The following is a 72089-nucleotide window of genomic DNA, read 5'->3' as shown; positions in this document are numbered from 1 at the left end:
ATCAAAGGAGAAAATTAAAATCTATTTTGCAACAGAAATACCTACCACAGTTATTAAGGTCAGTATATTGAGATGGTTGTTTGTGATCGGCTCAGCTAGGTTTTGCTGATTTTCTGCAAAGAGCCACTAAAGAGTAAAAACAGGAAAGGTGGAGACTTTGAGGAACCTTGGTGTTGATATTTAGGGGCTGGTTGCTCCGGTAACCATGAACCATATTTTTGGGTTCATTTTTGTAGATTAAAATTCACACCCTGGGATCCCTGGGTGGCGCAGCGGTTTGGCGCCTGCCTTTGGCCCAGGGCGTGATCCTGGAGACCCGGGATCGAAATCCCACGTCAGGCTCCTGGTGCATGGAGCCTGCTTCTCCCTCTGCCTGTGTCTCTGCCTCTCTCTCTCTCTCTCTCTGTGACTATCATAAATAAGTAAAAATTAAAAAAAATAAAATAAAATTCACACCCTTTGCTTTCTCGGTTTTTTAAAATTATCTGTCCCCCACCTCCATGGCATACCATGGGTGACATTATGTGGGTGATACTACCCATTGTCGTATATGGATCTTTATTAATAAGTTAATCTAATTTTTCTCTTGCCTTATTTTCTTGGCTGCAGAAATTAAGAAGAGAAAGAAGGTGTTGTCTTGGCCATTTCTCATGAGAAGGCTTTCTACTGTGTCAGATTTTCCCGGGGCTTCAGAACCAGAATTGAAAGTGCCACTATTTGATCAGCCCTTGTCAATCATCTGTGGTGAGGACGACACACTCCCCAGACCCATTCAGGTAGGTGTGCGTGTACTCCGAAACCTGCTTCAGGTTTTTGTCAGATGTGAAAAATCCCTGGGAGCTCTAAATATCATTCTCATGCTAAACTCACTGGGGCCAATCCAGTTTTTTTCCACTTTTGGAAATGGTGTTTCCACATATGAGTGCAGTCAGGAGACTACCTGGTTGCTGACAGTCTAGAAATTAATTATGCTTGCTCTCCATCCCTCCATCCTCCTGATTTCATGGAGTTAAGAGTGCTAAAAATGTGTAGCTTCTGAAAAGTCATGATCAGAAATCCAGTGTTTATATGGAATGACTTGAAAGGAGAGAGGCCTGAAATAATTTTAGAATGTACAAAATTAGAACTTTCCCAAGTTACCTCCTCTTAGAAAAACAGCAGAGTTGAGGGAAACAGTTGATAGAAATGGGGCTATAAAAAATGGCATTCATGATCTCTTGTTAAGACCATGTTGGTATCATGGAGAACTAACTTTTATGGAGAGGATGCTCTATGATGGATGAAGTTTGCCACTATTCCTATGCACCGTTTTAATACCTAAGCATAGAATTTTCATGTAGTAGTAGCAGCACATGGTTTCATATTCAAAGTAAGGGTAACCTTTTCCTATTCATACCTCTCTTTCCAACAGGATATTCTCACTATTCTGTGCCTTAAAGGACCTTCCACCGAAGGGATATTCAGGAAAGCAGCCAATGAGAAAGCCCGCAAAGAGCTAAAGGAAGATCTCAACTCGGGAGGCATGGTAGATCTGAAAAGTCTCCCCGTGCACCTCCTGGCTGCAATCTTTAAGGTGAGTTAATAGCATTGCTACCAAATAATCTCCAGTGATATTAAGTCTCAGAAAATAAGAAATGGCTCTTCTCCCAACAAATCAAAGTAAACTGACCTTGGAGTTTAAGTTTTTTTAGTTAAGCCTTTTATCTTCTTATATAAACACTTCTGTGTCTCTGATCTCAGATTCCAACAGAAAATGATACATTAAATTCTGATGAGGAAATGCCAAGTCCATGCCTATTAAGCTGGTAGCATCTCAGATGATGGCCTTACTCTGTCCGTTGTTAGCAAGTTGCTGAGAGAGATTTCCCTAGAGCAGTCAAATGCAGGAAGGAAGGGGGTGCAGCCTATGGTAGGATGATCAGATGGCCCCTGAGCTGGACCAGACAAGGGGAAGACAAAGATGCCAGCACATTATATAATGTAACCAGACCAAACCATTCACTTTTCATCCTCCAGGACTTCCTCAGAAGCATCCCACTGAAGCTACTTTCATGTGACCTGTTTGAAGAATGGATGGACGCCCTGGAGAAGCAGAATGAAGAGGATAGAATTGAGGCCCTGAAACAGTAAGTGGCCAGAGTCATTGCCAGGGCCCAGGCCCCCGTGGTTTCCGTCTTTTGATCTTCACACAATTCCCTGAGTGTTTCAGGAAAATTGAAGTGTCTAGGGAATCAGAGTGGAATTATTTGTCTACTCCCAGAATAAAAATCATGAGGTACCCTGGACATTCCTTTTAAAGTAGTTTTAGCCAAATGAAAGGAAACACTTTTTCAGAGTAGAAAGTAAATTTCAATAGTCACAAATTCCAAGAGGTGAAGGAGTATAAAAATATAAGTAGTTCAAGAAGATATGAGACAAAAACCATAGATGAAAGACTCAAAACAGGCTAAATTGCCAAGTGTAGGAATTTGAGGTTAACCTAATAGATGTGTGTTCTGCAAGGCAAAAACTCCCTCATAAAGCATCCCTTAAAGCATCGTGGAACAATCTGGAAAGGATTGTTTTCATCATAAAATTCCATAGCATATTTCATGTCTTAAAATTAATCAAAATGAAAAAAAATTAATCAAAATGAAAACTATATAAAAACAAATTCCAAAGACAACAAAAACCAATTACATTTGTAAATGACCTGCAACCTTTCAGCAACTAGACAATCTCAAACACCTGACTTCAACATATCAGCATTTTTGCTGGATGCAAGTCTATTAGGATTGTTCTACATGGCTAAATACTTACAATGAACAGGTTATTGAATTAAGGCATTAGAGTATCTGTCCCAAATTGAAAATCCTAAGATTACTGCAAGTTTCTTCTTAAAGACATAAAGTTCTTTCATAATACCAACTTCTTATGAGAAGTGAAAATGGCCGCTATATTAGATCACCATTGCATATTTTGAAAAAGTGAGGCTTCACACATCTCTTTTTTTTTTTTTATCATTAGTACCAATGTTCCCGATCAAGTGCTGACTTGACCATATTTATGAACATGCCCTTAGAAACTGATTTCTTCTCCATAAAGATTTCACAGACTGGTATAAAAATGGGTCATTTTTGTGGGATGATCACAGATCAAGAAAGGCAAATGATTGCGCTCCCAAAATATCAGTCTTGCAATTTTAGAAAGACATTCTGTGTGGCTACACGAGTTACTCTACAAAACAGTTTTCAAAATGTATTCCACAATGGAGTTTGTTACAGAAGTTAAAGATTCCTAATTTAAGATCTATACAAACAACAGGCCCTGTATTGTTGTCCTAATTATAAAGACCAGTGTCTTAGGTCTTTAAGATCTCATGGTTAACCAGTTTCATTCCACATCAATTGCCACTGGAAGTGTCTGAATGAACATTTCACCATCTTACCAATAAGAATGTACCTTCCTCATTTTGAAGGCAGTCTGCGTTAGGCAGAAATTTTCAACTTGCTCCACTAAAACCATTAGCCTCCTCTAAAATCAGCTTCCCTGAACCTCATTCCAGGGTTGCAGAGAAGCTCCCGCGGCCCAACCTCCTGCTGCTCAAGCACTTGATCTCCGTGCTCTATCTGATCAGCAAAAACTCCGAGATCAATAAGATGGATGCCAGCAATCTAGCTATCTGCATCGGACCCAACATGCTGACCCGAGAGAATGACCAACACCTGTCTTTCGAAGCCCAGAAAGACTTGAACAACAAGGTTTGTTCCAGTCTACTTCTGAGAAACTCCCAATTTATAGAAAAGCCCTTTGGTTGGGTTGGGTTTTGTTGTGTTTTTGTTTTTGTTTTTTTCATTTATGCATTGCACTCTGTCAGTAGTTTGGGAAACTGCTTATTTACATGAAAATTTTAGTTACTTTAGAGGTCTTTTTTTTTTTTAAGTTCTCTAAAAATGCATGTCTCAAAAATAACTTTAATATATATGACTTTTACCCATTTTCTGTATGCCGTTTCCAAACACATAAAGATCTCTCGTTTGGCACATCCCTAACAGCAGACCCTCATTATATCCCCATTCTCTTCCCTCTTCCTTTAAAGAAAACTCAAAATGCCTTTAGGCTGATGACTTGCCTATTCTTCCTCACAGGTTAAGTCACTGGTGGAGTTCCTCATTGATAACTGCTTGGAAATATTTGGGAAGAACATTCCCACACACCCCAGTACTGCTTCTGATGACTCTCTGGAACACACCGACAGTTCAGGTACAAAATGTGCTCTCGAATGATTATGATCATGGAGGGAAGTTCATGCCAGTCTGCCAGTCCATGCCAGTAACATAAAGTATCTCTGATATTTGAAGCAGAAGTCACCTGCACAAGTCACCAAACCAAATCCACAGGACACCATTAACATGGAAACTTGCTCTCAAATTTTCCCACAGTCTCCTCATTCTGCTGACACTCATTCAGCTTCCTTCTGAAACAGGAAGAACTGCCAATCTCACTAAGTTAGCTTTAGTTAGAGGGTTGTTTCCACACAGTGGGATATGGGTCCATTATAATGGAATGGATCCAACAAAAGAGCCATCCAAAAGATTAATTTTTAAATTTAAGATCAATAAATGTTCAGTGAAACATTGTTCTCTTTTCTCGTTCTCATTCTCTTGCTCATGTTTCCCTTTCCTACTTCTCTTCCACACCTTCTCTCAAACTAAGAAACAAAATTTTAATGTGACAAATTTCTTTCACATCAAGTCCCAGAGTAGCTTCACCAGAGTCCCTAGCACTATACTTGATACAAGTGGGGTGAATTGTACTATATATAGTTTATTTTTCAAAGAAACTGAATCAAAAACTCAACTATCCCTTCACTTCCTCTAGACCTGTCAATGCTGCAGAATGACTCAGCCTATGACAGCAATGATCCTGACGTGGAATCCAGCGGTGCCACTGGCTCCCCAAACAGGAGGCCCCAGGTGCCCTTGGAGACGGCTGCCAGCTGGGAGTCCAGAGGCCCACAGCTTGCTTGGGAGTTGAGCCCGGAGCCCATTGTCAGCACCATAGCCGGGCTGAAAAACTCCCTCAGTGAACCAGACAGGAGCTACTCAGAGCCCAGCATGTCTTCCTCACAAGAGAGCCTGGAGAGCCAGAAAACACACCAAAAACTAACACGGAGTGAGGATGACTTCACCATGGCTCAGGCAGGGGCTCATTTGGAAAGTGAGGAGGCTGAAGACCCATTTCCAGAGGAGGTGTTTCCTGCAGTTGAAGGCAAAATCCAAAGGCCACAGGACCTGAAGGTGAAGAACTCAACTCAGGGTTTGGTGTCACTATGGGGACTAATGCCCAAAGCCACCTCCAGTGGCTCTCTGGATGCTTCCTCTGACAGCTCACCCATGGCTTCTCCTTCCAGTCCTAAAAGAAATTTCTTCACAAGACATCAGTCTTTCACAAAGACAGAGAAAAGTAAGCCCAACAGAGAAATCAAAAAACACTCCATGTCATTCTCCTTTGCCTCTCACAAAAGAGTGCTTACCAAAACCCCTAGTTGCGTGTCTGTGAAATCCAAAGGCTTTACCAGAGACCAAGTAAAGAAAGGTTTTAAAAAAGAAAGCCAGCTTGCTGGGCGAATCATTCAGGAAAACTTGTCTGAAATCCAGGGCCAAACTGCTCTAGACTTTAGCTCCAGATCCTATGCCCTCTCAGTCGAGGATGTGTTCCAGCAAGTGGACCAGAGAAGCCCTGGAAGTCCGCCATCTTATGAAGAGGCCATTAGGTGCCAGGCATTGGACCTCTCGGCCTATGGGGGCCAAACAGTTGGTAGCATGAGGGCTAGAATGCTCAGCCAGGACACTGAACTACCACCTCTCCTACCTTTTCGTCATGGAGGGAATTCAAGAAATATAGGCAGTGAAGAGCCACTTGACGGGCACAGACTATCTCCCAGGACTGAGAGTTGGGAACAGAGCAGGACTGTCCATGCTTCTGCAGAAACAATAGGACAAGTGACTGTTACAAGGAGACCAGAGCTGTACCGCCTAAGAACTCTATCTGAATCAAAACAGAAGAGTAGGCTGGACCACCTAGTGCAGCAATGTAGTCAGCCGGTCTTTGAGGCTGACCAACTCCAGTATGCTAAAGAATCCTACATTTAGGAAAGCAGACTAGACACTATGACATGGCTTGTGGTATCTCTGTAAATGTAGGACTGTATAAAGAACTGCTTTAGAATTTGTTTTCTAAAAAGTCATGAATAAGCTCCATTCAAGAAGTTGTGTAGAGCCCTCCTCAAGGGGGCTAGCTGCACAAGGGCACTCAGGCAGTGTCTGTGCCTGCCTAAATTTGTGCAACATGTAGCAAGTGTATAAAATGTACTAGAGGCAAGGTATCAGGTGCAAAGATGTCTACATGAGTATGTGAATATTTGTTTGTGAACTTGTGGTCAACAGCATTGCTGTTCTCTGCCTCCTGGGCACTTTTCTATGTGTTCAAAGTGTTCAAAAATAATTTTTCTTCTACTTTTATGTTGCCTCAAATCTCATGCCATTTTTCATATTTTCCACAAACCCCATTTAGAGGAAAATGTTTAAATCTCTGTTAGAACTTTATGTTCATAAGCAGCTTTGTGATAACTACTTACCATGGTAAGATAACTACTTACCAAAGAGCAGACTGCAAGGAATAGACTTCAGTGTTTGGAGTTATCAAAGGCATTACAGACTCCAGTAATTGAAAAGGCCACCGTTAAAATTTATGAAAAATACTTAAACAAATATGTCCTTTCAACCATCTCATTTTCAATTTGGATAGATTAGCAAAAAATGCATTACATCAATATTAACTGATTTATAGCACTTTGAGTTTCTTCGTGGCTCAGTATGTCTTCTCCAACAGTGTAGAGGAAATTACTTTATATGCATTGGGGATCATATGTAGAATTTCAATGTAATCTCACTACAATAAATTGCCTTCCTTGTTTCAAAGTAAAAAATGTTTATTCTTTACTGATATGTTGCCTTTTCTCCCTTGATTAATAGAAACCCAAGAAAAGCACTCACACATTGCTTCATTCATGATCCCAGGGTCCTGGGACTGAGTCCCACATCAAGCTTCCTGCTCAGTGGGACTTCTCCCGCTCCCTCTGCCCATCCCCCCCACTCATGCACGCGTGCATGCTCTCTCTCTCTCTCAAACAAATAAATAAAACCTTTAAAAATGGTTAAAAAATAGTATGCAAAGACAGGGTAATATAGCCAATATTTGTTTCTTTATGAATTAAACTCTTCAGTACCTTTACAAACCTAATTTTTATGATGTTCAGGTTGCTTATTCATAAACACAATGGTAAAATATTTGTCATATATTTGAACTTTAATGTTCAATGACTAAGATATTTAACTAGGACCTTAGAGATACTTCTATTTTCCTTATTTTTATCAACTTCTTTCATAAAACACTGTTTTTTATTTGTTCAAGAAATATTTTTGCATTGGCCAATCACTGGATGGCAAAGGCCTATTGTTCTTTTCAAAAGAGATTTATTGGTAATGTGGTACAAAGTTAAAATATAACCCAGATTCTTCAAGGTAGCATGCTCACACCTCATGTCATTAGAAATAGTTTATTAAGCACACCAAAAGTGTGCAAATTTCAAGGGGTAGACACTCCCCTCTGATGACTAACTTCAAAAAAAGCAATCCTTTTCCAGAGTTGGACACAAAATAGTAATTGTTACAATTTTTAGCATCTACCATGTGCCAACCACTGTTCTAAGTATTTCAGGACTAAAATAAGCATAGTGACTTCCTATTCAGAGTCAGAATTCTCATCAATAAATAACTAAGACTTAGAAGCCTCCAATCTATTCTACTTTACCACTGACCTGACCTCTGTGGGACCCAACTCAGATCATGATAACTTGTCCTAGATTTCCTTATTTTAAGGAAGTCTGAAAGTCTTCGACCTATTACATATAAGTAGTTGCTGGCAAACATTTATGAGCTTCTTGCAGTCAAGCAAATGTCATTAATGTTGCTGTATTTGAATAGCGGAAGAAAAGTTATGGTGACTATTTCAAATGTTGCTGAGTGGTCTTCCCACATCTCTCCATGGAGTCCATTGGCTTTTAGGATTGCCCTGGTTGCCAAGCCCATCAGTTGGCTAGGACTACCATAACAAAATATCAAACAAGTAACTTAATCTATAGAAATGTATTGTCTCACAGTTCTGGAGGCTAGAACTGAAATCAAGGTATCAGCAAGTTGGTTCTTTATGAGGGTTGCAAGGGAAGCATCCGTTCCAGGCTTCTGTCCTTGCTCATACACAGGCATCACTCTGGGTCTCTACATTGTCTTCCCTCTATGTATATCCATCCCTAAAATTCCCTTTCTTGAGGGACACCACCAGTTATATTGGATGAGGGCTCTAATGATCCATTTTACCTCCCTATAGTCACATTCTGAGATACTATGAGTTAGGACTACAACAAGTGAATGGGGGCTGGGGAAGGACACAATTCAACCCTTACACCAAGTTTCACAGAATAGTACTTCATGAGACCTTCATAATGCCAACAATTCTTTTTTTTGTGGGATGCCAACAATTTTTAATACTTCACCATAACCAGAGGGCCCAAGCTTATGGTAAGATTTGGATATTAAAATGATGCTCTAGTGAAGGACCCAGGAACACCAGAGTTCTTATCCTCCATGGACCTCCTAAGGACCACACATCACAAATAGGCCTGACACCCCAATGCAAGGTATATGGTAACATCAGTTTGGAAGTCAAAGGCTAAGTAGGGTCTTCGACCTAAATCCATGTCCAATCTCTAGCCTCTGAGCCACTAGGACTCCCCAGCATCCATGCATTACTTCCTGGGCCAAGTTTAAAAGGGACCCTGGCCCTCTTCCCGAATGAAAGATGAAAAAGCACATTCAATGTGCCCACTGGTAAAAACCCAGCATTCACTGCCCTGGAATCTGACTGAACAGACTAGAATTTCTTCCTCTTAGGAAAGATAGGGAATTTTCTCTCCTATAAAGAGGGAGAGAAATGGCCACTGCCACCTCCCACATGATACCCTGTGATTACCTGTGAAGATGTGCTGTGTCCATCCCCACCCCAACACCACTCAGGATGTGGTCCAGGATGTGGTCTTGTGGATGTTAACCAAGGTTGGGTGCTTATGCTAGAGTTCAGCCAAATTGCAATCACTTTCAGAATCTAGCAAATACGATACCTGTGTTACATGGGGCCCCCAAGCAGGTGAAGTGGCAGCCATGGCCTGTGTGCTAATAAAAGAAATAATAGTTAGTGGCTACAGTGCTTCCCATGACCATAGATGAGAATGCCGAGAGCAATAAACACTATTTATCCTAATGCACTATTAAGCAATAAATTCTAGCTGCATTTTCCTGATTGTGATCTCACTGGAAGGACCGCCATGCCCTTCCTCTTGAAGGGTCAAGTAGACAGAAACCCACATCAGATGGGATCTCACATATTTTGAGTTTCTTTTTTAATTGAATTATGTAAGATCTTAACTCTTTATCTGCAAGGGAGAACCACTGAGGAATAAACTATAAACATTTTGCTAGAGATAGAAGTGAATCACTTTTTTGGGCCATATTTTATATCATCTACTCCAGAGTACAAAGTAAATGTGAAGGAGGAAAAATTGGTGGGATGAAGTGCTGCCCTCCTCTACTATAGACTACAAAAAGGAGCCCCTGGGAGACAGCAAACCTGCAGAGTGCAAAGTCTTGCCAGAAAAAGGAAATGCAGAATGATACCATCTCTGTAGGAAAGGAAAGACACTGTGTTGGCACAAGGGTACATGACCCAGTTCACAGGGCCTGAGTCCACACCCCAAATGGCCTACCAAGATCAGGTACTAAACTTGTCTGAGCCTCAGTTTCTTCATCTGTAAAATGAGAGTAATCACAACACATCAGTTATGGGATGCATGTAATAGAAAATCAAGATAACAGAGTCTTAAACAAGAAGAGGGTTGTGTTCTCCATTACCAAAGAGCAGGGCAACTGGGTGGTTCAGTTGGCTAAATGTCTGCTTTTGGCTCAAGTCATGATCTCAGGGTACTGGGACCAAGTCCCACATTGGGATCCCTGTTCAGCAGGGAGTCTCTTTCTCCCTCTCCCTCTGCTCCTCCCCCCTGCTTATGCTTGCTCCCTCTGTCTCTCAAATAAATAAATGAAATCTTGAAGAAGAAAAGAAGAAAGAAGAAAGAAGAAAGAAGGAGGAGGAGGAGGAGGAGGAGGAGGAGCGGGGTAGGGGAAGACAGGCAGTCCAGGGCTGGCATGGCAGCTCCAGGACATCCCAGGGCCCTCAACTCATTCACAAGAGCCAGTTTCACGGGTATAGGACCTGTGCTCTCATAGATCCCCATGCTGAGAAGGGCCCAGCACTGAGGTTAATGCTCTGCCATTGGCATTTCTTGTTATTAGTAACTATTGAACAAAGGCCCCTTACTTCCATTTTGTGCTGCCTCCTGCAAGTTGAGTAGCTCATCTTATTCACACTTTGTGGTCTTCCATCATTTCTATTGGCAAGAACCTCCTCTTCCAGCCTTGACCTCCAAATTCCAGGCAGGAACATTCTGCTCAGTATCATCAACCTACATCCCAGCAGCCAGAAGTTATTCCCATGGCTACTCTTACCCACCGAGGAGTCTAGGAAATAGTTTCTTGTAGGCACATCACCTTCCTCAACAAAATCAGTAGGAGTGGGAACTATTAGCCCTTGACACAAAAATCAAGTAAAAGAGATCATGGATATGGTATAACACATACTAATTTAGTTTCTCTAATAATAGAAAGCAGGATAAAACACAGATTATTTAGCATAATGAGACAACTGAAAATGTTTTATATGATTAGGGATAATACACAGACAAGGCAGATAATAATTTTGGAGTATTTCAATCATTTATATGCACATTGTGAGAATTCTATTATACGAGTAGTTTTAAGTAAAACAAATTACTAACAAACATGAATTGACCTTCATAAAGCTTAACATGTACTATATTTATGTAAGGAATTCACAATCTAGTAGAGAAATAATACAGCCTTGAAGGCAAAGCTACATTCCAAATGAGGAATAACATAAAGTGCTATAGTAGAAATGAATAATTGCTTCACAGTCCAATTAATTTTAAGATATACTTCAAATTTAAAGGTGCTTTCAGTGTGAAATTCCAGAACAAGTAACAAAAGATTTCAGCCAACTGTACATTTAAAATAATCATGAGGAGTTCAGTCAGTTAAGCATCTGATTTCAGCTCAAGTAGTGATCTTGGGGCCCTAGGATCAAGCCCCAAGTTGGGCTCAGTGGGAAGTCTGCTTCTCTCTCTCGCTTTGTACCCCCACTGGCTTGTGCTTTCTCTCTCAAATAAATAAAATCTTTTAAAAAATAAATCTGAGAAGTTCCTGGAAGGTGTTCATTTATGTGATTAGAGCAAATCATTCACTGTTTAGAAGGAAATAGATGATTTATTTTTTCTATTGTTGTTGAAAAAGGCATTTCTTATCCAAAATGGTTTTGGAAAAGACAAAATACTATGTAAGATAACTGCTAATATGTGAATGTTCATCTTTTCAAAACAACACTTCCATCTTGTTACTTTCCTAACCAGAGCTCTCCAACGACTTCTTTTTTTTTTTAAAGATGTATTTATTTTAGAGAGAGAGCGCGCGCATGTGCAAGTGGGGAGAGGGGTAGAGGAAGAGAATCTTCAGGCAGACTGCTCACTGATCACGGAGTCCCGACTCAGGCCTTGATCCCACGACCCATGAGATGATGACCTGAGCCGAAACCAAGAGTCAGATGCCTAACCAACTGAGCCACCCAGGCATCCCTCCAATGGCTTCTTAATAACATTTCCACAAGTCTAAAGTCTGCCGCCTACCTACCCCTCAAGGCCAACCTTTACCTAGCCCCATCCTGGGGGCCCAAACTTAGTTCTTTCCTTAACCATCCAACGAATTTCTATAAAGTTGAAACTGGTCATTTCAGAGCAAAATTGATAGATAAAACCTGATAAGTAAAACCAAAGCTGATAAATAAAATTTCAGAGCAGAACTGATAAGTAAAACCAAAGCTGGCTCTCTGAAAACACACTCCTGCCAAATCTAGGCAGCAAAAGAGACATTAAAAGTACAAAACAAGAGAAATGATGATGGGACTTAAAAGAATCAAAGGACTCCTTTACTGAGCTCCATGCCAGTGCATTTGAAAATGTGAATGAGACTATCCATGTCTAGAAAAACATAATTTACCAAGGATCCTAGGTGGCTTTGTCGGTTAAGTGCTGACTCTTGATTTCGGCTCAGGTCATTATCTCAGGGCCTTTGGATCAAGTCCCACCTCAGGCTCCATGCTCAGTGGGGAGTCTGCTTGAGATTCCCTCTCTCCCTCTCCTTCTTTCCCTCCCACTTGTGCTCTTTCAATCTCTCAAATAAATAAATCTTTAGGAAAGAAAAGAAAAATATAATTTACCAATCTAACTCCAGAAGAAAGAGAGGATCTAAACAGATGTATTTATACATGAAATAGAGAAAATTATAGATCTTATGAATATCAATGCAAAAAATCCTAAATAAAATATAGTAGATGGAATGTATGAAGACCAAGTGGAGTTAGAACAGGAATGCAAGTGTAATTCAATGTGAACGTTATTAACATAATTCATCCTTTTGGACACTTAGGGGGAAAATATAACCAGCTCCATAGATAATGAAAAATCACCTGTCAAAAATTAATCACCAGCACTGAATTTTTAAAAGATTCTTAATGAAATACAAATTGATGAACTTAAGATGTTTTCTTAAGATGTCAGTCTTAAACCAAAAGGCTGCATGGGCTTAATGAGGAAACACTAGAAACTCCCACTGAAACCAGAAAAAAGTCAAGTTGGTACTATTTCCATTAACTAACACTGTTCTAAAGGTACTATCTAAAGCAACCAGGGATCCCTGGGTGGCGCAGCGATTTGGCGCCTGCCTTTGGCCCAGGGCGCGATCCTGGAGACCCGGGATCGAATCCCACATCAGGCTCCCGGTGCATGGAGCCTGCTTCTCCCTCCGCCTGTGTCTCTGCCTCTCTCTCACTCTCTGTGACTATCATAAAAAATAAAAATAAAAAAAAAAATAAAGCAACCAGATATGGAGTGTTTGGGTGGCACACTTGGTTAAGTGGCTGACTCCTGGTTTCCGCTCAGGTCCTGTTATCAGGGTATTGAGATCAAGCCTGATATGGAGTCCTCCGCTCAGTAGGAAGTCCGAGTGAAGATTCTCTCTCCCGCTGCCCCTCCCCACTGAGCTCATGCTCTCTCTTGCTCTCTCCCTCAAAAATAAATAAATCTTTAAAAATAAAGCAACCAGGCAAGAAAGAAACCAGAGGAGTATTGTAAAAGAGGAAGCAAGGCTTTCCTATTTGTAGATTATATGATTATTTGAAAAATCAAGAGAATCAATTAAAAACAAAAATCACTAGAAATAAGAAAACGCATTAAGCTAGAGAGCTATGAAATTAATATACAGAAACCAAAAGTCTCCATACATACTAACAGAAAATATAATGAAAGAAAAGGCTCCAAGCCTATGAGCAACAACTGGATAAAATATCTAGGAAGAAAACAGCACAAAAACAATTTGAAAACAATTTTTAAATGTTCTTGCAGGGCAACGAAATAGAATGGAACAAAAATAGAAGGATGGACTACATTCTTAAGGAGTAAGATTCAAAATCATCAAGTTTTCCTAAGTCATTTTATAAACTTACTATGATCACAAAAAAAAAAAAATCCAAGAGAAAGGATGTTTGTCATTGGTTCTTGTTGTTGTCACTGAAAACCACCTCTAATGAATCATTAATGCTGATAGGAAAGAGAACTCTGGAAAGAAGGATCTGTGCAGCCAGCCCTGTTTGATTTCAGCTATGCTCAGTATGTGGTCCTGGCACATGAACAGCTAGCCAACCAACCAGACAGAATAGAAAGCCCAAGGATAGAGGCAGGTGCATACAGGACTTTAGCACATAATTTCAAAGCAGTGGGGAATATAAGGATAATTTAATAAATGGTGTCAGTATAAATCAGCAGCCATCTGGGAAAAAGGGGAATGTCATCTCATAATACACACCAGAATAAACTCTAGATGGCTCAAAGATTTAAATATAGGAAGTGAAATAACCAAACTTCTAGGAGAAATAAGGGAAAATTTCTATCATCTCAGACAGGGAAAGGCATTTATAACATGACTTAAAGTCCAGACAGCATGAAAGAAAATGACAAGTTAACACGGTTAACATCAAAAACACCTGCAAGAATAAAAACACCACAAACAAGAGACAAATGACAAACTTGGGGAAAATGTCTGCATCTCATATAACAAAAAAAGGGCTAATTTCTGTAACATATACAATATCTATAAATTGATAAGGGAAAACGCAGAACAATTCTAAAATGTGTAAAGGTTATATTTTTTTTTTTTATTTTACATTCTTTTTTTTTTTTTATTTATGATAGTCACAGAGAGAGAGAGAGAGAGGCAGAGACACAGGCGGAGGGAGAAGCAGGCTCCATGCACTGGGAGCCTGATGTGGGATTCGATCCCGGGTCTCCAGGATCGCGCCCTGGGCCAAAGGCAGGCGCCAAACCGCTGCGCCACCCAGGGATCCCTAAAATGTGTAAAGGTTATAAACAGAAAATGAAAAACAAATGGCTCTTACACATTTGAAAAATGCTCAAACCCACTCATTTTTTAAAAGGCAAACTAAAACTCCACTAAAACACCATTTCTCCCATCGATAGGCAAAAATGAAAAATTTAATACCACAGTGTGTTGGCAAGGCTGTGGGGAAACTATTGATTTGTTTCTGTTGGAAGTAGAAATCAATATGTCCCCTATGCCAAAATATATATTCTACCAGTATCTTTAAAATTACAAATGCCTAAATCATTCTTCTACTTCTCCCTCTAGGAATGTGCTTTACAAATAAGTTTTCATGCATACAGTGTGTATGAGGATATTTGCAGTAAAAGACTGAAAATGATATAAATGCGTATCATCAGGGAATAAACTATGGTTAATTAAATTATGACATGTTCATGTAGCCATAAAATTGTCTATGCAGCTGTAAAAAAGAAATGGGCAAGCTCACTGATACAAAAAAGTGTCCAAAATATATTAAGTAGAAAAAAACAACATGTAGGTCAATGTGTATAATATGTTATCATTTATCTTAAAAAAAGAAATTAATTCTAGTTTAATGTGTGGGGATGGGGAATGGGAAGTGGGATAATGCGACCAAGAATCAGTAGAAAATATTTCAACTATACATTTCTATATTTTTGTGTTTGAATTATATGACTATTATATTTAAATATTAAACATAAAACAATGATAACTTACATTAAGTATTTATCATATGCCAACCAACATTGAAAATGACCTGTGAAATACCTGTCTGGGGTTGACATCTCCATATCTGGATAGAGCTGGAAAGTGGGTCAAAGATTTTAGAGGGCCTTAACATTCTCCAAACTAGGATTCAAAGTCGAACAGTGGGGGCTTCCCAAGGCTTTAAGAATGTGTATTTAAGATTACAGAAGGGGCACCTGGGTGGCTCAGTGGTTGAGCATCTGCCTTTGACTCACATTGTGATGGTTGTGATCCAGGGTCCTGGGATTGAGTCCTGCATCAGGCTCCCCACAGGGAGCCTGTTTCTCCCTCTGCCTAGGTCTCTGCCTCTTTCTGTGTGTCTCTCATGAATAAATAAATCAAATCTTTAAAAAAAGAGGGGGGGGTATTACACAGGATGGTTTGGAGGAAGAGCGATGTGAGGCAGGACAGACACTTCTTAGGTTATTCCCCAAGCGTTAAGGGAGTAATTATGTTTGGTCAATAGGAAATTAGGCAGAGTAGCTGCTGCTAGAATACAGAAGGTCTAAGTGCCCAGACAATGAAGGGTGGACAGGATGTGACCAGTGGAGAGGGGAGGCTGGGCTCTCCAGGAGGACAAACGAGATGAATGAGGGTGGGAAGGAACAGGGTATGCGCAGGAAAGAGTGGAGACCTGCTCCTGCAAGTATGACCAAGGGTGAGAGGGTGCAGGCTCCACAGACTGGCGGCCAGGTTAAAATCTTGAAACTTATCATCATCTCTTTGTGCCTGCATTTTCCCATCTGCAAAGTAGTGATAACAGTACGCACAAAATATTTTATAGGACCCCCAAGCACTGCTGGTGTTCAATAAATGCCAGCTTTCTCTGGAACATAAAATTTTGGTTATTTTCCAGGAACTCATTTGTTACATTGTTTCCCATAAATTCAAGTAAAGTATGCTGTATAAATTCAGATTCACAAAGAAAATTTTTTGAATTTCTCAATGTGATATTTTTGCTCTTTGAACACAGGAGCTTTTCAGAAGTGCAACCTAGGCAGTTCAAGCCCTTAATGTACAGAGTTCTGTATGGGAAATCCTGAAAGAGGACATGATTTCACTTGTTAGATAACAAAGGCTAGTGAACTCATATTTAAGTAAGTGGTCCTCCATTGAATTATCTTCCATTTTTTTCTCACAGTGGAATCTGCACACTAACATCAAATACAATGTGACACAGCTTAGTATATCAGTAATTTCCAGATGATAAAATGTCTTAAAGAAAAAAATATCAAATTTCAATGAACCTGTTTTTAAGCCCAAGAAAAACATAGAGAAAAGTACATATAAAATAATAGGATATTAAAATGTTAAAAATAACAAGCTGTAAAGAAATTTGACAAATTTACAATGTTAATTCTTAAAGGCATTAACTCAACACATTCTCTGCATTTTCTTTTTTTAAAAAAAGATTTTATTTATTTATTCATGAGAGACAGAGAGACAGCGGCAGGGACATAGGCAGAGGGAGAAGCAGGCTCCCCACACGAAGTCTGATGCAGGACTCAATCCCAGGGCCCCAAGATCATGCCCTGAGCCAAAGGCAGACGCTCAACCACTGAGCCACCCAGGCACCCTAATCTCTAAATTGTTTATGTACTTCTTCTAACCCATCTACATAGTTGAAACAGGTTCCGAAGAGCACTCACTCATAAACTGGCAGGAAGAGCTGTGTCCAAAGTTCTTTATTCATGGTACATAGTGTAAGTCACTTGGATTGTTTCCATATATGTCTGTACAATTCAAATTGACCGTTATGATTAGGGAAGAGAAAGAAAAAATGAGGAAGCTATTTTTAAAAATGAAAAAATTTTAAGTTAAAAGCAAGGCATGTCTTCAGTAGGGGAAGTGTTTTGACATCACTGATTAAGACAAGACTAAGGATCTGGATTACAGCTGATCCATTCTTAGGACACTTGCTTCCCTTCTTGCTTCTTCCTTCCTTCAATCCTGTATTCTATGTTCAGGAGCATGAACTAATTGGAAGGGAAAATAGTTGGGTTGAGAACTAAAGTCTGATCCCAGCTACACTTGCTACTTTAGCAAGTGCGCAAGCATCTTTGTATCTTGGTCCACTGGGATAATAAATTGTTATTCTTATAGGCTTATATTTTTTAAGTCAACTTCATTAAAATACAACTTTACAATAAGCTATATCCATTAAAAATGAACACTTTAATTTTGCTTATATATAAATTCATGAAAACATCACCACTGTCAAAATATGGAACACATTGTTGATACTACTTGGTATTGTCAGATTTTTTTGGTTTAATTCATCCCAGTGGGTAGTAGGGTAGTAGTAGTAGTAGTTATAGTAGTATCTCACTGTGGTTTTAATTTGCATCTTCCACTGGTTGGTGATGTTGAGCATCTTTTCATGTATCCACTGGTCATTTGTGAAATATCCAATCCTATGCCCATTTTTTAAAAAGATTTTTACTTATTTGACACAGAAAGAGAGCACAAGCAGGGGGAGTGGCAGGCAGAAGGAGAGGGAGAAGCAGGCTCCACACTGAGCGGGGAGCCTGACATGGGGCTGGATCCCAGGACCCTGGGATCATGACATGAGCTAAAGGCAGACGCTTAAATGACTGAACCATCCAGGTGCCCCCATGCCCATTTAAAAAAAAAAAAAAAAACTGTGTTGTCTTTCTTTTAGGAATTGAATTCTAAGAGTATTTTACATAATCTAGATATAAACCCTTTGACAGATACATGTTTTGCATATATTTTCTCCCAATCCATGGCCTTTCTTTTGGTTTTGTTTTCTTACCTATGTCTTTTGGGGAGCAAATGCTTTTCATTTTAATGAAGTCCATTCTAATTCGTCTTTCCTTTGTGCTATTCATCTTCTGTTTCACAAATCTTTTCCGTATCCAGTGTCACAAAATTTTGTTCCTTTTTTCTGCGAGAAGTTTTGTAGTTTGAGATTTAACATTTAGGTTTATGACTGTTTACACATTAATTACTGTGTGTGACATGAGGTAAGAGTCAATGCATTTTTCCCCATATGGAAAGACCACTTTTTTATTGGCATATAACATTATATTAGTTTCAGGTACATAACATAATGATTCATTATTTGCATATACTGTGAAATTATTTCCACCATTATATTAACATCCATCACCACATATAATCACAAAATTTTTTTGTTATGAGAACTTTTAAGATCTACACTCTTAGGAATTTTCAAATACTTCCTTTCCCCCATTGAATTGCCTTGTGCCTTTATAAAAAAAAAAAAAAATCACTATACAGGTATAGAGATACTTTTGTACTCTCTGATGTTTTGCTGATTTATTAATATATCTATCCTTTTGTTTATACCATAGTCTTGATTATTAGAACTTTATAGTAAGTCCTGTAACTTTGTTCTTCTTTTTAAAAATTATTTGGGCAATTCAAAGTCCTTTGTATCCACATAAATTTTAAAATCAGTATGTAAACTTCTAGGGATTTTTGAGATTGAATTTTTTTTTTCATGTTTCCACTTTTTAATCAGCTCCATGAAGGACATCTTAAAATGCTAAATGAGACACAACAGAATATTTTTTCTTCCAGTACTGAAAAATACATTCACAAATATTTTTAAGAAACTTCTCTATACTCAGGGTGGTAACCTTGAATTAAAAAAAGAAAAACCACCTCTAATCGTGTCAATGATTTCTTGTATTTGCATTTGGAAATTGCTTCCTAATCACGATAAATATTGTAGATAGGCTTTTAAATGTCCCTAAACACATATTATTTGTTTTTAAAGCAGTCTAAGCCAACATTTTTTTGTCACAATCCGTAATCCTGAGAGCCCAAACTAAAAAACTGGTAAGAGGAAAAATACCCAGCATTTGCAATGTCCCAGGATTAGTATTTAAATGGGAGAAAATTTTAGAAATCACATGGAGCTTTCTAAAAGGTTTCTGTAACAAGCTACCTTGGGAGCTCAGTTAAAAAATAGAACTTGATGTACTAGAACAGATGTGTCAGTGCAGCTCCAAAAATCTTTATAAATACAGCTATTTGGAAGGATGATCCTGCATCAGAAGTTTTATTCCTTGTGTACCTACTTTAGGTGCACATGCCTCATCTCAGTTGTCATAATTGTCTCTGTAATTTCCTCCTGAGTAGCGGTCATAACCACCTTGGCTTCTGCCACCATAGTCTCTGGACCTTCCATATCCATATCCATATCCTCCAGATCAACTGTGATATCTACCACTCCCATAGCCCTTGGTCCCCCCCACCTATAGAGTAGCTGCGACCACGCCCATGGGCCCCAAAGGCACCTCCTCTAGTTCCCCTGGCTGACTTGCCCATGTGATCCACACAGATCTGGCGACCATCCAGAGACTCTCCATTCATGGCTCTCATGGTATCTGAGGCATACTCTGGATTGCTGAAGGTGATGAAACCAAAACCCCGGGATCGCTGAGTCTCCCAGTCCTTGACAACAACCACCTCAGAGATAGGACCAAAGCTGCTGAAGTGGTCTTCCAGAGCCTGCTCTTTGGTGTTGAAGTTCAGCCCTCCCACGAAAAGCTTCCCTTCTTCAGAAGACATGGCAATGAATTTGAGTACTGCAAATTAAGCAAAAAGCCCAGAACAACAGCAACTGCCGAGAAGCAGAGAGACTGCGTAAAATTGAATTAAATGTATAGATTAATTTCAGAAGAACTGATATCTTAAAATTGAGTGTTCCAATCCATGAAGATAACATATCTTTCCACTCATTTAAATCTTTGAAAATTTCTCTCTGCTACGTCCTTTGGTTTTCAGTGTACACCTGTTTACATTTATTTCCAAATAATCTGATTTGGGGACCTATTATAAACAGAATTGCTTTTCCATTTCATTTCACAATTTTTTTTTCCTGCTAGAGCATAATAATAGAATTGATTTTGTACATTTTAGCTTTATATACTATGACTGCATATTCACTTATTACTTCTAATTGTTTTACAGATCTGCAGGGTTTTCTGTGTAAACAATTATATTAGTTGCTGTTTAAGAAAAACCCAGTCCTCCTCTTGTGTGTCTCCTTTACTCTCACACTACCACCCTCACAAAGCTTTCAACACCACATGATGGTTTTCCCCACAACAAGCAATTCTGTGATACCAGCAGGGTTTCCTACATTTTAACTCAATTCTGGTACTGTCTACCTGGAGATAGCATCAGATCCTGCAGGTTTAGGACTCGGTCCCACAAAACTGCCCCCTACTTCAAGATGCCAATTGCAAACCCTAGTAGGTCCCCAGGTTGCCTGCAGTTCTGCCTAACTTGCTACAGATCATGGTTTCCATGACCTCTTCCCCCTTTGGATTCTAGTAATTTGCTGGAGTGGCTCACAGAACTCAGGGAAACACTTACTTAGGTTAACCAGTTTACTGAAGGATGTGATAAGGGATATAGATGAACAGCCTGGTAAAGAGGTACTTAAGGTGAGGTATGGGAAGGTGCCAAGTACAGAACTTTTGTGCCCATGTAGTTGGGCTGGATTACTATCCTGGTATGCAGATATATTCACCAACCTGGAAGCTCTCTGAATCCCGTATTTTGGGAATTTTTATGGAGAATTCCTCATCTAGTTTTGATCAATCATTAATTCTATTTTTAGTCCTCCTTCTTGTTGGGAATGGCTGAAAATTTTAAGTTTCCAAACATGGCTTATTTCCTGTGGTCAGTTCTTATCATGGAGCCCAGCCAGAGTCACCTCATTAGAACAAAAAACATTCCTATCACTCAGGAAATTATGAGGGTTTTAAGAGCCCTATGTCAGGAGCCAGATTCAAAGACCAAATATTAGAACCAAAGATGCTCTTAGTTCTAATACCATTCAGGAAATTGCAAGGGTTTTAGAAGCTCTGTGCCAGGAATTGGGGACAGAAACCAATATATATTTTTTCCTATTATTTCACACTGAAAATGAGGACAATTTTGCTTCCTCTTTTCCAATCTTTATCATTTCATTTCTTTTTCTTTCACTATTGCAGTGGCTAGGACCTCCAATTCAATGTTGAGTAAATGTGACAAAATCAAGCCTTATTCTTTATTCTGGTAGAAAATAATTTAATATTTCAACATGAATGTATGTTAACTGGAGGTTTTTCATTGATGTTCTTTATAAGTTGAAAAAGTACCTTATCTTCTTTGTTTGGTGATAATTGTTCTTGTGAATGGATGTTGAATTTTGTCATATTTTTCCTCCATGTATTAAAATGATATGGTTTTCTCCTTTATTCTATTAATATGGCAAAATATTGATTTTCTATGTTAAGACAACTTTAAGAGTGACATCAACAAGATGGTGGAATAGGAGTTTTCAGCACTCATATCCTCACAGAAATATTACTTAGTACAACTCTCCTTGCATAAAAATATCTTTACAAAGAAAAGATACACTGAAGTGTATCTTCACATTACTCCTGTCACCATTCCCGGCAAGACCCAGCAGCCCAGCTTGAAGACAAAAGAGAGTTGTAAAGTGTTCACTTGTCTTCTATCTTCTTTAAAAAAAAAAAAAAAAAAAAAAAAAAATGTGCCCTCATCGGCCTGAAGTTTTCTCTGTGAGATTTTTGGTGGTTATAGAGCTATTCAGATTTTCTGTTCCATCTTAGGTCAATTTGGTTAAGTTGTATTTTTCAAAATTGCTCAATTCATCAAAATTACTTTTTGTTGGAATCAAATTTTTCATAATCAAGTTGCTCTTATGGTCTTTTTAATATATGTAGGAATTATATTGATAACCCTTCTTTCAATCATATTAGTAACTTGTGTTCTTTTTTTTAATCAACCTAACTCAGAGTTTATCAGTTATGTTGAACTTTTCAACAAATAAGCTTCCAGTTCTGTTAATTTCCTCTATTGGTTAATGTTTTATTTAATTGATTTTTGTTCTGATCTTTCTTTCCTTCTAATTTGTTTAGTTTGCTTTGTTCTTCCTTCCTGAGCTTTTTTTTTTTTTAAGATTTATTCATTTATTTGAGGGGGGAGGGACAGAGGGAGAGAATCTTGAAGCTAAAATGTGGAAACACCAAGATGTCCTTGAGTGAATAAACTGTGGAATATTATTAGTACTAAAAAGAAATGACCTATGAAAAATAGAAATGACATAGAGGAACTTCACATGTACATTGCTAAGTGAAAGAAGCCAATCTTTTTTTTTTTTTTTAATTAACTTTTATTGGTGTTTAATTTACCAACATACAGAAAAACACCCAGTGCTCATCCCGTCAAGTGTCCACCTCAGTGCCCGTCACCCATTCCCCTCCAACACCCGCCCTCCTCCCCTTCCACCACCCCTAGTTCGTTTCCCCGAGTTAGGAGTCTTTATGTTCTGTCTCCCTTCCTGATATTTCCCAACATTTCTTTTCCCTTCCTTTATATTCCCTTTCACTATTATTCATATTCCCCAAATGAATGAGAACATACACTGTTTGTCCTGAAAGAAGCCAATCTAAAAAGGTTACATACTATATGACTCCAACTATGTGACCTGGAAAAGACAAAACTATGGAAACTGAAAGGATCAGGATTGCCAAAGGGTGGAAGGTTGGAGCTAGGGGAAGATGAATACACAAAACATAGAGAATTTCTAAGACAGTGAGAATACTCTGTTTGATACCTAACGATGGATACATATTATTATACATTTATCCAAATTCACAGAATGTACAACAGCAAGAGTGAACCATAATGTAAACTATGGACTTTTAGTGATGTGTAGGTTCATCAATTGTAACAAATGTACCACTCTGGTTGGGGATATTGATGATGGAGAGGCTGTGTATGTATGGAGGCAGAAGATATGTGGAAATCTGTGGGTCTCTCAATTTTTCTGTAAACCCTAAACTTCTCTAAAAAAATAATGTCTAAATAAAAATAATTAATTTTAAAAATCAGTTAGGTAAAGATGATTGATCTACAGATCATCTATATCTTTGATACTTGTCTAGTTATTGTATCAATTGCTCTGTAAAAGATGTTAAAGTTTCCCACTATGATTACAATATTTTTTCATCAATTTTTGTTTTTTTTATTTAGAGTCTGTTTTAGAAGCATACATGTTTATGATTGTTATATCATCCTAATAGAGGTTTTCTTTCATTATGTAATGTTCCTATTTATTTCTATTTATTTCTCTTTGGAAGTCTATTTTGTCTGATATTAATATAGCCACTTCAATCTTCTTATATATTTTTTGCATGATAGGTTTCTTCCATCCGTTTTATTTTCAGCCTTTTTGTGCCTTTATGTGTGTTCTTTCATTTGTTTTTTAAGTTGGCTCCATGTTGAACTCATGCCCCTGGAGCTTAAGATCTGAGCTGAGATCAAGAGTTAGATGCTTAACCGACTGAGCCACCCCAAAACCCCGTCTTTATGTGTTTTTCATTTAATGTTATATTTTTACTTCTAAAACTTTTACTTTATACACTTTAAATTTCTCTTATGAGATTTCCTACCTTCTCATTTATTAGAAGCATTTTTTTTTAACCCCACTGAACAGAATTATAACAGGCTACTTTAAAATTCTTGATTTTCTTCTCTCTTGAAAATAGGTCACATTATTATGCTGAGTGAAAGAAGTCAATCAGAGAAAGACTATTATCATATAGTTTCACTCATATGTGGAATACAAGAAACAGTGAAAGGGACCATAAGGGAAGGAAAGGAAACCAAAAAAGGAAAAATTAGAGAGGAAGACAAACCATGAGAGACTCTGAACTCTGGAAAACAAACTGAAGGTTACTGGGGGAAAGTGGGTGGAGGAATGGAGTAACTGGGTGACAGGCATTAAGGAGGGCATGTGATGTGATGAGTACTGGATGTTTTACGCTGGCAAACTGAATGTAAATTTAAAAAATGAAAAAAGAGAAATGCAAATTTTAAAAGAAATGCAAATAAAAAAAAACAGGTCACATTTTCCTGCTTCTTCATATTTTGAATAGTTTTGGATTATATCCTGGACACTGTGAATGTTATCATCAAAACTGACTTCTGTGATACTGATCCCCAAATTGATATTTTTTAATAGGCAATTGACTTGGTTAGACTCAAACTGCAAAGCTTGCCTCACCTATGATGGCTACATAGCAATTAAATCTCAGTTCACTACTCTACACCTTAGCTGCAAGCTGCTTTGAGTCTGCCTTGTGCATGAGTAGTGTGAGGGTCAGCTAGAGACTTGGACAGAGTTCAAACACAGATTCTAGGTCACTCCTTCTCTGGGTGATCCCTCACTCTCTCCTGGTTGTGTTCCACTCTTTGATTCTTCAGGCCAGAAACATGACAGGCTTTCTACCGGAATTTTAGTCACCCACACGATCTTTGCAACCATGACCCATTCTCTGGCCAAAGCTAAATACCAGGAAACTCTCCTCCCCCAAGTTTCAATTCCTCCCTGTCTGCTTTTGTTGACTCTCCAGAGCCCCCGGTAGCTGTTGATTATAGTTTGTCTAGAGTTTATAATTGCAGTTTCTGAAACAGTCAGTCTGTTAGGAGCCTGCTCCCTATGTTTCTTTTTAATACTGCGTATGCATTACCCAGTGAGAAGCTCTCAACATAACATGACTGGTGTCCCTGATACCCAATAAACTTATTAAGAAATAAAATGTGATCATATCTTGGAAAATTCTTTTGGCATGTTAAATGTACTGTCAAGTAAAAGGAAGCATTTAGACATATGTAGAAATTGACCAGTTCCCAAAGATGTAAATATGGCCCAAACAAATGTTAAGAAAAATATACTGAAGTCTTAAGGAGCCAGAAACATAGGTGAGGGGAGATGCTCACTGTAGGGTGATGGGGAGGCTATCTGGTCATTTTACTCATGACCTCAATCATTTTTATCCATGACTCTATAGCAAAAAGTGATAAGGCTTTCATCGCGATTGGAAATGAGAAAAAGTGTGGCTCGGTTCCTGGCAAATCTGTAGGTGGTATGACACTTAAATTGCATACATTTAGTTCCTAAGAAAAATTGTATACGGCAAGACTTAGATGTCTAAATCTAAAGTTTGAAAAGACAACAAATATCCACATGCCTCAGAGTACACTGAGATTCATTCTGTTCAGGATCTTTAATTTGTAAAGAAAGTTCAAGAACTCCATTAAACACAGGAATTGTCTATTCAACAAACATTATGGCAGATCCAAGCAGCAAAACAATCTGTAAAATTGGTCCCCTCTCAAACTGCGTTTATAAACTGGAGTTGCTAAATCTAGCAGTTCTTGCCTAAGAATTTTCACAGGTGTTCATTTGCATGTGTAGGATTCCTCTTGGTTATGTAAGTTTTTCAACAAGTTGAGTCGGATTTCAAATCTAATTTGTGAACACTGGTGTCTGACTACCCATTCCCATAGCAGACAGTAATTGTTCTACATTTCCAGCCATTCCTAGGGATTAAAGAGTTAGAAAACAGAAAGGCAAAATTTCAATTCCAATCTACTAGTCCCAGCTCATATATAATTCTTAGGCTTAAAAGATATCTTCTTACTTCACACCATTGCCTCAGGTGTCTTCCTCATCCAACATATACAGCATCCAATGATTGGAAGCCTCATCTTCCAAATCCCACTTTGCTGTTTACCAAAACCTTTGCCTGCCCTATAAGAGGATGTCTTTTTGCACTTGGAGTCCCCTTCCATGGTCACCATCATTACTCCTGGATGGGGCCACATGTAACCTTGCCAGAAGCATGGCAGGCTAGGCCCTCCAACATCTGACTGCCTATCTTCCCAGCCCACAGCCCCAGGTGTCCCCTGCACCACCTGGCCCTGCCCTGCATGCAGCTCCCACACATGTGCAAAGCACGCAAAGCCACACCTGTACCTTTGTCCATTCCAAATTCCTCTACCTGGACAATCTGCACAGTCCACACCCCACCCTACCTCTGCTGCCATGCAGATCTCATTTCTTCCTTCCCCATGTAAAATTGACCCTTCCTCTTCTGTACTCCACAATTTAATGTCCTTATGTTTTCACGTTTCTCTCCCTCTAGTAGAATATAACTTGTTTGAGGGCAGAAATGGATCACATTTCTCTTTGTATTCCTCAGCCATAAAAATCATCCTCATGCATGTTAAATGCTAACATCTTACATCACTGTTCCATATGTTAAGTGTAGCTGATGAAAGAACAGATACATAAACATGTACTCTTCGTTGCAACCAGGGAGATATGACAATGGTTCCCTATACATAATTCACCTGCTTATGTCTTAGCTTTACAGAAAACTTCCTCTGAAGTAGAATTTCTTCAAACCACAACCACTCATCTTTCTCCACTTCCATATTCATCAACTTCAAAGGCTCTGGGAATCAACTTTTCACTTTGATTCTTATTCCCTACTATATTCTAGATCCCAAACTCCTTGGGAGGATATTGAAGGCATTACCTTTCTGTAATGCAAACATTTACTGCGCTCCTTCTTTGTACCAGGTCCTATAACTAGATGGGGAGTTTGGGGGGTAGCGAGATTACCTCATTTAATTCTCACAACAACTCTGTGAGGTGAATATTAATACCCACGTTTTTACGGATGAGAAAATTAAGTAACTTTCCCAAGGTCACATAGGTAATAAGAGATAAAGGTATCATTTGCACATAGATTACCATATTCTGGTGTTTTTTTTTTTTAAAGATTGATTGATTATTTATTTATTTATCTATTTATTTATTTATGAGAGACACAGAGAGAGAGGCAGAGACACAGGCAATGGGAGAAGCAGGCTCCCCGTGGGGAGCCCAGGATCCCCACAGACCCCAGGATCCCAGGACCCCAGGATCACGACCTGAGCCAAAGGCAGATGCTCAACCACTGAGCTACCCAGGAACTCCAACTGACCATATTCTGAAGACACATTCCTTTTCTCCATTCCAGCATGGGGGACAAGGGACAAATATTCTAGGCTGGTTACTGGTTTTATGTCCTTCCTATAATACGTCTATTGTATTTCAAAGACTTGAAATATTTTTAAAGCCACAGAGTATTTCCCATCAAAATGGGTAAAGCTTATCTTTGACAAGAGATAAAAGCAATGAAGCTCCTGGCTTTGAGTTAAAACCACATGTATGCAAAGGTTATTGTATTACTCAAGACCATTTTTACTCTGTCTTTGGCTGTAAGACACCCAAGCATAGTGGGTGCAGAAGGAAGGCAGTGGAGGGGCTTCCCCAAGGAAGGACCATAGACTCATGGGCCTTTCACAATCTGCCAAAGGTGCTTCAAAAAGTGTCATTCAGGTCTCAGACCCTTTGACAAAAACAACTATTTTTAAGAACAGGAAGAGTTGGGGGGTTTTTTATATCTCCTTACAAGAAATTTCCATCCGTTGCCTTTTCATTTTACTTTTCATTCAAAAGCACAGCATATTTCTATATTGAAAACTTCCTAGGAAGCGGAGAGCCATTTCTCACACTCTGAGTCAGGGTTTTGCTCTGATGAGGTAAACAGCATGCATCCTGAAAACTCTTACTAGAGAGAGCCACTGAAACCTTTTAGATCAAAAGGAAATGATTTAAAAAAAAAAAAAGAAATGATTGGTAAACACTTTGAGTCTGGGTTCTTCTGTGGCAAATGGAAAATACAGAGAAGCAGTAATCCTGAATGTTAGCATCAGGTTCAAATAACATCTCCACAGAAGAACAAGAACTGATCTGGAAATGGGCTCTTTCAAGTCAGACCCAGGTTTCAAGGGTCCTGCCACTCACACAAGGAGGGCCCTCCCCATGAGAAAAAGTGACATCGAATAAATTATAAATTATAAACAAAGCTGTGGTTTATCTAACAACAGGCAAAACCTACCCCCCCAAAATTATGTGATATTTTTATTAACCACCTCCTGATACATTTCAGTAGTGCTTCTTTTTCTACAATTTTTGGGCTGCATACCCTTTTTAATCACTTCTTCCTGTAAATATTTTGTATTACTTTTTGTAGAGAGAATAAAAGTTAATCCTGGAGAGTTTTTTTTTTTTAGCTTGATTAAAATTTGGGATTCTTTTCAACTTTAATAGCTTAAGAATAAATGTTAGCTTCTCAAATCATGTTAATATAAATTTTTTAAGACTGTCAGATTTGAAGAAATCTCTATCAAGTTTCATACAGGAACAGTAAAATCTGGGAAATTTTCTCACAGACTACCTACTGGCTCCATAGATTTTAGATCTTGTTTCTCTTTCACCACCCACATGCTTTCTGTACTAGGTTCTGTAAAAAGCATTCTCGTTATGTGTTCTTGTATGTGTTAAAAGCTGAGTGAGTAGGCACTGTAGCCAGTAAGAATATCTCTGAAAGCCGTTCCTACCCCAGGACAACTATCCATAGCTTACCTCTTCAGGAAAGTGACTGCAAACCACATAAGTAAATCTCAAATTAAAAGTATCCATAAGTCAACTTTCCCTGGGCCCAATCCCAAAATCCCCATGGTCTCTCCAAAGGAGGTGGGTCAGAGTGGAAAGAGGAGTCTCAACTGATTATAGTTAAAATATGTTTTGCAAATTTTATAAACTACACCATCACATGACCATTTTTTATCCTGACCCTTTCCAAAGCCTTAGGAGGGACCTCGGGAAATGACAGGCCCTATGTGGCTCAAGCTGCCTTTACTTCACAGTAAAAGCCACCTCTCTGGGTTCCCTGGTTTTTCAGGCCCTCCATCTGCCACTAGTAATCAACCGAAAAAAACATGCATGAGCTCAAGAACTCATCTTCCACCAGCCCCTCCATAATTGCATATACTCGTTCATTTATTTCTTACAGCAACACTGAGGAGTGCTACCCCCACGTGCAGACAGGAAACAGGCTCGAAGTCACCAGGGAGCAGAGCAGAACCCAGAGCAAACTCCCAGAAGCCCTTACTACATTCAATAGCTGCTTCCTACAGTCTTTTTTTCCCCCAGAACAGAAAACATTTTAAGTATAGATATGAAGAAGGAATAAAAAAAAAAGTGACTTTTAGAGTCCTATTACCTAGATACAACCTTAGTAAGATTTTGGTATATTTCTACATTTTATGGAAAACAGAAATTGAAATTATTACATTAAATAAACCCATTTTTCCTCATTTTTAAAGAAACACAAGTTCCTTGTCAAAAATATGAAAAATCCTGAAGACACTAAAAACCATCTGTATTAGTTTTCTGGGGCTGCTATCCCAAAATCCAGCAAAATGGGTGGCTTAAGCGACAGAAATGTAATGGTCTCATCCTTGTGAATGCTAGAAGTCCAGCAACAAGCTGTTAGTGAGGCTGCTTCCCTCTGAGGGCTGTCAGAGAGAATCAGTTCCATACTTCTCTTCAAGCTTCTGGTGGGTCACTGGCAATCTGTGGCATCCCATGGCTTTAGAAGCATCAAAGAGCACCAGGCATATTTTATTAGGGTCCCACCCTACTTCAATATGACCTCATTCTGATTTAACTCATTACATCTGCAAATATCTTGTTTCCAAAAAAAATGTCACATCAGCTGAGGGCTAGAGATTTGATGTGCAAATTTTAAGGGGACACAATTCAACCCATCACATCATCCCAAAACCTACAAGAGAAAGAAAACCTGTGTTGGCAATTTCTCATTGGGTAATTTTTTAAAGTATGGCCACAGATTATTTTGACATGGCAAGTGGGATCCGTGTCCCCTTTCCTAAGAGTCTGGGCAAGGCGATGACAGCTCTACTCAGTGATGCCAGTTCATATTCAAATCATCAGAACCCAGGTACTAGACAGGGAGTGAAAGAGTTTCCAGATGTTTCCAGCCCCAACTGTCAAGTAATCCCCAGTTGGAGTCTTACCACCTGAGGTCCCAGACCTCACTGAGTAAAAACAAACTATCCCTACTCATCCTGTCCCAATTCCCAACCAACAGAACCTGGGAGCACAAGAAAACGGTTGCTTAAGCCATCCATTTCTGGGGGGAGCTAGTTACACAGAAATAGTACCTAGAAATGTTATGGTTCTTAGTTTTTTTTTTTTTTAATGTGCCTTTAAAAATATATCTCCCTAGAGTGAGTCACTGACTTCATAGATCAAAAGGAAATGATAAATTATTTATCTGATTCTTAGATTTTCTTTAAGAATAGAAAAACACCTAAACTACATTTCTAAACATTAGCATTGGATATAATAAATAAAACGACTCCATCCATAAGGAACACAGGGACATCCTCAAGTCTCAGGTGGAGGAAGAGACCAAGTGAAGCCTACTAATTCAACAGTTGCTAACGTGGGGTTTACCAGTCTCCCCCAATTAAAAGTACAAGTCAGATAAACATCAGAGTCTTACAGATGCAGAAAACATGTGAGGCTCTTGGAAACAAAAATGTGCCACATTACTCAGCCCTCATTTTAAGAAAGGGAGAGTGTTAGTATCTCAACGAGATAAACAGGTATGCCAACATTAACACACACCAGAACCACATCAGTTTAAGTGGTCATCAAATGATAATTCTCCTGAAAAATGGGGTAAAGCATGAGGTGCAAGAAAGACACTTCCTGGAAATTGGGGGAGTCTCAGGGGGAACAGTACAGGGAGGCTCCGAAGATCAACTTCATCCTCTAGATGCACGACCAATCAAACCACGTGCATACCAATCGAATATCTGTGTTTTGGTCCAAAGTGAGTAAGACTGGTCCTATAAATCCTGTGGATCATAATTTCCTCACTACTGAGTTGTTCATTACTGAGCTTGACTGCTCTTTTGGATAGCAGAAGTCTTCAAGCATTTTTTAAGGAAGGGACAGGATGGTCCATGGTGCCTTGAAAATCTGAAAGCAAATGCTATTGCCTTGAAAGACAAAAGACTTAGCTAGAAATAAGGTGTTCCCAGCACTTTCCCCTGAAGACTATTAGATGGCTTTCCACTGTCTTCTGATCAGCAGTACTGCAGAAAACCCTAAGGCAAATGGGATTTTGGTTTTTGCATAGCTAACTTGCTTCTTTTTGCCTAAGTGCTCATAAGATCTATTTCTTATATCCTTGAAATATAAAAACGTTGCCATTTGCTTTTCTTGGAATATACTGAATCCTCTCCATCTATATATTTAGAAAACACGTGTTAAATTAAGTTTTTAGTTGTTGCTTCTGTTTTCCGTAGCAACAGGAATCATAGGTTGACTTGTTTTCCCCTCTCCAAATATCACCTCCCATGCTGGGTCAATTTTTTTAATCTTTTCCTCTAGATTCTGAGAACCTTCCTCAGTATAGTTCTTTAAATCACTGATTCCACATTTGACAACATCCTCTAGTATTTAGATCTGAACTGTTACTGCGTCTTTAATCTTCCTTTAATCCCATATTTCTTGAGACTCTGCCTAGTGCTCTGATTCAGACATGCTGGGTTTGCAATTCCCCAATTCTAGGCATTCTCTCACCTCGAGGGCTTCACATATCATACTCTTTTCCCCAGAACACTTCCCTGTCCTTGCACTTGGCAAACTTCACATTTCTCTTCTTCCTCTTTTGCTTCCTCCCTGCCCTCACCTTCCAAGAAGGGAAATAAATCCACACTTGGTGTTTGTCAGCAGACACAGCATCATCATTGCCCTTGGCCTCCCTCTACCTACCAGAGTGCATCTGATCTCCCTCTCAAGCTACAACCCAGCCTGCTATACACAACTCTCATCCCCCCACCCTCCTCATCCACATCCACTGCCAGACAGAAATGGGACATACCCTATCCCTGCTGCCTTGGGTGTGTAGTTCAAAGTTGGAAGACGTTCCCCCTTCAGTTAATGCCGTTTTAAACTAGGAGTCCCTGACTCTGTCTTTTTAAACAAATCTTAGGAACTATTAATTTCAAGAAGTTTATCCTTGAACATACATTAGAAGCCTTCACTGTGTCCATATATTACATTAGAGATTCTTACTGAAGGGACCTAAATACATAAGAATATGCACAGACAGCTGAGGCACATGTACAATAAAGCACAGTTCCACCAATGTTATCAGACATTAGGTAATGTATTTGCAGTATTTTCAGGCATTAGGTAAACTGTATGGTGAGGAAGAAGACACTAGCCTCCCAGGAAAGAGAATGGTCTCCACTTTCGAGATGTCTTCCTTTTGGCAGGTGTGGGACTTACCTTCTAGTGTCTCCATCTCCTGGATTTCAACAGAATCTCAGGGCTGAGAGATTCCATTCGTTCAATATACGAACTTGTATGAAAACTTGCTTCTGCTTCCTGCTGAGGGAATTCAGGTCATAAGAATTTATTTTCTAGTAAAATCTCACAGATAACTAAAGTGACTTGTGATTCATTAATGCATATGATGTAGCAAAAACATATACTAATGGTTCTAGTTACGATTTTTTTGTTAAAAGCAACTAGCATATTTGCTTGGCTTGAGAAGAAGTTAAATATATATATCATATCTAGCAAGTATGCCTCTTAACATTGGTATGTATGTTCCTGAAAATTTATGTAAAAAGAGGTTTTTAGGTTAACATATATTTCAAGGGACATTTCCTTTTAGAAAAATTACATCGTGAAATTTTATAAGTGAAGATTTCTTTTGAAAAATTATAACTGGGGGATCCCTGGGTGGCTCAGCGGTTTAGCACCTGCCTTTGACCCAGGGCGTGATCTCGGAAACCTGGGATCGAGTTCCACGTCAGGCTCCCTGCGTGGAGCCTGCTTCTCCCTCTGCCTGTGTCTCTGCCTCTCTCTCTGGTCTCTCATGAATAAATAAATAGAATTAAAAAAAAAAAAAAAGAAAGAAAAATTATAATTGTATTTTAATTTTTGGTAAATTTTTTTAATCTTTCATTTCTTTAAATTAGGTGCATCTATCCCTTTATGTTAACTCTTTATAATGTCAATTTATCAAAAAAAAAAAAAAGATAATAATGTCATAGGGTCTAATTTTAAAAATTAAAGACATGCAGACCCTAGGGTATTAGACTGTTTCAGAACATTTGGGTTTTATTTTTTTAAATTTGAAGGTTAGTATTAACTGACATTGGCTTTCAAAAATTTGAAATTCATATTCCCTTCACCAAAATCAAGGTAATTCTATGGCATCTACTTCTCCAGCTCTGCCTTCTTACCTTCTAAACCTACAGGATGTTGTCATGTGCATATCCTACAACCTTCACAGCATCGAAATGTTCCTTATTAGGCAGAGGAAGCTAGTTGGGGCCAAAGAGAAGAAAGACATCAGATAGAAGCAAAGAGAAGAGTAGGGGTGCACACATCCAAAGCCCTCCTCCCCCATAGCACCACCATTCCTGAAGCCACTTAAAACACTCCCTTCTTGGCAGGCAAGTCCCAACTGGCTTTCTACCATATGCAACCAAGAGTCTTCACTAATACAACTGCTTTATGTAACATCTATATTGCTATAAAGTTGGGCATAAACAATTTTTGTAATTTTTAATCTTATATTTACACAGCTCTTCAAAAGCATCTAAACACTGCTATACACATTCTCTTCTGATATGTAAAAATCATTGGGTGAAATGGGAAAGCAGCATCTACCATAGAGATAGAGATAGTATTTTAAACAGCAAACACACACACACACAAAATGTTGTCTTTCATTAAGACAAAGAATCATTTAAATTTTGCCTGAGGCCATACAGCAGGTGCAAAATGGGAACTGAGCTCAAGTCTTCCGACAGCACACCCAGGGCTCTACACCCACTCCCTTGGTCTGCTGAATCCTAGCCTGCTGCTCCTCACCCCCACACCTAAACACGCACACACAGCAAATATGCTAGAGACTGGCTCTAGGAAGGAAACCTCTCCACGATGTAAATATCTACTTTCTAACTGGTCTATTTTATAAACGTGATTTTGTAAAACAGCATCTCTTTATTGCAAGGTACACTTGTGCAGCTACTAGTTTACTTACTCAAAACTAATAAAGAATTAGTGACACCTTGTGGCAAAAACATATTAATTCATTCCTGTGCTACTATCACCCATTTTCACCTGACAGACTTGTCCAAAGGCCTTATTAAGTCGTTAAGCCAACAGCAAAAATTCTGGAAAGAAGAATCTAAGGTTACAGATTCTCCTCATAACTAGATCTCTCTTTGAATTACTCTACTTGGGCTTTAGGCCCCACTTCCCCAAAACCGCTGTTATGGTCAAGTTCACAGACACCATCCACGTGAGTAGAACCAATGGTTACTTCTCCATTCTGATCTTACCTAAGCCCTTGTACAAATAGACCAGGTTGAGCCCACTGCTCCTGAAACCCTGGGTTTCAGCGATGCTACACTGTTTCCCTCCTACCTCTCAAGCCCTCCAAGCCCCTCCAGTGCTCATGAGTACCAAACTTATATCCCTGGCCCCAACCTTTCCACTGAACTCCAGACACATCTCCAACCTTCCAACTTTATACCTCCATTTGATATCTAATAGCATCTCAAAATCTTGGGACTCTTGACTTCCTGCTTCTTCAATCTCAGTAAACAACAGGATTTTCATGTTTATTTTGCTCTAGTCAAAACCTTAGAGGTCATCTTTTCTTCCTCTACTCCTCCCCTCTATCTAATCAATCAGTAAGTTATCTGGACTCCTTCTCCAAAATGTCCCCAAGGCACTCCTCTCCATTTCCTCTATGATCACCCTAACTCAAGCCATATCCCCTCTCTTAGCCACACCACCTTCCTAAACTAGTTTTACTCTCCACCTCCTACAATCTGTTCTTCCTGTGATAATTGGTCATCTTTGTAAGAGAACTCAGAGAGGATCATCTTCCCACCTTAGAACCCTTGAATGGCTCCCCATAATCCCATCATCCCCATTCTACAAGGCCCCACCTGACTGGACTCCTAGCCACCTCTAAAAACTCACTTCCAACCATTCCCCCCCTTGCTCTCCATTTTCTGACCAACAGAAGTTAACACTTCTGTTACTTAAACATGACAACTTTGCTGCTGCCTTCAGGACAGTGCACCAGCTACTCTCCTCTGCCTGTGCTGCTCCCCAACAATTTGATGTGATTGGCTCCTTCCTAGGGCATACAGGTCTCATGTTAAATACTCCCTTCGCAGCCTTTTCTAAAGCAGTGGCTAAGGATCTTCCTATCCTAACACCCTGTTGTGTTTTCATCACAGTTTTTATGATTCCATGAAATTGTTTTCTTGCTTTTTCAATTCATTTGCCTATCATCTGTCTCCCTTCACTAAAATGAGAGTCCCATCTATTCCTAGTTCTTCCTAAGTGCCTGGAACAAGGAAGGTGCTTGATGTTTATTGGATAATAACTGTCATAGGTTCTTTCTTACTTTCTCTTACCATGCTTAGAAATATTTCATGGGCACCTGGCTGGCTCAGTCAGAAGAGTGTGCAACTCTCGATCTCAGGGTTGTGAGTTCAATCCTCACAGATTACTTAAAAAATAATAAAATCTTTTAAAAAAAATATTTCAGAAACTAGAGCCATTCACTCATTTTCATACTCGAAAAGAAGCTCCTCATTCTTTTCTTGGATAAACTGTATACCTGTGTCATTCAATCATTCATTCATTCATTCAATAAACTATTAAAGACAAACACTAAGCCATGTCGTAGGGCCAAAAACATGAATAGGACCCAATTCTTATGCTCAAGAAACTCCTGGCCTAGTTGTGGAGGCAAACACATCAGCAAGTTATTATAAATGCCATGTGGTAAATAAAAGATGGAAATATGATCAAGGACTATTGAGCCCCAGTTAAAGGCATCAGAAATGTGCTTCTGGAGAAAACAGGGGCTGTGGCTTAAAGAATGAGCAGAAAATTGGCTAGAAGGAATAAAGGGAAATAAATCAGAGGCAGAAAGCATAGTAATCTGCACAGTGGGACTGCTAAGGTTCAGCTATTCTTGGGGGGCAGGGAGAGGACAAGGAGAAATTAGCACAACGAGATGGGAAAAATAGACAGCACCAGGTAGTAAAGGGCTTACATATAGCACACGCAAGGAGCTTGAACTACAGGGCAAAGAGGTTACAGAAACGTCTGAGGAGGGACCTAGCATGATCAGAGCAGCAATGCATTTAGACCATTCTGTGGTTGCACAGAAAAGACACTCAGGCTGTCTGGATCTGGTTAGAGGCGGGTAAGAATAGTAGGTAGGGATCCAAAAAAGAGGTCTCAGAATCAAAAAAATTTAGGAGATAAAATTGGTGTAACTTGGTGATTACTGGGGATACAGAGAATGAGAATGAGAGAGAGAGAGAGAGAGACATAGCAAGAGACATTTAGGGATGGGAAGATAAAGAGCATAAGCTGATACTTCAGTGCATGGGTTCTAGACTCAGGCAGATATGGCTTTATATCTCAGTGTTGTCACTCACTTGCTGTATAACCTTGGTAAGTGACTTTAACTTCTTTAAAGCTGCAGTTCCCTTTTAAGAACCTACCTCACAGTGTCATTGTAAAAACTAAGGGAAATCATGTATAACGTGCTTGGCATATAATGTCTGCTGTATCAGAAACACCTGTTAATTACTAAGAAATTTGAAAATTATTATCTACCCACCTGGACTGGCGTCGTCTACCTTTTCTATCACCATGCACGCTTCCAGACAAGCAATTGTGCATGAGGACCCATGCCTTCTTGCTTACATCATACCATCAATCCTGGCTCTCCCTGATAAAATGTCCATTCTGCTCTCTCTCTCTCTCTCCTCATTCCTATGAGCATACCCATTTACAATCAAATCTCTCCTTAAAAAATATAAAACTTTCTCTTGGCCCCATTTCCCTCTGGCTGCCATCCTGTTTCTATTCCTTTGTACCAAACCTCCCTGAGTCACAAAGTTCTTTCTTCCCATTCTCTTCTAAATCTATAACTGAACTTTGTCCTCTCTAACTCCACTGCAGGCACCCTTTGCTCCATCATCAACGATCTCTATGTTGCTAGATTCAATGTTCACAGCTTGGGTGTTTTTCTGTATGTTGGTAAACTGAACACCAATAAAAATTAATTTATTTAAAAAAAAATGTTCACAGCTTGCTTGCATTAGCCATCTTATCTTCCTTCTCCTTGAAACACTTTCATCACTTGATTCCCAGTGAACAGACTGTCTGCAATTTCTTCCGTTTCTCTGGCCACTCTTCATCAGTATCCTTTGTTGGTTATTTTTCATCTTTCCAGCCTCCATGCTCAAGGGCTCATGTCTTCTCTCTACACTCCTTAGCAATCTCATCAAATCTCATGGCTTTAAATTGCCTCTTTATATCATTAGCCCAAAAACTCGTATCTCTTCTCTGGACTCATCCCCCAAAGCCCCAGATTCCCATGTCAAACTGTCTCCTCAACATCTTCACTAGGATGACTAACATGCCTTTCAAGCTTAATGTACCTATGAACTTCTAATGCTCTCTCCAAAACCTGCTCCTCTCCAGTGTTCCTATGGAAGTAAATGGAAACTCCATTCTTGGCATAGCTTCTAGCCAGGACTGAGTGGTAGCTTGAATGAGACAACCCTCTTACAGGAGTAACTGTAAAAACTGAAGCTAAAACTAAAAACTAAAATAAAAACCACACAGACTGTTTGAAGGCACTGGAGAATAACTAAGGCAGTCAGGACATGAGGGACTGGGATCCCAGTGAGAAAGAAAATACATGGGAATACAGAACTCCTTCATTGCTTTTCTCCTGGGGTATTTGTTGAGTTTCAGAACAGGGCGTTTAAGGGCAAGCAGAAAGCAATGGTCTAGAGTTGTCAGGAGTCTTTCAGATCCGGGGAAATAAAATTACAGATGAGAACAGAAGACAGAAGTCGAAGGGACAAGACCCCAGACAAAGGGGGATCACAGGGAAGTAAGCCTGACAACTTTGTATGGCCTTTATCCTTAAGGCATTTGTTGAATTTTAAGCTCCAAGGACACTAGAAATCAAGAAACCAACAACACATTGCAAAGTGGCTAAGAAGGTAGGCAGAGCTTTCATTAACCTCACAGGCTTGGGAATACAAAAATGGGAGCTCAAGGTCCCCTAAAGATGGGAACCTGCTGAACACCCCAGGTTTTCTGCTGAGATTCCTAAAGGCCTATGTTCTGGGATCAGAACAAAACAGAAAGCTATCAGCCCTCCCAAAACTTGAATCCTTGATTAGTTCCTCTGCTCCCACTCTAATTGCCAGCCAGGATAAAATTAAATCCTCCAGGAAGACAGAACATCAGCCAGAGCCTCTCTGCAATTTTTTCTACACAGTATTCAACATGTACTCAAGAACTTAAGAGTGACCTTTAGCTCCTTTCTTTCTCAAGTGTCCCATTTCTAATTCATCTGTTTCTACCTTCAAAATAGGTTTGGGGATCTCTCTGACTGCATCTCACCCCTCCACTGCCTGGTCCCCAATCCAAACCACTTTCTTAGCCAGGCTAACTGTTCGATTCGGTCTGCTTCTGCCCTTGCCCCTGCTTCAGTCTATTCTCAACCCAGCAACTAGAATATAAATGCTTCTTTAAAAAATTAAATTATGTCAAGGTCCTATTCAAAACCCTCTGGGGTTTTGGGTTTTTTTTTAAGATTTATTTATTTATTCATGAGAGACAGAGGGAGAGAGAGAAAGAGAGAGAGAGAGAGGCAGAGACACAGGCAGAGGGAGAAGCAGGCTCCATGCAGCAGCCTGACGCGGAACTCGGTCCCGGGACTCCAGGATCGTTCCCTGGGCTGAAGGCGGTGCTAAACCACTGAGCCACCTGGGTTGCCCCCTCTGGGGTTTTTAACCTCAGAGTAAAAGTTCATCTTTATGCTGACCTACAAGTCACAAGGATCTGAAGTCATGAATTCTGACTTAATCTTCTAATGCTCTCCTCTGCCCCGTCCACCCTAGCCTCCTTCTTTCTTACCTTGAACACACCCGGTTTGTACCTGCCTTAGAACTTTGCACTAACTCCTTCTTGGAATCTTAGTCTCAAGTTTCTCTGCTCCACCTCCTTCACATCTTTACTCAAATGCCACCTTCTCAGTGAAGGCTTCCCTGACCAATCTAAAATCTCTAGGCCGCCGTCCACCTCTGACACTTCCAGGCCTGCATTTTATCCTTAGCTCTTATAATTATCTAACATATAGACTCTACTCAGAGTTCTCCAAGGACCTGGGGCTTTTGAGCCTTTGAACAAGCCACTTCTGAATATGCATCCCCGGGACTCTCGCCGATCAAAATACTATCACCCGGGATCCCTGGGTGGCGCAGCGGTTTAGCGCCTGCCTTTGGCCCAGGGCGCGATCCTGGAGACCCGGGATCGAGTCCCACGTCGGGCTCCTGGTGCATGGAGCCTGCTTCTCCCTCTGCCTATGTCTCTGCCTCTCTCTCTCTCTATCTGTGACTATCATAAATAAAAATTAAAAAAAAAATTTAAAAAAAAAACACTATCACCCATCAAACATAATTATGATGTCACTTTCTCCTGCAGTCCTTTCAAAATTAAGTGATCAGGCCTAAAATTTTCATGCAGCGTTTACCCCTAGCACTCACTACACACCTTTAAGTCAGGATTATTTATACAATTACCTGCACGCTGGCTTTAAATCTTAATCCTCAAAGGGCAGGAGGAATCTAGATCTTAATATAATGGCTCATCATTTACCAGACACAGTTCCATTTTATGCTTATTAATACTTTTAATCCTCATCACAAGCCTTAACAGATAAATTCTACTACCCCCCCCCCCCCATTTTACACACCAGGAAAATGAAGCACGGAAGCATTAACTTGCCAGAGGTGGTGGGCCTGACACACCGGCAGAACCTGGATTCAAATTCAGACAGAAGTTAGCCGAACTGGAGAGAATGCGAGTGCAAGTAACCGATCGTTCGGGAATACATACACTTCGCAGACACAAACTATGTATTTTTAAACATTGCTAATACTAAAACTAAAGCACCTGCAATTCTAGGCACAGACCAACCTCATGATGCTTCGCTCTTACAGAGTCTGGGGGCCTGATAGATCAAGGCACAGGAGCCCCGAAGGGCTCTGCAAAACACCCAACCCTTTGCGAAATCAGAGGTCTGCGGGCGGCGCCTGCGGCTCCGCAAGCCCAAAGGTCCTCCGGGGCGCTACCACAGAGCCGTAGGCGGGGGAGGGCCACGGGGCGCGGCGAGCCCGGCTCCAGCTCTCCGCTGGGAGACGCCAGGCGGCCCTCGCCCCGCCCTGGCACGTAACAGAGCGGCGAGCCCGGCTGCAGCGTCCGCGCCCACACTGGGGAGCAGCCCCGGGGAGCGGCGCGGCGGAGCGCGCCCCTGAACCACGGGAGCACGTGTGCCCGGGAGAATGGCGCTGACACCAGCCCCGCAAAGCCAGACTCTGCAGCGGGAACGTGGGCCGCCGCGGTGCTCGTCGAGGTCCCCGAAGCCGCCCGGCCCGACGCGCCCCGGAGACAGCCCCTAACCCGCACCCACACCGGCCGCGGAAACGCCGGCCGCCGGAAACAGGAGCCGGAAGTGCCCCGGGGGGCGGGCCTTCCCGCGAAAACCGCCGGCCGGAACTGCCGCGAGGTCCCGCCCACCGGCGGAAGTGTGGGTTGCGGGGCAACCGAAGTGGGCGCCTTCGGCTGGCTCAGGGCTCCCTGGAGCAAGCCGAGCCTAGCTCCCACCTCTTGTCCCGGCAACCTCCCGCCCCGCCCGCCGTCCTTCTTGCCGCCTCTTCTAGCCTCGCGGAATCCTTGCCCTTGGCACCACGGACACGTCTCCGGCTCCCACCACCACGTCGCGCCCACCTGCTTGAAAGCCAGTTTCCAGCGGAAGCGGAGCGACCCGGCCCCCGGCGTGGCGTCCAGGCTCTCGGACCGCACCTCCCCCGCCATGGGCACCTACACCTACACCAGCCGGCCCCGGGCCCTGCCCTGCCAGCGCCGCCGCTACAGGGACAGCCTGAAGCAGCCGTGAGTGAGCACCTGCCCCCATCGCGGCGCCGCGGGGTGCGGGCCTGCGCTGCTGCCCCCTCCCCACTACCCTGCCGAAATAAAAGATCTTCCCTAAAGAACTGCCCCGTGGCGTGGAGGCGCGAAGCCAAGGGGTGCGGGTGGCCTCCGGCGGATAACTCAGTGGTAGAGAGCTGCGGGCGTGATCGATTAACGTGTACGAGAAACCCCCTGCTTTCACCACGGTTGAGTCCCTTGTTGTCCAACTGTAAGCACCTTACTAGGGGCATCCATGCACATCTCCCTGCGCCCACGGGACTGCGAAGTGGGTTTAATAACTCCCATTATGCAAATGAAGACACAGGCTACAAAGGTGTCAGAACACGATGGCATGTCCGGGATGAGAGAGCCAAGCAAAGCTCTCTCCACATCCCGTCTTTGGCCAGGAATCAGGTTATCCTTCCATGCTGGACCCCAAATTGTAGCTTTACATTAGTGAGTATGTATTTGCAAATATTCAAATATCCACATTTCACTATTCGAAGTAATGTTTATGGGCCTCTCTAAAGCTTATAGTTCTTTCTGTAAGACTCAAATTTTGGAACCAGCAGAACTTCCCAAGAATGCAGGCTCCATGGAAGCTGGAATCTTCGTGTCTTTTGTCCACCTGGGATTGTGCCTGGCACATAGGAAGCACTCAACGCAAATTGTTGAATTAATGATTGAACACAACAGCCAAGTAACTCTTGATGCTCCTTTCAAACATTGAGTCCCAAGTTCATAATTATCTCATTATAACAAATTTTTTAAAATAAATGCCCATCACTTTAAGAAAACCAAAACGGAAAATTTTAATGTATACAGGGATTATTTATATTATAAAAGCATTAAAATCCTTTTTAATCCTTTTAAGGCCATTTAACATCTTACCTTCAAAAACACTTTCTGGTGGCTCAATGGGAAATTATCAGAGAGGGAGACAAACCATGAGAAACTCTTAACTATAGGAAATAAATTGAGGGTTACTGGAGAGGAGGTGGGGGGGGTTACGGATGCTATATGCAACTGATAAATTATTGAACTCTGCATCTGAAACTAATTATGTACTATACTTTGGCTAATTGAATCTAAATTTTTAAGAAAGAATTTAAAAACCACTTCCAGAAACGCTTTCTGGTGGCTTTAAGTGGCTGCTTACAAATCATTACTATTAAATTACACCAACAAATGAAATAAAATATCAATGGTGGTTCATTAGGAATGATTTATATATATATATATATATATATATATATATATATAGCTGGTTGATAAGTTGCAGGACCTTGCTTATATTGAAGCCATCTATTGTAAGGTCATTGGAAGGAGTATGTGTGTATTTGATTTTTCAGTTTAAAATTATCTGTAAATTATATGTAGTGGTGATTTTCCGTTAATAAAAGTAATATATGCCTGCCAGAGCAAATGAAAAGTACAAAAAAAAAAAAGATGAAAAAGGCAAATTATCTCCTTCCCACCTTTATTCCCACTGCCTTAACAATCTTCTATTATTCTTTTACACCTCCATTATTGAGCATATGTATATTTATAGAGGAACTTTATTTCCAAAATTGAATCATACTACACATTTTAATCTGCAATTAGGTTTGCCCCCTTTTTTATAACCTCTAATTCTTTTTTTCTAATTTTTTTACATATACATACACATATATATTTAAATCTACATACATAGACTCCTGTGGCTCATGCTTGGGTACATTCTTAATACTCAACCCCTTCCCTTGTAAATTTGCTTTTCCCTCCTGCCCCCAAGGTAAACCATGTTAATGCCCTTGAATGAATGTCTCTGGACTTTTCTCCACACTCACATGTTTATGTACAAATCTATACATACAAGTACACACAGAGATTTTTGTCTACTTCATAGTAATGCTAACATACTATACACAATTCTCAACATCTTCCTTTTCTCACTTAATTCTTTGTAGAACTCCCTCCAATTATTTTTAATAGCATGATATCCCCTGGTATGAATGTACTATGCCTTATTAGAATTTTCCACTATTGATAGAAATTCAGTTGGCTTCAAGTGTTTAACCACAAAGAGGAAGGTTTCAATAAACAACTTTATGTGCTCACTTTTTTATTTCTATGAAGTAGCTTCCCGGGATGGGATTGTTAGGTCATGTATATTTTTAACATGCACAGATGGAACAATATGCCTTTTCTTTAGTAATGTTTAAGCATAACTTTTTTTTCCTCCATCCTCATCAGCAATAGGTGTTATGGATTTTTTTTCTTTTTGGCTTTTGATACTGTGAAATCAAAACCAAAATTTTTCCTCTTTGTTATTTATGTTAATTAGCACTAGGAAGGGGCACCGGGGTGGCTCAGCATTTGAGCATCTGCCTTTGGCTCAGATCCTGATCCTGGGATCCTGGGATCGAGTTCCGCATTGGGCTCTCTACAGGGAGCCTGCTTCTCCCTCTGCCTGTGTCTCTGCCTCTCTCTGTGTCTCTCATGAATAAATAAAATCTTTAAAAAAAAAAATAGCACTAGGAGGTTTTAATCAAGTAAGCATCCTTTAGATTTTTTTCTATTTTAAAAAATCACTGAGTACAATGTATAGAGCAGTTTAAGAGAAAAATGTTGTTTCAGACAGTTAAGAGACTATTACTTTTCCTAGTCCAGTTAAAATATAGTGGTAGCAATGAACAACAGATAGATGTGAAAAAGATTTGGGGAGGAGAATCAATAAGACTTGCTGGACACGGGCAGTGAGGAAGAGAGAAGGATCATAGATGACTCCCAGGCTTCTAGATTAAGCCAGCTGGTTTAATGGTACCATTTAATGAAATAGGGAGCACTAAAGAAGTAACAAGTTGGAGTGATAATTAGTTCAATTTTGAGGTTGCTTTTTAGACATTGAGTATATCAATTGAGTATATCCAATTGAGTATATCAATTGAGTATATCCAATTGAGTATATCAATTGGATTTACATTCCTGGAGCTCAAAGAAGAGTTCTGAGCTAAAGGTAAAATAAAATTGGGAGTTTTAGGTATATGGATTATGAATAAAGCCTTGAGAGTGAATGAGTTCATTGAAGGGCAAGAGACGGCCTGGCCCTGAGGAAATCCTCTGGTACTGGAGGAGTCAGTAAAAACACGCTGAGAAAGAACAGTCAGAAGTCCTAAAAAAACAGAAGACTATGATGGCATCATGGCAGCTAGGAAAGAGAATGCTTCAGTGAAGGAGTGGCCAGCTGAGCCAAACACTGCCCAGCAGTCCAGTAAGATGGGCAGTGTTACATACCTGGTTTTTAAGTAATACAAAGACAGGCTATCCAACAGTGGTTTTAATATATGATTAAAAAAAAAAAACAACAACAACTTACTGGAAACACACACACACACACACACACACACACACACACACACAACAACTTACTGGGCACCTGAGTGCCTCAATTGGTTAAACCTCTGCCTTCAGCTCAGGTCATGATCCCAGGGTCCTAGAATCAAGCCCCCACATTGGGCTCCCTGCTGGAGCCTGCTTCTCCCTCTCCCTCTGCTGCTGCTCCCCCTGCTTGTGCTCTCTTGCTCTCTCTGTCAAAGAAATAAATAAAATCTTTAAAAAAAAAAAAAAAAAGGCAACTTACTACCCCTCTCAAAGTCATTTCTGGTAGAATACTGTTATTGGTATAGGTCACTATTTGGTTTATAGCCATACACAGATGTCATTTAAAGAACCTCAAATGAAAACATCCAACTGTATGGTTTTCACTATTGATATTCTGATCCCCCACAATAAAAATTCTATTAAAATGTAAAAATATCATTTTTAAAATATATCTTTGAGGTTAAAGAGCAATGAGAAATTTGACTTACTTTTTAAGCCTGATTCTGTGAATCCTTTCATTCCTTGAATCCAACTACTGTCAGTACTTTTAGGCAGGCCCCTTTCCAACTGTCCATTTTCACATTTATCAAGTAGTCTAACAGATTTACAGCCCTAAATCCAGCTCTGCCACTTACTAGCCAGGTAACCTAGGGCACATTCCTTTCTGAATTTCTTTCTTCTTCTGTCAGATGGGAATCATGGTTCCCAACTCTCAGCTCATTGTGAGCAATAAATAAAATACATAGTGGGCCTGGCATACAAGCATTCCATAAATGATCATCCTTTGTCATGGACAGTGCAGAAACAAAAATCTGTTTTCTTAATATTTGTGTCTTAGTCTAAATCCAATTCAAAATGAGTTGACTGCACAGCCAACACTGTAACAATAGTTATTTAGAATTTGCTATTTTACAGAGCTGAAGAACCTATACATTATGGAAACATAATGTATGACAGAAGGGTGATCCGAGGCAATACTTATGCTGTACAGACAGGACCATTGGTAAGTATAATTTGAATATTCTAACACAGAGTTTTTCAAACTATTTGTGCTAAAGGACCAGTTTGTTTGTTTAAATTTCCAATTTGCTGCAGACTAAAACAGTTACAAAATAAAATACTGATAAATTACTAGAAAAATGAAATTAAAAAAAAAAAAAGACATGCCAAATACAAGGCTGATGGTGGGTGCTGGGGCACGGGCAGTGGGGGAATAGGGAATTAGTGTCTAATGAGTACAGAGGTTCAGCTTTGCAAAATGAAGAGTCTGGAGATAGATGGTGGTAATAGTTGTACAACACTGTGAACGTGCTTAATGCCACTGAATTCTACACTTAAAAATGGCTAAGATGATAAATTTTATGTGACTTTACCACAATTTTTAAAAATAATTAAAAAATACGGAAGCCCCAATATTTTATTAGATTAACAGAGCTTTGTAAAACTGCTCTAAATGTTTGTAAACTTTTACTCTCAATTTCTATAATCAGATTTTTACAGACCAGTTCAAACAGTTCACAGACAATACTCTAAATAGCACTGGTATAACATATTTAGGATTCTTTAAATTATTTCATACTATAATACTATTTTCATTATTTAATCAAAAATTCTTTAATCCACTAAACAGATATTTATTGAGTTTTAGGTCCTGGTTGAGAACCTGGGAAACAGATGATTAGGATGTGGCATGACATTAAGAGTGATGACTTCTTGGCACAGAAATATAAATATAGTTCAGTTCATCTATAAATACTGTATGATATATTCATGCCTAACACCACATGGTGATATATGGAATATTAGATATTCTGAAACATGTACATCAAAGCTATCTAGAAAACTCACTGAAAATATGTATGTTTCAGCCCAAACCTGGAACTACTGCATTAGAACCTTCAAGGGTTGGACACAAGAATGTTCATCATTAGAAACTTCTCCAGGCAGCTCTGGTACAGCCAGTTCAGGGACCAACATTTGAAAACAACAGCTGAAACATGCAATAGAAATATATTTTTAAGCATCATCTTCTGGCAGTAGCAGTGAGTTCTGGCATACCTAAAACTAAAGGAAAAAGGAAAATCACCATATTTTGTTTTTTTAAATTAATATTGTGACGATTTGATTTTTTTTTTCTTTTTTAGTTCTCTAGTCAATTATTCAACAACTTACCTAAAAACTCTATGCTGAGACTTCCAGTTCCAGACAAGCAGGAATTTGCCAATAGCCCAAGCAAAAACAGGAAGATTCTGGAGGTGTAAAGAAGGATGTGGACTGGCTAGGGACCTCAGGATTTAAGTGACATAGTGATGAGTTCCCTAAGTCTTCTTTTTATCTCCCACATATCCCATTCAGAGCACTGGAGAAGCCTGCAACCCAGAACAACCAACAGGCACAAGCCTGCTCTCTCTATCCAAAAGACTGCAGGGATGCCTGGGTGGGTGGCTCAGAAGGTTGAGCATCTGCCTTCAGCTCAGGTCATAATCCCAAGGTCCTGAGATCGAGCCCTACATAGAGCTCCCTATTCAGTGGGGAGTCTGTTTCTCCCTGTCCTCCTGCTCATGCTCTCTCTCACTATCTCTATCTCTCTCAAATCCATAAATAAAATCCTTAAATAAAAAAAAAAAAAAAAGACTGCAAAAGGGTAACCTAGCAGAACAGAAACTTTTTAATGACCCCTCCTCATCCAAACCCCAGTGGAAAAACTATCCTGCCCCTCCCAGTGGAGTCAGCAAGACTGAGCCGGGGAACTGGACTTCTATTCTCAAGTGGCAGCAACAACATTGTCACTCACTGAGTTTTCCTAGGGTGATGGCAGCAGAGTCAGGAGGGAGCTGAATTTTTAGTTGTATCTAGCAGCAACAAAGAGAAACAGGTGGGATAAGGCAGTGCTAGCCAGAGTTCCACTCTTCTATACCCAACACTGGTGTCAGTGGATCACAGCAAGGAGCTGAAATACTATTCCTACTAGGCACCAGTAAGGTGATAACTAGTTGATCCTCTGCTTTCACATGGGGCCTAGCAGGATGCTGAACTTCCATTTCCACCCATACCTGCATGCTAAAACAAAAAGGGGTGACTTCCTGCTAAAAAGATTAAATAAGATCCAGAGTTTCACATCATAATACCCCAAATTTCCAGGATACAACAAAAAAAAAGAAATCACTCATCATTCCAAGAATCAAGGCAGTTACAACTTCAATGAGAAAAATCAATCAAGAGATGACCACACCAAGATGACTCAGATGTAAGAATTACCTGACAAGGATTTTAAAACAGTAATCATAAAAAAATGTTTCAATCAAAAGTGAATAGTTATGAACATACTAAAATGAAAAAACAATATTAGCAAAGAAATAGAAGATACACAAACGAATCAAATGGAAAATATAGAACCAAAATATACAATAACTAAAATTAAAAAGTCACAGGACAGACTCATCAAAAGTGACATAGGGAGCAATCAGTGAATTCAAAGTTAAATGAATGGAAATTACCCAGTTGGAACAACAGATCGAAAATAGACCACACACACAAGCCTCATAGCTAAGGAGCAATAACAAAATATCTAACATTCATGTTATCTAAGTCTCAGGAGAAAAGGCATAGGACCAAAAAAATATTAGAAGAAATAGTGCTCGAAAATTCCATAAATTAGGCAAAAGGTAAAAACCTACAGATTTGAAAAGTCAATTGAACCCCAAGCAGGAAAAATCTAAAGAAATTCACACAAAGACACATCAAGATCAAACTTCAAAACTAAAATCAAGGGGCACCTGAATGGCTCAACTGGTGTTTGCCATTGGCTCAGATCATGATCCCAGGGTCCTGGGATATAGCCCCAAGTCAGGCTCCCTGCTCAGTAGGGAGTCTGCTTCTCCCTCTCCCTCAGCTGCTCCCCCCCCCCCCCCGCTTTTGCTCTCTCTCTCTCTCTCTCTCTCTCTCTTTCTCATTGTCTCTGTGAAATAAAAAATCTTTAAAAAAATGAAACTAAGATAAAAAAAAAATCTTGAAAGCAGCTATAGACACATGACACATTACCGGAAGAGGAACAATCATTTGAATAACAGTGGGTTCCTCATTTGAAACAATGGAGGCCAGAAAAAAGTGGCACAGTATTTTTCAAGTCCTGAAAGAAAAGGACTATCAAGCCCTAATAATAATCCAGTAAACATATTGTTCATGAATAAAGGGGAAATCAAGTCATTCTCAGATGAAGGAATTGTATTTGATGGTTGAAGTAAAATTATATCATCACCTGATGTAGTGCTTAATGTATGTATATTAATATACATTAATATTTAAGATGATTATATTTTTTAAGGAAAATGAGGGTATTTAAATGGAAGTAAAGTTTCTGTCTTTCGCATGAAGTGGTAAAATGTTGATATTAAATGTTAACTGTGATCCAGGTACATAGTATACTGTAAACCTTTTTATATTTTTTAAACCTATGCAAAGAGATATAGTCAAGGTATTACAGATAAATCAAAAATGAATTCTAAAAAATGTTACAACTAATTCACAGAAGGAAAGAAAAAAAAAACAGAAAAATGAAAAACAAAGCAAAAGTAAATTGGCAGACAGCCCTAACATAGCAATAGTTGTTTTAAAAGTAAATGGTCTAAAATAAGCCAGTTAGAAGACAGATAAGCAGAGTGGATAAAAAACATAACCCAACTGTATTCTGTCTACAAGAAATTCATTTCAATTACAGTGATATAGGCAGGGCAAAAGTAAAAGGATGGGAAAAAATATACAGACTTTTAACTTTTAAGAAGTAGTTGTAGATATATAAATAACAGATAAAGTAGACCTAAGGAAAACAGTATTATCAGGGACAAAGAAGGACATTACATAATGGTAAAAAGGTCACAATATACCAAGAAGATATAGCAGTCTTTAGTGTATATACACCAAACAAGAGAGTTCAAAATACATGAAGCTAAAACTGAAAGGAGAAATAGACAAGTCCACAATTTTAGTTGGGAACTTCAACATCCTTCTCTTAGAAAATCAGCTAGGGTATAAAAGAACTACACAATACCATCAACCAATAGGTTGTAATTAACATCTATACAACACTTCACCTGACAACAGAATACATAAATCTTTTAAAAAGAGAGATTTATTTATTTATTTTAGAGAGCGTGAATAGCGGTGGGGGTGCAGAGGGAGAGACAACTTCAAGCAAACTCCCCACTGAGTGCAGAGCCCAGTGTAGGGTTTCATTTCATGACTCTGAGATCACAACCTGAGCCAAAACCAAAGTCAGATGCTTAACTGACTGCACCACCCCAGGCACCCCAGAATACATATGGTTTTGAAGCACCTGTGGAATATTGACCAAGAGAAAAAATCCTGGGTTACAAAACAAATCTCAATATATTTAAGATATTTGAAATTATACAGAGTATGGCTCACTGACCATAATGGAATAATGTCTCTCAAAATTTCAAATAGAAATCAATAATAGATGATAACTGGAAAATCTTCAAACACTTGAAAATTAAGCAGCATGCTTCCAAATAATCCAGAGAGGAAGTATTAAAGGGAATTTTGAAAGACTACCTAGGACTGAATGAAGATACAGCAAATCAAAATTTGTGTTTCATGCCAAAACAGTGCTGAGATGGAATAAAGGAAAGACCTCAAATCAATAATCTAAGCTCCTACCTCAATGAACAAGGAAAAGATGAGAAAAATAAACCCAAAGCAAGCAGAAGGAAGAAAATAATAGATAAAAGCAGAAATCACTTACATTGAAAACAAAAAGAGGGGCACCTGGGTGTCTCAGTCAGCTTAGTGTTGGATTCTTGATTTCAGCTCACATCATGATCTCAGGGTTATGAGATCAAGCCTAGCAACTGGCTCCATGATTAAGATTCTCTCCCCCTCCTCCCACTGCTCCTCCTCCCTGTCCCCACTTGCTCTCTTTCTCTCCCTACTCTCAAAATAAATAAATAAATAAATAAATAAATAAATAAATAAATAAAAGTAAAAATAAAAAAAATAAAAAAATAGGGGCACCTGAGTGGCTCAGTTGGTTAAGTGTCAGACTCTTAGTTTTGGCTCAGGTCATGATCTCATGGGTCCTGAGACTTGAGCCTTGCTTCAGCCTCCGCACTTAGTGGGGAGTCTGGGTGAAGATTCTCTCCCCTTGCCTCTTCCCACCTCACACATGCACACTCTCTCTCAAATATTTTTTAAAGATGTATACAAAAACAATAGAGAAAATCAATGAAACCAAAAGCTGGTTCTCAGAATAAATAAATAAAATTGATAAACCTCTAGCAAGACTATCAAAAAAAGAGAGAGAGAAAGAAGACACAACTAGCAAATACTAGAATGACTGTCAAGGGATATAACCATAGATCCTGCCACCATGAAAGTTTAAAGGCCATTTTTTTTATCTTTGAAAAGATCAATAAAATTGATAAACCTCTACCAAGACTAACAAAGAAAGTAAAAGAGAAGAAATAAATAAGCAAATGCCAGGGATTATGCATCTATTAAAAGAATAAAAGGATCATAATGGAACACTACAAACATACATATAAATTCAACAAACTAAATGAAATGGACTAATTCTTTAAACTATAAACTACCAAAATTCACCTAACATGAAAAAGATATTCTGAATTATCCTATAATACTAAAGAAATTGGATTTCTAATTTAAGATAAATATCCAGGCCAGATAGTTTCACTGGAAAATTCTACCATTTTTTAAAATTCTCATTGATTTTATACAATTTACACAATTTTACAAAATCCCTTCCAGAAAACAAAAGAGGAACACTTCAGGTAATCAGTATTAACCTGATATCCAAACCAGACAAAGATACTAAAAACTATAGACCAATAGCTATCATGAATGTAGATGCAAAAATCCTCAATAAAATATTAGCAAATAGAATCCAGCAGATTCCACACTCAGTGGGAAGTCTGCTTAAGAATCTCTCTCCCTATACCCCTCCACACTCCACTCATGTGCTTCTTTCTCTCAAAAAAATAAATAAGATAGGGATCCCTGGGTGGCGCAGCGGGTTGGCGCCTGTCTTGGGCCCAGGGCGCGATCCTGGAGACCCGGGATCGAATCCCACATCAGGCTTCCGGTGCATGGAGCCTGCTTCTCCCTCCGCCTGTGTCTCTGCCTCTCTCTCTCTCTGTGACTATCATAAATAAATAAAAATTATAAAAAAAAATTTAAAAAAATAAATAAATAAATAAGATAAATTATGATATCACAACTTCAGAAAAACTGTATGCATTTAAATGACAATAGCCATTGTATTAGGGAAATGGGATTAAAGTAAGATTTAATGTTATTACATTGTCATTTCAATCAAAATGTTTTTACAATTATAATTTTAAATATTAAATTTTTTTCATGCAAAATACTTTCATATTTCCCCTCTTTTCATATTTACCTTGAGATAAGACAGGTTAACTGCAGAGAGTGACCACAGGATGAAATAAAGATATGACATTAAGGACATCCAAACTTTGCAGAACTACTATAAATAATTATATTTTTAGTCCTTAATTTTTAGTCCTTGTATTGTGCACTGGGACAGGTCTTTGTTTGGACTGACAATATTTTTTGTGAGCTAATATATTTTTTCAGGAATTTTGTTTAAATGAAATTCAAATTTTAAAAAATCCTAATGCTTTTCAATTCATTAAACAACACATTAAAATGTATTGTAACTGAGTAATTATATAGTATACTAGGTTAGTAGGCATCCAAGGAATTCATGGTAAAAATGTTTGACTGAGAAAAAACAATTTATTAGGATTCTGCAGCTGTTTATTCCAGCTAATAGTCATACTTTCAAGTTATGTATGTGCTTCATCAGATAAATTTATAATTACCTGACAAAGTTCAAATAGAATTTTAATCATGAAATCACTGATAATCAGGAAGCATTTTATGACAGATGCCTTTATGCTATTGAAGAATCACTTCTGGAATGGCAGCTCCAAAAGTTTTGAAAATATTTTCTAAATTTTAGAAGCCTTTTCTCTCACTCAGCCTGGGCAGCCTGATCCTATAGAGATTCAGAGACAGCAGCAGGCTAAGAGGAGGGCTCTTGCCAGAAAACGAGCCCAAGAACAGCTCAGACCACGAACCCCCGAACCTGTGGAAGGCAGAAAGCATGTGGATGTGCAAACAGGTAATGTGATCATGCCACCGGCATCATGGCTCCTGGGTTTGCTCAGTTTTCTAAGTCTGTTCATTTTTCATTTGGCTTTTTTATTACTTATGTATCTGTTATGCCATGAATTTTATGGGGCAGCCCAGGTGGCTCAACGTTTTAGCACCACCTTCGTTTGGCCCAGGGTGTGATCCTGGAGACCTGGGATTGAGTCCCAAGTCAGGCTCCCTGCATGGAGCCTGCTTCTCCCTCTGCCTGTGTCTCTGCCTCTCTCTCTCTCTCTCTCTCTCTCTCTCGCTCACTCTCTGTCTCTTTCTCTCTCTGTCTCTATTTATAAATAAATAAATAATTTATTTATTTATTTAATGGCCACATTAATTCACTCTTAGCCCTTTTCACATACTTTTTTCTCAAATTGGGATTATTTCTCACTTTTTCTTTTATACACCAACACCAGTCACTGCTGGACCTAGAGTAGAAGAGAACAAGTTCTCTTTTGGCATTTTATTTCTCTTTTAAGAGGCATGAACTCATCCAGATATGAGTCCTCTACCTCTTTCCCCAGAGCCTCTTCTCTTCTTTTTATTCTTCTTCCACTGCACATACTCCCCAAGGCCCCACAGGCTTTCCTACTTGTCTGGCTGTTCTCAGCTTGGGAGGCTTTCCTGGACCTACAGCATTTACCTGTGTTGTCAGAATCTTGATAATCAGACAACGCTCGGTGTTTTCCTTAGGCTGACGTAACTATTCAGGAATCACCTTGCACTTTGCCAAGATGGTGAGTGGCTGCAACAGTTATTTCTGGGTGGTTAGGGCAAAAGGAAGTGAACCATTCCATGCCTTTCCCACCCACCCCTACCTTGAGGCCACGTCTAGAATGCGTCTGTCTGTAATTAGCCAATGTAGCCATAATTCTGCAGGAGCTAAATTTTACTGTTTCTTTATACCATCAGAATAGTAAGTGATATAGTAACAGCCACCTTGTATTGAGTTTTCCTATATCTCAGAGACTATTCTAGTCCTCTACCTGGGTATCTCCTTTATTATTAAAGACCCTTTGTGACAGATAATTATGATCCCTTTTACAGATAAAGAAACTAAGGCTCTAAGAAGATGTAACTTGACTAGGTCCTATGTTCAACATCTGACTCCAGTTCTGATGTTCTTTGCATGATACCACACTGCCCTTGCCTCACATAAATTATTCCTAAGGTGAAATTTGTCTTCATGTATCTGTTTATAATCTATAGCCTAGATATAATCAAGTAGCACAGTGATATGATGCCTAATTTTTTAAAAATCCAGAAATTTTCAAATCTTTATACACTCACTATCTTAGGAGTCAGTTATATAGATGGATTATTAACTTTCCATCCCCAATTATACTTTGCATCTTACACACATCTAGGCTTCATATTCTTCTTTAGTTCCATGTTCAAGTACAAAGCTCAGTGCTTTCTCAACCTTCCTTTAATGTCCTAGTCCGACTGACTCTAGTCTTCCAAATACATAAAAATGCTTAGTACAACAGGTACTAAGAATGAATTTAATCCCACACTTGAGCACTTCCTTTTCTGATCCATTTAGTTCTATTTTGAAGGAGCTAAAGTTTCAATGCACATATATGCTTGAAATAGACCAGAATTTCAAACTCAATGTATATGGTATTCTCTTAGAAATATACCTTGAAGAAATTGCTGACCGCATAATAGAAGTTGATATGGAATGCCAAACAGATGCATTTTTGGATAGACCACCAACACCACTCTTTATTCCTGCCAAAACTGGCAAAGATGTGGCCACCCAAATACTAGAAGGAGAGGTATAGTACATTATTTGGACTTCCTTCTATCTTCTTTATAAATAGGTAAAGTTAGGTTTAGCTAAAAGCTTACAAACCATTTCATAATCAGAAAGATTCTACTTACTGGATTTCTTTCGAAATATACCTATAATAGTTTTATACTGAAATACCATGTTCTGATTTCCCCTTTGCTGATCAGAGATAAAAATCATTAGAAATATTTTTAGAATATATGTACTTTGATTTTTTTTATTGATATATTGATTAATATATCAATACAAGGTAAATTTGTATCAAATAAAGAAAAATAGTATCTCTGATAGAAATTCCACTACTAGTTGCTTTTAAATTATATAGTTTTCATGTAATCTCTCTGTATTAGAAAAAAAATCCTAAAATAACTACATTTTCATGTCAATACAGAATGCACAAATAGGCCAGTCTATGAAACTGAAGAGAAGGCAATGCTTATGTGCATAATGATGTAATTGAGATTTAAGACTTACCTGAAGGAACTTGAAAGAACTGCTATTGAAATTGGGAAATAAAATAAGTCTTCACAGACTACATAGAAGGGTATATTTGCCTCCAAATCCTAAAGAGAAATCACCAAAATTCCCATTATTCATTCTTATTCCTTATTCTTCAAACTGTTAGCAAAAACAACCAGTAAAAAATTGAGTAGAAAGGGCAAAAAAATAAGAAATATAAGAATATTTCCTTTGGGTTTCAGAGTTTGATCTTAAAATTGAGTATCAAGTTCATTTTGATAACTACATAGGTCTTTTTATAATTTTGACTGCTATTCTGTGTGCCCTGCAGGGCTATTTTGAGTTTTGGAAACTATAAGTAAAGCACCATCATGGTGTCTAGCACACAGAAGATCCTCAATAAATAGTACCCTGTCATTACTGCTTTTCTGGATATTTTTTCTTTGAGCTTTTGGTTCATGATTAAAACTTTACATTTGCTTTGTTTTGTGTGTTTAAGCTCTTTGACTTTGATCTGGAAGTAAAACCAATGTTAGAAGTTCTGGTGGGGAAGACCATTGAGCAGTCTCTTCTGGAAGTAATGGAAGAAGAAGAGTTGGCTAACCTGAGGGCCACTCAGTATGCATATGAAGAGTTACGCAATGTGGAACTAGCTGAAGTTCAGCGACTTGAAGAGCAAGAGAGACGACACAGAGAAGAAAAAGTATAGAATTTGAGTTTTCTTTCTTAGTCTTTGACTATTTTTAACAGATTATGTTCTGAATTACATGTGGTATGTCATAGAGCTAATCTTTGCAGATACATTAGAAACAAGCTTATAGCTCAGTTATCTCCTCTTCTGTAGATCACAGATCTTTCATGCACAGAATCACATTCTTTAAATACCAGCTTACATAAATGAACCTAAATAGAGTTTCCAAAAGTTTCTAAATGTAATAAATTACATATGTCCCAACTGAAAGACATTCTTCAATACCAAGATTTCTAGTGAAGGAAATCTATTGGTTTGCCATAAATTGGTAGCAAAAAAAAAAAAAAAAAAGTGTAAGGGAAAAGGGGAGGAGTATATTGGGAATAGGTGGCATGAAAAAGCAAAGGATCTGGATAGAATTCTGGATCTTTTTCTCAGTGGCCAGGCCCCTCTCTATACCCTAGGGATCCTCCAGAACTTCATTATAGAATATAATCTTATATTCCAGGTTTTTAGAACTTTTAATAAGAAAAGTTTTAGAATCTAGTTTTTAAAATATGCCAGTAACCTTCAGTTAGGAAATACGAGGCTCAGTAATCTCTAAAGGTTTTTAAAGGTCTTTCTGGGTCTGGAAATAATTGTTGCCCTATATTGGACACCGAATGGATAAATTATGTAGGAGTGCCTAAATATGTAAAGAGTTCAAATAATGTCCCACAGAGTCTAACTTACTAGACTTTAGCACAGAATAGGTTAGTTGTTGGGATGTTCTACTCAATACCTAATGAAATTTTCAATTTTTCTCCAAAATGAATAATTAATTGTGTAAAGGATATAGGGTATAGGGCTTATGGTAGAGATTATGTAAATGCAAGACTATTTGTTACAAATGTGAAAAGTGGCAAAATTAGCTTTGTTGAAAAAATCAGGGAAATCTTTATCAAAGCAGACTTACTTGTTTATTTACTATTAGGAAATATACTATGAAAATAATGAATACAAATCATCTAAATTTATATTTGCTTAAACTCTGAAAACAGACTTCATATGAAACTATATTAATGCTCCCACTTCCACATGGGAGAAGAGAAGATGGTTCATTAGCTTTATAGATATACTGTGGTCTACAAGAAGCAACAACAACAAAAGAGAGGTTTTTAAGTTTCAGAGCTCAATGAATTCAAAGAAGCATTACAAATGAAACAACTCACCCAAGTTCTTTAACTGAAGATGTCTGAGCAACTGTAATTTTCATATTAATTATACTTTATGATAATACTAATTACAAATACATATAACTGTTATTATTCTTTGCTATTACCCATACAAATATATACATCTTGAAATTATTTTACTTAAAAATGGACCAGAAGATGAATCTTACCACCTCTTTTTTTGAATTCGATACCCAGGAGCTGCTGAAATTCATTAAAATCCTTATAAAGAATATGAACCATTAATAGATTCCTTGCTGTCCATTTTTTGATACAAATATGTGTCCAGAGTCTCCCACTCACTAGATTCAGAGTTTGGGGAGGACTTCACAGCTATGTAACCATATGCGGTGGTGTTTTCTGTGTGCAGGAGCGTCGGAAGCAACAGCAGTGGGAGGTGGTGTACAAGCACAATGAGACCTCGCAGAAGGTTGCGGCTCGGGTGTTTGCACAGCGTTACCTGGCGGACCTCCTCCCGTCCGTGTTTGGCAGTCTCAGGGACGGTGGCTACTTCTATGATCCCATCGAACGAGGTTCGTGGAGGTGTTGTTAGATCCCTGTGTACAATAGGCATCCTCTGAATTCTTCCAAGTAATCCCATGCCCATTTTTATTCTGAGTTGGAAACTATCCTTAAAACAAATGTTTAAAGTCAATTAAGTTGTTTTAAGTAAGAACTATTACTAATGAGAGGTATACTGTAAAGATCTTGATTTTGGATGTCAGTTTGTCTTTACTATTGGACGGATAGTAGGAAGAAATATAGACTTGATGTCAAAAATTTGAATTTGGGTCCCAGTTTCATCATCAACCAGCCATATGACCTTCAATTTCCTCAGGCTGAAATGAGGATTATTTAGGAGCTAAATGTCATAATACGTATGGAACATGATATGTATAAGATGTACGTAAGTGGTTGTTAATTTTTTTCTCAGCTGACTTCCTTTTCCACTCAAAAACCCTTTGGGGGCAGCAATGAAAGTCATGTATTCATTTAATTAGGTGTTCCCACTGTCCCAGGCACTGTATTAGGTGTGGAGATAAAAATAAGGAGACCTGGTCTCTGCCTTTAGAGAACTCATACCTGTCAGCCCTCTCAGAGCACCCGCCCAGAACCCCCCTCAGCTAGTCCCACCATATGAAGGGTAAGTCTTGCTGTTCCTCACCCTCCTTCCTCAAGTTCAAAAGCACTTAAATCCACATTGCTTTTGTATACAGGTCCTATTTCAAATGGCTAATAGTATTATGGGGCAGAGTTTAGGGATGTTAATTTTCCCTGACTACATATTCAGTTCAGTACACATACATAGAGGTCAGATTACACACAAATATTATTAGTTCACATTTATATTGTACTTTACCATTTATGTAGTATTTTCCATGCATGATAGCATTTGATCCTCCCAGTAACCCTTGAGTAGATAGGGAAGATTAATTCCCATTTTGCAGAAGTAGAAACTGAAACTCAGAAAAGTAAAATGCCTTCTCCCAAACAGCCAGGGAAGCCATTAGGCCTCAGACCCTGAGCCCAGATCCAGTATTCTTTCCGTGTTGTCCTGCCACCCCACTGGGGTCTAGCTAGACCTCTGTTGTTAGACACAGAGGCTGGCAACCTTTTCTTCTCTCATGAAATGCTGAAAAAGTCAACTACAGATCATTTAGAAGCTTGGAAATGAGATTCGTGCCTCAGAAGAAATTATTTCTAGTCGTGAGTATCATATTCTATTACACTCTCTACTGACACTCCACTGAAAAGTAACAGATGCCACCACCCCCCCCAAAGAAAAAGCTGTTTTGAAACATTAAAATGTATATTATAATGGACCATAATTTTTAAACGCTCCTGTAATGGAGTAGATTTCCATTTCAGTTTGAACAAACTTACCACTAATGGGAGCACCTAGTTTTTGACTCATTTCTAGCCTTCTCAAATACTCTGACCCTTGTCCCTGATACTTGGTCAGCTTATCCTAGGCCCTGGGCTTCAGTTGGGGGGCATTTCTTCTATCAGCCTGGTTCAATTCCAGATTTGGATTGGAGTCCTGCTCCCAGACCCACATCTTCCTCCCCACTCCCCAGCTTACCTACCTACCTACCTTCTTCACACACCTCAGATTGTGTAGTTGGCGCCAAAGGCCTGGACTTCAAGGAAAACCTCATAGTTTGGAAAATACTATTTCTATTGCAATAGAAAGAAAGTGGACCAGAATATACCTAGAGAATGTGGCAAAAGTAATGCTATATAAGTCTATGTGACATTTTGTATTAAGAAAACAGTGTTGGGACGCCTGGGTGGCTCAGTGGTTGAGCATCTGCCTTTGGCTCAGGGTATGATCCTGGCGTCCCAGAATCGATTCCTGCATCAGGTTCCCTGCATGGAGCCTGCTTCCCCCTCTTCCTACATCTCTGCCTCTCTCTGTGTGTCTCTTGTGAATAAATAAATAAAACCTTAAAAAAAAAAAAGAAAGAAAGAAAACAGTGTTGAGGAATCTTCAACATTTAGGGAGAAAGCACAGATTCTTCCTATCTATAATGATCCATAAAAATCATTATAATGATTATAATGAAATTAACTTTTTTTATTACAGATATTGAGATAGGATTCCTTCCATGGCTAATGAATGAAGTTGACAAAACCATGGAATACAATATGGTGGGAAGAACAGTGCTTGACAGTAAGCTCTTTTATTTTATTTAAAAGTCACTTCTGGGGGTCCCTGGGTGGCTCATTTGGTTAAGCATCTGACTCTTGATTTCGGCTCTGATCATGAGATTGAGCCCTTGTCGGCCTCCATGCTGGGTGTAGAGCCTGCTTAATATTCTCTCTCTCTCCCTATCCCTCTGCCTACCCCTGTACTTGTGCTCACAAGTGTGCTTGCTCTCTGTCTGTCTCATTCTCACTCCCTCTCTCTCAAAAAGAAAAAGAAGAAAAATCACTTCTAGGGTTCCTGGCTGGCTCAGTCAGTAGAGCACTGGACTCTTGATCTTGGGGTTGTAAGTTCAAGCTCCACACTGCGTGTAGAGGCTACTTTAAAAAATAAAATCCTTTTTTTAAAATAAATTCTTTAAAAAAAGCCATTTCTGAAATTTTTCAGCAGGAAGAATAAATAGAAGAAAGATGTTAAGTTTTACAGTTTCATTTTTAAAATTTCTTTATGTCAATTATATTAACAAAGGCACAAATTTTTACCCTCAAGAATACTTTTTATTCTTATATAATTTGATCAGAATTAATACCTTTTGTCATTACTTTATAAATAATATTCTGTTAAAACAGGCATTGACTATAATACATACTAAATGCATTAAGTGGCACAGAAGTTAAATGTGCTGACTTTGCATAAAAATGATACAGGGAAGGGCTGAGGCCTAGGGAGTGCTTTATATGCATCTGTAAGTCATCATTATAACTAGTCAAATATGAACAATCACAGTGATTTTGCACGTCTAATTTTTCAGTGTTGATTCGTGAGGTGGTCGAGAAGAGACTGGCTATGTATGAGCATAAGGAGGACCAGCCTCCATTTGTGCAGTCTGAGGATGGGTTCAGTGGCCCCGGAGCAATGAGAGCATCCCTGATGGGTGATGAATTCCATGAACAAAGTGCATCACAGTCACAGAGGGTACTTCAGGCCAGAGACTCCCTGCAAAGAACACCAAGCGACAGAAGGTATATGGAGAATGTGTCATCCCAAGAAAGGAAGCTTATGGAAGAAGAAGACGATGAACAAACAGAAAGGAATATCTCAGGGAGAGAACTATTATAACCAAGGGGAACTCTCGAGCCACGACCACTCAGCAGCCAGGCAGCAGTGCCAGCAATCAGGTAACGATGTGCAGGTCCCCTCAGCCTATGGAAATTATGTTGTATTTACCCAACATGTTTTTTTTTTTTTTGTCTAATGGACTGGGCAAATCAAATATGTTGAAATAATAAAACTAATTAAAAATGAAAATTCATTTATTTAATGGCAGAATATCTAGAGGCTGTGTTGTACCTGTCTAATGACAAGCTGTCCCTTACCACGAATATAATGAACCAATGTGTTTTCCCTTAAATTTTGTGGGTTAGGGTTTTTTGTTTTTTTTTTGTATGATATTTAATGTTAGGTATCGGTTTGCAGTCAGCCACTGAGCCTTTCTGCTCTGTAGGAAAACTATTTCACCTACTCCATGAAAGAACACCTTCCATCTTCAATATTTAAATAAGGCTCCAGAGATTCTGTGACTTGGTCATATGCTCTTGTCTGTTTTTTCACATTCCTGATATTATCACATTCCAGACAATACCAATAAAGCCAAAGTCCCTTCCCGCCCTTCTGCAGTTCCACTCCCATCCTCACTGTTATCATTATTATAATTAGGTATGTACCTTCTCAGCCTTTTTCAAGATATTCATACACATATATTTGAACATCGGAAGATAATACAGGTTCGTTTCTCTTTATGAAAATATAAATGTCTAGTTTGCATTTTTCACCTAACTGTATCTTAGACCTTAAGTGTTAGTACCTGTAAATCTCTCTTTAAAATACAGTAAAGCTATTATAGATTATGACTGTTACAGGGAGTTCACCTTTGGCTTTTTAATCTGAACTTGTCTGAAGAGTTTACCTGCACTATTGAAAATCACAGGTATTTTATCTCTAAAGTCCCATTAATCTTAAGCAATCATTGAAGTTCTCTGAAGCTTTAGGTAGATATGGCTTATTTTTTTCAGCATATGTGTAGATTTATAAGCTTTATGATTTGAAATAACTTGCAGTTATTAACACATTTATCTTAATTTCAAGTGAGGTACCAAAAATGTATCCACACTTGAAAAATGGAAAAAGAACATCTTCCTCCATTTGTAAAAAGAAACACACTGTGTGTCTATATAGCCTTATATGGTTCTCAAACCATTTTTCCACATATTATACCAGTTTATCATTTTAACCTCCTGGCAACACTTCTGAGGTATGCATGACAATATTTTTATTTTCGTGTCCAACCAATGCCGGCAAATATTAGCTGCATGCCTGCAGTGTTTTGGGCACTGTTTGTTGCAGGAAGCCAGCCTAGCAGATGAGCTAAATGAGGTAGGGGTCTACACGAGGAAACAGCAGCTCAGGGATTTTAAGTGATTTACTATAAGTCATGAATCTAGTTAAGTAATGAGATGGAAGCTGACCCAAATCTTCCTCCCTCTAATCTACTGTACTTTCTTGTAAACAACCTTGAGCCCTTGTGAGGTACAAAGAATAACTTTAAATAAATTATTGCGTTAGTAGCACTTTAAAAATTGGAATCCCACCTGTTACTATTGCTAGGTTATTCCATGTTGTTAAAGTCTTTATGAGCAACCTGAAATATATAAGATTTTAATTTTGGCAGGAAGAGCAAGACATTTTTTTAATTGAGGTCACTGTGAATCATTATTGTTATTGATTTTAAAATACCTACAATTTGAAGAATGCTTTCAAAATGGATTAGAGGTTGATTATCTTCTACAATTCTAATCCTCTTCTACAGTACCCTAACCCATTAAACACTTTGCAGATGTTCCACTAAACATCCAGACCTGTGGTCTATAATTCCATGAATTAATTCAATTTAGTAATACATGAAAATCTGTAGACCCCACACTGAAATTGGTTAAGCTTAACTGCCATCCTATTCAATACTAGAGAGAAATAAGAATGATTAAAAGATTAGGTCTGGGGCGCCTGGGTGGCACAGTCAGTTAAGCATCCGAGTCATGGTTTTGGCTGAGGTCACAATCTCAGGGTCCTGCCCCAAGTCCTTCTCAAGCCCCAAGTCCTTCCCACTCCCCACTCAGCAAGGAATCTGCTTCAGATTCTCTTCCTCCCACAGCCTCTCTCCCACTTATGTTCTCTCTCTCTCTCTCTCTCTCTCTTTCTCAAATAAATAAATCTTTTTTAAAGAAAAAATAGAGATGAGGTCACTGTCCCTGTGAGAAAATGTAGAGAAACAGGTTATATATTATCTGGAGAAAAAATATTGAATGGAAACTTCAAACTGTCTTTGACATTTGCTAATACTGTTCCTGTAAGTTCTATTCCTTTCCATTGCTTCTACTAACACTAGGCTAACAGAAGCTAAATAGTAATAAAATGCATGTTATATAATAAATGTATAGAGACTGTCATCCCTCGTAGTGATAAATTCCCATATCACTAAATTAGGTCAGGGAAGTCAAAGTAATTTTCTCCATCATCAAGTCCAAGCCATTCTGACTTCTGTTGAGCTGAGGGATATTGGCATAACCTGGAAAGTCACTCAGAGCAGCTCAGGGGGTGCCTGGATGCATGGACACCTGGGCTTGCTTTCTCACCTGCAAGGATATAGTCTTCACCCCACACAGAGAGGCTTGCCTTTGTAATTAAGAAAAAGAACTGGCTTATCAGTCCTGTTTTATTTTTGAAATATGGGAGGGTGGAAGACCTACAGAAAGAAAAGGTATTTGGAGATTATAATTCCTTTGAAAGTTATAATGGGGATGAGACAAGTGGCATTTTCATATCATATCAAAATGTAATGGTACCATAACCATCAAAATGTTAACAATACCCACTTCTTCTTTTCCAGAAGACTGTCATTTTCTTTTCTTTTCTTTTTAAGATTTTATTTATTTATTCATGAGAGACAGAGAGAGGCAGAGACACAGGCAGAGATAGAAGCAGGTTCCCTGTGGGGAGCCCCATGCAGGACTCATCCCAGGACCCCGGGGATCACGACCTGAGCCAAAGGCAGATGCTCAATTACTGAGTCACTCAGTGCCCCAAGACTGTCATTTTCTTATCATGTTAAAGCATATCAATCACAACAGCTATATTTATTTTTATCTGTAAGCTTAATACTCTTATGCTTCACTTACTATGAAAAATTTGGCACATTCTGCTTTTCTATTTTGTGTATAGGTGAGTTACAGAAAGTTTATATATATATTCTATAGTTCAATAGCCGTAGCCATTTATCTCAATTTATTTAGCATAAAGACATTCTGGAGAGGCCCAAATGGGTTTAATTTCCCCACAGACCAATTAGCACATATTGTTTCTTAGCATTAGTTCCCAAATATAACCGGAACCAACCTCCTGGCCTGTCAAATATGTTATAAATCAGTTGTTACTATAGTGAAAAATACTGTTAATGATATTAGATTGGTACCTGTAATTCTCTCTTTGAATTGGAGGATATTTACCTTTGTGGTCTAGTGATACCAACTTTAATTTGTAATTAAAATTTAATACATTGATAGTTTAGATGATGTTTGTGTGGTTTTCATAAACCATGAAAATAATGTACCTGGAATATGTGAATTAGAAGAGACTGTAATGACACTATAAGTTTGCTCATAAATAAAATCTATGAAGATACTAAAGAATTTGAAACTTCAGGATAGGGATGCCTGGGTGGCTCTACAGTTGAGCATCTGCCTTCAGCTCAGGGCATGATCCCAAGTCCTGGGATCAAATCTCACATCAGGCTCCTTTCCTTGTGTGGAACCTGCTTCTCCCTCTGCCTGTGTCTCTGCCTCTCTCTCTCTCTGTCTCTCATGAACAAATAAATAAAATCTTCAGAAGAGGAAAAAAAAAGAAGCTTCAGGATAAAAATATCTTGAAGATAACATTTAAATAATTTTAAATCTTTTTTGATGAGAGTTCAAAGAATGAATAAGTTTTTATCACTATATGCATTTATAATTTTTGTAAATATTAAATATGTTTATGGTACTTAGAGATGGTCTTTTGATTATATCGATATCCATCTTTACCACTAGGTGCCAGTAAAACTCTAAAGTTAACTTGCCTCTAGCCTCATACATGATGACCATCTGGTAGACAAAGAGTTCAAAAATATAATGTATTCCTTGGAGACTCTAGACTCACACTGAATATTTTATCTTGGCCTAAGCTCATCTTCCAGTTCTGTAGGCATGCCAGTGGACTCCAAGCTGTATCTCAGACCCTGAAAATGGTAGAACGGGCCTTATCTGTCATATACCCTAGTCTTCTATCCAATACAGTTTTTTTCTTAAGATTTTATTTATTTATTCATGAGACACACACAGAGAGAGAGAGAGAGAGAGAGGCAGAGACACAGGCAGAGGGAGAAGCAGGCTCCACGCAGGGAGCCCGACGTGGGACTCAATCTCGGGTCTCCAGGACCAGGCCCTGGGCTGCAGGCAGGCGCTAAACCGCTGAGCTACCCAGGCTGCCCCAATACAGTATGTTTTAATAGAGGATCATTTAGTCCTGATTTAATCACTAAGAATGGAGCTTCCACTTTATGAATGGCTCTAGAATAGTGATTCTATCTAATTTACTTTTGTTTCCCAGCCCCAGGCTTAGTCAATTGCATTATTGAGTATTTCTCATTATTTGAAATTTCTCTTCTACTGAGTCAGAATCTGTCCCGTTAGAGCTTGTGCTTTTTGGTCATAATCATGTCATTTGGTATGAGTATGACGCATGGAAACAGAATAATTTTATTGCTGTATCAGCCCTATCCTACTCTCCAGTAAGTTTTTCCTTTCATCCAAGTTTTTCTTTCTCTGAATGCAATGTCACCTGTCTTCCCAATTATTCCTCATATGGCATAGTTTCAGCTTCCTCACCTTCCATCCTGGTTACTGTTACCTCAAAACCCCTCTGTTTGTTCAACGTTATCTTAAACACATTTCCTGGAATTAGGTATACTATTATAGATGTAATCATATATAATTGATTATAATCCTCAGCAGGGAGTACTGTGGGACTAGTCTCTCCCATATTTTTGACATCACCAACTTGCTTCCAAATTCACATATCTAGAAACCTCATTTTTAAAACATAGGAGAGAAAAATCCAAAATGATTTGTAAGCAGTCACTATGTGTCACAAAGTCCACACACTTCGCAATGGACCATCCAAAGCTATTTTAACATAATGCTAACCTATTTGGCTATTTGATTATTAACTCCACAGCATATTGGGAGTAATATATTAACAAGGAGAAAGGGTCTGCTGTGGGGGACCCAGAGGTTAACATTTTAAGAAAAAGGCAGGAAAAGAAGAGATAACTCCAAAAGCACAGCAGTCTGCGGCCAAAATTGAATGTTCTGTCTTTTCCTCCCCGGCTGCTTTAAGCTCGGCCACCAGTAACTATCTGGACCAGGAAGTTCATGACCAACTGACTACTTCAGCGGAAACAGATAGTCATTGATGTTTTTCACCCCAGGAAGGCAACAGTACATAAGACAGAAATTCGGGAAAAACTAGCCAAAATGTACAAGACCACACCAGATGTCATACTTGTATTGGGATTCAGAACCCATTTTGGTGGTGGCAAGACAACTGGCTTTGGCATGATTTATGATTCCTTGGAATATGCAAAGAAAAATGAACCCAAACATAGACTTGCAAGACATGGCCTGTATGAGAAGAAAAAGACACCAAGAAAAAGTGCAAAGAACACAAAAACAGAATGAAGAAAGTCAGGGGGACTGCAAAAGCCAATGTTGGTGCTGGCAAAAAGAAGTGAGCTGGAGACTGGACAACAGAAGGATTCTGCAGTGGTTTTATCTTTGGTGATTGTGCAGATTTTTCATGAGAGGATTAAAAAACTAAGAACGTTAAAAAAAAATTGAATGTTCCTCAGCATGCCCTGAATGCATCATTGTATTACAACACAGTACAGAGATTACTGTTTATGGAGGAAACAATTCTGGAATGGTGGAGGAAGGACCTCTGAAAATCTGCTCCTCTGTAGGATCAGTGAGAACATAAGCAAAAATTGTCAAAAATCAACATTTTCAGAACCCTGGAAATTAACCAAAAACTTAATGAAGAACATGTATTCAAGAAAATGGCCGGATCTCAATAAGAACAGTAAGCCTTATGGCATTTTAACTTGCCCTATTCCCATCTCCTTCTTCCGAGCTCCATGATAACCACAAAAACCAACAGACTCAGAAACAGTTACAGAGAAAACTAGCAGCCTATCAGCCATTAAAAGGAAGCAATACAGGCTTAGAGCTCCCCCAAAAAGCCACGTCCCCAGAAAATTGTCAGTCTGGCAGCTACCTAGAAAAGTCCATTAATAGGGCTTATCTTTATTTGAGAGAGCTTGCTCAGTGAGGGAAGTCCTAACACCAGGACATTGTGTGAAAAAAAAAAAAAATCAGTAATTGTTTATCATCGCAGCTGCCTGAGGCGGAAGTATCTATTGGAGCAAACAGCACTCTTGGAAACCCCGGGGAATGAAATGACCATAGGGAGATTTGAAAAGGTTCAATGTATTACTGAGTATAATATATTTGTGTAGGGTGCATTGTAGGGCTGTGTGTCTGTCCAGGAGACACCTGAGAAGGCTCTAATTTCTCATCTTTGGCTGATCTTGAGGATCTGCACAAAAAGGAGTTAAAAGCTAAATCAAGGGTATAAACTGACAAAATATTGAAGGCATGTCTCAACCTACATAGAAGTCCCTTAGCAAAGGGCAAAAAAAGACTTACCAGTCCAGGGCATTTAAGTAAATCTCTGTCTAATCATTAGCTGACCAAGTAAGCTAACTGAGCTGAGACTTCAGAGGTAGCACACAGCAAAAAAAAATCCAGACTTCACAGAATTTATTCAGGAAGGCCATTAAACAGGCAAACAGCAACTACAACAAACAGCAACAACAATAAAAACAGGTTGGAGAGGTGGAACAAGAATCTGATATCCAGAATTACCATATTTTCATCCTTTAAATTGTCCAAATTTCAATCAGAAAAAAGAAGATATATAAAGAAAAACAGGAAAGTATGGCCCCTGCAAAATTTTAAAAAACACTCAATAGAAACTATTCTTGAGAAAGTGCTTATTTTGAACTTACTGGACAAAAACATTAACTGGCTAGTAAAAATATGTTCAAAGAAGCAAAGGAAATCATCTCTAAAGAATTAAAGTATGAGAATGATGTCTCACCAGATAGTGAATATCTACAGGTTAGAAATCATTTAAGAGAGAGAGAGAGCCAAATAGAAATTCTGGTGTTCAAAGAAACAAACAATCCAATCATGAAATGGGCAAAAGACATGAAGAGAAATCTCACAGAGGAAGACATGGACATGGCCAACATGCACATGAGAAAATGCTCTGCATCACTTGCCATCAGGGAAATAGAAATCAAAACCACAATGAGATACCACCTCACACCAGTGAGAATGGGGAAAATTAACAAGGCAGGAAACAACAGATGTTGGAGAGGATGTAGAGAAAGGGGAACCCTCTTACACTGTTGGTGGGAATGTGAACTGGTGCAGCCACTCTGGAAAACTGTGTGGAGGTTCCTCAAAGAGTTAAAAATAGACCTGCCCTACGACCCAGCAGTTGCACTGTTGGGGATTTACCCCAAAGACTCAGATGCAATGAAACGCCGGGACACCTGCACCCTGATGTTTCTAGCAGCAATGGCCACAATAGCCAAACTGTGGAAGGAGCCTCGGTGTCCATCGAAAGATGAATGGATAAAGAAGATGTGGTCTATGTATACAATGGAATATTACTCAGCCATTAGAAACGACAAATACCCACCATTTGCTTCAACATGGATGGAACTGGAGGGTATAATGCTGAGTGAAGTAAGTCAATCGGAGAAGGACAAACAGTGTATGTTCTCATTCATTTGGGGAATATAAATAATAGTGAAAGGGAATATAAGGGAAGGGAGAAGAAATGTGTGGGAAATATCAGGAAGGGAGACAGAACATAAAGACTCCTAACTCTGGGAAACGAACTAGGTGTGGTGGAAGGGGAGGAGGGCAGGGGGTGGGGGGGGAATGGGTGACAGGCACTGAGGGGGACACTTGACGGGATGAGCACTGGGTGTTTTTCTGTATGTTGGTAAATTGAACACCAATAAAAATTAATTTAGTAAAATAAATAAATAAATAAAAAATAAAAAATCACCTGTAAAAAAAATAAATAAATAAAATAAAATAAAATAAATTCTGGTGTTGAAAAGCTCAATAACGGAAATGAAAAATTCACTACAGCTTCAACAGAATTGAGCTGGCACAAGAAAGAGTCAGTGAAATTGAAGTTAAATCAACTAGAAAAACCCACTCTGAGGAACAAACAAACAAAAGAATGAAGAGAAATGAGCAGAGCTTCAGAGAAATGTGGGACACAATAAATATACTAGCAGACACATCATGGGAATCCCAGGAGAAGAAAAAGTGTAGAAAGAACGTTCAATGAAACCATGGCTGAGAATGTCCTCAATTTGTTGAAAAGTTTTAATATTTACAATATTTATGTCCAAGAAATTCAATGAATTCCATATGGGATAAACTCAAGAGATCCATAATTATACACATCATAGTCGAAATGTCAGGAGACAGAAGCAGAGAGAATCTTGAGAGCAATAAGGCAAAAATAACGTATGGTACAAGTACTCCTCAAGATTAACAGATCACTTCTTACCAGACACAATGGAGAACAGAAGACAATGGGTATATTCAAAGAATTAAAAGAAAGAGGTTGCCATTCAAGAAGCCCTACAAAACTGTTATTAAAAATAAAGGAGGAAATAGTCTGCATAGGCCTATATCAAAGAAATGGATCCACATAGGTCCATATAGGATCACTGGTGAATTCTACTAAATATGTAACAAAGAAATTATATCAGTTCTCTATGATTTCTTCAGATACCAGTGGAAGGGACATACTTCCTAACTCATTCTATGGGACCAACATTACTCTTAACACCAAAACCACCCAGACCTTACAAGAAAACTATAGACCAGTATCTCTTATAAACCTAGTTGCCAAAATCCACAACAAATATTAGCAAATTGAGTCCAACAATGTGTAAAAAGAATTATTTACTATGACTTAGTGAGATTTACCCGAGAATGCAAAGTTAGTTTAACATTTTAATATCAACTAATCTATCACATCAGCAGTCTATAAAAGAAGTCACATGATTATATCAATAGATGCAGGAAAATGTTTTGATAAAATTCAACACCCAGTCATGATTTAAAAAAAAAAAAAACTACACACAACTCTCAGTAAACTAGGAGCAGAGAAGAAACCCTCAACTTGAGGAATAAAAAACCATAAGCTAACCTCAAAGTGAGAAACTGTAACCTTTCTCAGTGAGATCAGTCACAAAGCAATGACATCCCCTATCACCATTCCTTTTCAACATCATACTGAGAGTCCTAACTAATACAATAAGACAAGAAAAGGAAAGATACACAGATTGGGGAGGAAGAAATAAAACTGTCTTTCTTCATGGTGACAGGATTGTCTATGTAGAAAATCTGGGTCTGGACTTCCGGGGAAGATGGCACAGTAGGAGGACTCTAGGCTCACCTCATCCTATACATACAACTAGATAACACTCACATAAGTATAAATAACCCCCCAAATGACCTGAAGACGGTGGAACAACTCTATACCTAAATGTAGAGAAGAGGACATATTGAAAATGCCTGGAAAAAAAATGCCTGGAAAGGCAGAGAAGTGGTCAGAAACTAAATGGACTCACGGGACTGTCCATGGGAGGGAGGGATGCCATGGGCATGGAAAGGGGAGAGAAATAGACCCCTCCACTGGGAAGCCTAAATGGGGAAGATGAATCTCTATAACATTTGGATTTGAAAACCAGAGGGACTGAATTTCATTAGTTCTTATAACCAGTGGGACTTAAAACCTGGAATTAAAAAAAAAAAAAAAATCAGCAGGCTTGGCTCTGCAAGAGCCAATAGGCAGAGGAAACTGAGTGAGTCCTGCCCTCAAAGAGACAACACTACAAGCAGCCCATGGAGATACAGCATAGAAGCAGCAGTTTGAAAAGCCATGCAGGAAGGAGAGCTATTTACTAATGTCAGAGTGTGTCCCAGAAGGACAGAAATCTCTGGGGAATTCCAGGAATGAAGGAACTGGCAGTCACCATTTCCCAACTCTGTCTCCCAGGGTAAACGCACAACCACTTGCAGGAATTGCTCCCTAACTGGCTAACACTGCTGCCTATTCTCCCCATGCAGTTCTTCCACCAATCCATCCCTCCAGATGACCAACCTCAGACCCTACACGGCATAGCCCTGCCCACAGAAGAATAGTGGCAAGCAAAGCTTGCTAGCACCAGAACCCCACCATACCTCCCCAACTATGCTTTCTCAGATCTGCCCTCTCCAATGCACTCTTAGCCAGAGCCCATACAGGGCAGTGCCACAGGACTGGCAGTACACAAGCAGCCCCCACAGTGGCCAGCACTACTCTGAAGTGACTCCTGCCCTGGAGTGAAGGAAGGATAACCATGCCCACCAGTCAGATGGAGCCCCCAGTAGTGGGCGGGATGCAGACCACTGGTCTGACTAAAGGCCCTGCCTGCCAAGAAGAGCTTCTTGGGTGACAACAGAGGGAAAATAACTCTGGAGTTTGGTGCTACCGCATCTCTGGCAAATGCCCAATCTGACTCCACTCAAGCCCAAGGGGCCCAGACTGGCCAATTAACACCACAGGGACTAAACACAGCCCTGAACATAGCTGTATTTCCTAACACAGAGAAACAGACAAAATGAGGAGACAGAGGAATGTGTTCCAAATGAAAGAAGAGGGCAAAAATCACAATAAAAGACCTAAGCAAAATGGAGATAAGTAATATGCCTCTTAGAGAATTTAAAGTAATGGTCATAAAGATACTCATTGCACGATAAAAAAGAGGGGAGGGCATCAGCGAGGCCCTTAACAATAAAATAAAAAAGAACCAATCAGAGATGAAGAACACAATAAATGAAATTTAAAATACACTACATGAAATAAATAGTACACTAGACAAAGCAGAATAAATCAGTGGCCTGGGGAATAGAGCAATGGAAAGTAACCAAGCTGAGCAGGTGAAAGAGAAATAATTATGCAAGATGAGAAAAGACTTAGGGAACTTAGTGATACCATCAAACATAATAACATTCACATTATAGGGATCTCAGAAAGAGAAGAGAAAGAAAAGAGGGCAGAAAATTTATTTGAAAAAATAATAGCTGAAAAATTCCCAAATCTAGGGAAGGAAACAGAAATCTAGATCCAGGAGGCACA

General features: G+C 39.1%; 3 protein-coding genes and 1 pseudogene across 3 annotated transcripts in view; 3 read left to right on the top strand and 1 right to left on the bottom strand.

The window, feature by feature from the left end:
- LOC121484555 (T cell activation RhoGTPase activating protein) overlaps nucleotides 1–6952 on the top strand; it is a 9989-nt gene extending 3037 nt beyond the window's left edge. The window contains exons 5-10 of the mRNA XM_041743960.1: nucleotides 610–776; nucleotides 1412–1573; nucleotides 2017–2126; nucleotides 3545–3740; nucleotides 4128–4242; nucleotides 4861–6952. Coding sequence (XP_041599894.1) covers nucleotides 610–776; nucleotides 1412–1573; nucleotides 2017–2126; nucleotides 3545–3740; nucleotides 4128–4242; nucleotides 4861–6134 — 2024 coding nt within the window. The 3' untranslated portion in view covers nucleotides 6135–6952. The remainder of the gene's footprint in view (nucleotides 1–609; nucleotides 777–1411; nucleotides 1574–2016; nucleotides 2127–3544; nucleotides 3741–4127; nucleotides 4243–4860) is intronic.
- An 11132-nt stretch (nucleotides 6953–18084) lies between these two features.
- Nucleotides 18085–40565, bottom strand: LOC121484556 (RNA-binding protein 3-like). The gene is given in 5 exon segments (XM_041743961.1): nucleotides 18085–19675; nucleotides 19677–20023; nucleotides 32527–32625; nucleotides 33492–33572; nucleotides 40073–40565. Coding segments are annotated over 3 exon segments (504 nt in total). The 5' UTR covers nucleotides 32543–32625; nucleotides 33492–33572; nucleotides 40073–40565; the 3' UTR covers nucleotides 18085–19534.
- RSPH3 (radial spoke head 3) lies at nucleotides 36699–60968 on the top strand. Its single transcript, XM_041732530.1, has 11 exons — nucleotides 36699–36744; nucleotides 37258–37335; nucleotides 38257–38312; nucleotides 40556–41271; nucleotides 45568–45655; nucleotides 52690–52831; nucleotides 54490–54635; nucleotides 55608–55811; nucleotides 57384–57546; nucleotides 59601–59687; nucleotides 60472–60968. Exons 1-11 carry the CDS (start codon nucleotides 36699–36701, stop codon nucleotides 60777–60779), a joined length of 2034 nt encoding a protein of 677 aa, XP_041588464.1. The 3' UTR covers nucleotides 60780–60968.
- A 4901-nt stretch (nucleotides 60969–65869) lies between these two features.
- Nucleotides 65870–66558, top strand: LOC121477936 (annotated as a pseudogene).
- Nucleotides 66559–72089: the final 5531 nt, after the last annotated feature.

This window comes from Vulpes lagopus, chromosome 2, assembly GCF_018345385.1.
Source record: "Vulpes lagopus strain Blue_001 chromosome 2, ASM1834538v1, whole genome shotgun sequence".
Taxonomy (NCBI): Eukaryota; Metazoa; Chordata; class Mammalia; order Carnivora; family Canidae; genus Vulpes; species Vulpes lagopus.
This window is presented reverse-complemented; position numbering and strand designations above follow the sequence as displayed.

Coding starts and splice junctions, on each gene's coding strand:
- RSPH3 (XM_041732530.1), top strand. CDS start 36,699: ATGGCTTTATATCTCAGTGTTGTCACTCACTTGCTGTATAACCTTG. Junction 45,656..52,689: donor CTGTACAGACAGGACCATTG/GTAAGTATAATT, acceptor TCTCTCACTCAG/CCTGGGCAGCCTGATCCTAT. Junction 54,636..55,607: donor CCCAAATACTAGAAGGAGAG/GTATAGTACATT, acceptor TGTGTGTTTAAG/CTCTTTGACTTTGATCTGGA.